Source organism: Scyliorhinus canicula, chromosome 4 (genome assembly GCF_902713615.1).
Source record: "Scyliorhinus canicula chromosome 4, sScyCan1.1, whole genome shotgun sequence".
NCBI lineage: Eukaryota > Metazoa > Chordata > Chondrichthyes > Carcharhiniformes > Scyliorhinidae > Scyliorhinus > Scyliorhinus canicula.
The window spans coordinates 3,386,124-3,456,937 of NC_052149.1; the positions used below are offsets into that span (position 1 = coordinate 3,386,124).

The 70,814-nt window shown below is 48.9% G+C and overlaps 2 protein-coding genes and 1 non-coding gene across 5 annotated transcripts; 1 reads left to right on the forward strand and 2 right to left on the reverse strand.

Annotated features, from left to right (window-relative positions):
* Positions 1–2,767: 2,767 nt before the first annotated feature.
* On the reverse strand, positions 2,768–36,023 carry cryz (crystallin, zeta (quinone reductase)). Of its 3 annotated transcripts, XM_038793597.1 has the most exons (10): positions 35,958–35,975; positions 31,757–31,824; positions 30,423–30,548; positions 26,731–26,883; positions 22,470–22,633; positions 19,914–19,965; positions 18,257–18,406; positions 12,599–12,700; positions 9,188–9,283; positions 2,768–3,317 (listed from the first exon to the last, which is right to left on the reverse strand). In XM_038793597.1, exons 2-10 carry the CDS (start codon positions 31,766–31,768, stop codon positions 3,156–3,158), a joined length of 1,017 nt encoding a protein of 338 aa, XP_038649525.1. In that variant the 5' UTR covers positions 31,769–31,824; positions 35,958–35,975; the 3' UTR covers positions 2,768–3,155. The 3 variants fall into 3 exon arrangements, with proteins under 3 accessions (XP_038649525.1, XP_038649526.1, XP_038649524.1); XM_038793598.1 differs by lacking the exon at positions 31,757–31,824 and having other exon boundaries at positions 35,958–36,023; XM_038793596.1 differs by lacking the exon at positions 35,958–35,975 and having other exon boundaries at positions 31,757–32,180.
* trnag-gcc lies at positions 16,577–16,647 on the reverse strand. Its single transcript has one exon. It is a non-coding gene; the product is annotated as a tRNA-Gly (tRNA).
* Positions 36,024–36,323: 300 nt separating the features above from the next.
* Positions 36,324–60,018, forward strand: tyw3 (tRNA-yW synthesizing protein 3 homolog (S. cerevisiae)). The gene is made up of 6 exons (XM_038793599.1): positions 36,324–36,555; positions 40,423–40,503; positions 45,955–46,053; positions 46,825–46,896; positions 53,986–54,119; positions 59,149–60,018. The coding sequence occupies exons 1-6, from the start codon at positions 36,391–36,393 to the stop codon at positions 59,342–59,344; spliced, it is 747 nt and encodes a 248-aa protein (XP_038649527.1). The 5' UTR covers positions 36,324–36,390; the 3' UTR covers positions 59,345–60,018.
* Positions 60,019–70,814: the final 10,796 nt, after the last annotated feature.

Here is a 70,814-nt window from a genome sequence, read left to right on the forward strand (position 1 = left end):
GCGATATTCCAGCGCCAGTTCGTCAGAATGTCCAATTCACCCCACAAGCATGGCCTTCAGGACTCGTGGGAGGAAATGGGAGCACCCGGAGGAAACACACGCAGACACGGGGAGAACGTGCAGACTCCGCTCAGTGACCCAAGCCGGGAATCGAATCTGGGACCCTGGTGCTGTGAAGCAACTGTGCTAACCACTGTGCTATCGTGCCGCCCGACAAGAGCAGGTGAGAGGATCGGTATTCTGAGGCAAATAACCCACCTCCCGACCATCCCGACACCGATAAGGTACAAGTCAGGAGTATGATGGAATACTTCCCACTTGCCTGGATCAGTGAAGCTCCAACAACACTCAAGCTCAACACCATCCAGGACAAAGCAGCCCCATCCACAAACCTCAACATGCAATGCCTCCCTGCATCAACAATGCAGTGAAAATGTTCCCTTTACAAGATGCACTGCAGAAACTCACCAAGGCTTCTTTGACAGCACCTTCCAAACTCAACCTCTACCGCCCAGGACAAAGGCAGCAGATCCATGGGAAAACCACCACCTGTAAGTTCCCCTCCAAACCACACATCACCCTGACTTGGAACTACACTACTGTTCCTTCACTGTTGCTGGATCTGGGAACTCCCTCCCTAACAGCACTGTGGGTGTACCTATAGCAACAGTTCAGGAAGGCAGCTCGCCATCACCTTTTCAAGGGCATTAGAGCTGGACACATCTCATGAAAGAATTTTTAAAACTTCCTTACTCTAGACTGGCCCTCCCACAATGATGCAATAACCCAAATTAAACTATTTCCCACAGACTGGCTTAATGACCTCTGCACACTAGATTAAGGTCCTTTTATATTCCCATCCAATTCCTCTCTTAGCTTCGTTCTGTTGGCTTTCAAATGGCCCTTTTTATGTGTCTATCTTTTGTGTGTTCACTTGTCTTTCTCCATTCTGTCTCTCTCCCCCTCCCTACCTAGTCCTGTATCTGTCTCTCTCTCTTTGCCTGTTTTTATGTCTCTCAATGTCTGTCTCTCTTTCTCCCTCGCTCCACGTGTATGTTTCTGCAGTCCATCCACCTGCTTCTCAATGTGAGTGTGTGAACTGTTAGTTTGTGAAGAGGGATTAACCCGACAGACCAGTCGCATGAGGGTTTCTGCGAGACATTTCACTTTTCTGACGAGAATGGATCCAGCTATATGTTTCCGCCATCTTCCTTCTTCAATTGATTGTTCAGGGTCGTGGTTCCATGCTCCTCATCAAACTCCCACACAGTAAACCCAGCGGATTCTTCTATTGATTTACACTGTTACGCAGTAGCAATCAAGAAATTGAGAATCATTCACAAAGAGCCTTTCCGTGTTTGCAAATAAGGTGAGTTGCATAAAAAACCCGATTTTATTTCAATGTCCATTGACTGTGCCATGATTACCAGTGTGTGAACTGGCCAGGACTAGATTCCCCAGAGAGAGGAGCAGGGGACCGGGAACTTAGGTGTGGAGGATAAATAAAGCAGTGAGTGCAATGATGTGAGAGATCTCAACAGAGAAAAGGTGGAGCTGAGCACCGAACACTAATTCCTCGCTTAATGCTGATTTGGTCAATAGTTTAATTACAAAATTGCTGACGCAAGGGAACGTCTATCCTTTTAATTCTCACTGTAATGTTATTTTCCAATGGGTCACACAAACTACGTAGAGGTGTGTGTGTACACACTGCACAGTTGTGTCACATCACAGTATCCCCAGCATTTCAGTATGAGTCTCACTACACCACTTTGATGTTTAAAGTGTGCAATCGATAAACTTTTATCATAAATTAGTGCTTCAATCACTTGTAAACACGAGTCAAGAATGCCCAATAGCTGTTGGGAATTAGTCTGGTAGTTTTGATGCTGGAGAACGAGCAGTCCTGAAGTGAATCGGGCGATCAATGCTGACATTCAGCACCACACGTTTACCGGCAGAAGGAAAAAAACTGTCCACCAGTTTTTTAAGGTTGTTGATGATCCTGCCCCGTCTTCCAGTAACTTCACCATTTGTCCCTCTGCCCGACCCCCAACTCCACAAACAAGCTTCACAACCATCGCTGGTGAGTTAATATTTATTTTATATTTAGAAATTCATTTATGTGAAACGTTATTTCATTTAGGATTGAACTGCAATGTTTCAAGCTACATTCTTTACCTGGTGAGAAAATGTCCAGAAGAATCTAACTCCAATTTACAAATTAATTCTCAAGGAAAAATCTGATTTGTTTAAAGACCCACTTTGCAAGATGGTGTCATGAAACTGTGCTTTCTGTTCACCGGCTGAAAATCTGAATTGAATATTTTAGACACTGAGATGATAATCCTGTGCTGGATTTTTAATAGAGTGATCCAATTAGCCCCATTCCTCCAATAAAGGCACAATACTACGGATGGTGGTTTTAAATATGGGAGCGGAGAACGTTTGTAGCAGTCTCCAATCTGCAATCAGAAGCCACAGCAATTTCCATTTTGTTTCCTGAATATTCGTCACAATGTCATTTAAACACACAAGACTGACACACAGCAGGGGTAGACAAGGGGGGGGGGGGGGTGCGATGGTTAGCACTGTTGCTTCACAGTGCCAGGGTCCCAGGTTCAATTCCCGGCTTGGGTCACTGTCTGTGCTTAGTCTGCATGTTCTCCCAGTGTCTGCGTGGGTTTCCTCCGGGTGCTCCGGTTTCCTCCCACAGTCCAAAGATGTGCGGGTTGGGTGGATTGACCATGATAAACTTCCCCGTAGTGTCCAAAGGTTAGATGGGGTGCTGGGTTATGGTGGAGGTATGGGTTTAGGTAGGGTGCTCGTTCCAAGGGCCGGTGCAGACTCGATGGGCCAAATGGCCTTCTTCTGCACTGTAAATTCTATGGTTAATTGTGTCCTACCCTATGATGGTCAGAGCAATAAAGCTCAAATTAATCAATATTGTTCCTTCTTGAGCCTGAATTAAGTGCAAATCAGGGTACAATAATGTTATGTGACAGGGGACTTGGAGGCTTCAAACACAACTCACTCCCCCAGCCACATCCCCCCCCCCAAAACACCCAGCCCAGAGCTCTGAAATTATGAAAGATTTCTCCAGGAGTGGCCTGAAGCTTACTGGGCAGTGATGTTCTTCCCGTAAGGCAAACAGGTCATATTAGAAGTATCATTTTGCCCAATGCTCCAGACCCCTTAATGATATCCTCGTGAGCCTGGGCCACCTTCTCCAGTGGGTATTCTGGCCCCACCACAGGCTTCAGCCAACCCACTTCCATTCCTGTAAGGAGCGCAGCAACTGACTCCAGCCGATCCTCCTGCAGAAAACAGAAAGACTTGAAAAATTCATCATTTGTCCATCGGGAAAGCATTTTGGGACATTCTGAGGTGGTTAAGTGCCAGGTATAAATGCAGCAGTAACTTGCATTTATTAAGTGCCTTTAACACAGTAAAACATCCCAAGTCACTTCATAACAGCAATTATAAAACAAAGGTTTGACAATGAGTCACAAGAAAGAAACTGGGGCAGGCGACCAAAGCACTTTAGAGCCAATGGAGTATTTTTGAGGAGTCATCACAACTATAATGAAAATGAAATGAAAATCGCTTATTGTCACGAGTAGGCCTCAATGAAGTTACTGTGAAAAGCCCCTAGTCGCCACATTCCACCGCCTGTTCGGGGAGGCTGGTACGGGAATGGAACCGTGCTGCTGGCCTGCTTGGACTGCTTTAAAAGCCAGCGATTTAGCCCAGTGTGCTAAACCAGCCCCTAATAACAGCATCTTCCAATTAAAATAGCCTGGTTTCTAACTGAGGGAAGCTCCCAAATTGCACATCCTCCATTTTCACTTTATCATGTTTACGATGTATGCTCAGTCTTTGGAAAAGATCGTCCTCCCCCCTCCTGGACCCTCGCTACTTCCACATGCCCCTTGGAGAAGGAAATAAGTAGTGAGTAAAGAGGGGACGTATGCTGGAGGGTTGGGGGTGTGCACCAGGGTTGGGAGAGGGGGGGTTGGGAGGGGGGTGAGCAGGGGGTTGGGGGAGGGGGGTGAGCAGGGGTTGGGGGGGGTGAGAAGGGGTGTTGGGAGGGGGTGAGCAGGGGGTTGGGGGGGGTGAGCAGGGGTGTTGGGAGGGGGTGAGCAGGGGGTTGGGGGGGGGGTGAGCAGGGGGTTGGGAGGGGGTGCCCAGGGGGGTTGGGAGGGGGGTGACCAGGGCGGTGCGGAGGGGTGTTGGGAGGGGGTGACCAGGGGGGTTGGGAGAGGGGTGGCCAGGGGTATTTGGGAGAGGGGTTGGGAGGGGGGTGACCAGGGCGGTTGGGAGGGGGGGGGGGGTGAGCAAGGGGGTTTGGGAGGGGGGTTGGGAGGGAGTGAGCAGGGGGTTGGGTGGGGGGTGGGGCAGGGGGGTTGGGTGGGGAGTGGGCAGGGGGGTTGGGAGGGGGGTGAGCAGGGGGGCTGGGAGAGGCGGGTGACCAGATGGGTTGGGAGGGGCAGGGGGTTGGGAGGGGGGGTGAGCAGGGGGGATGGGGGGGGTGGGGAGGGGGGTGTGCAGGGGGGGGTTGGGAGGGGGTTGTGCAGGGGGGTTGGGGAGGGGGGGTGCAGGGGGGTTGGGGGGTGAGCAGGGGGTTTGGGGGGGGTGAGCAGGGGGTTTGGGAGGGGGGTGAGCAGGGGGGTTGGGAGGGGGTGAGCAGGGGGGGTTGGGAGGGGGGTGAGCGGGGGGTTGGGAGGGGGGTGAGCAGGGGGTTTGGGAGGGGGGGGGTGAGCAGGGGGGTTTGGGAGGGGGGTGAGAAGGGGGGTTGGAGGGGGGTTGAGCAGGGGGGTTGGGAGGGGGTGAGCAGGGGGTTGGGAGGAGGGTTTGGGAGGGGGGGGTGAGCGAGGGGCTGGGAGGGGGGGTGATCGAGGGGCTGGGAGGGGGGCTGGGAAGGGGGGTGAGCAGGGGTGTTGGGAGGGGGGGTGAGAAGGGTGGATGGGAGGGGGGTGAGCAGGGGGTTGGGAGGGGGCGTGAGCAGGGGGTGGGAGGGGGGTTGGGAGGGGGGGTTGGGAGGGGGGTGAGCAGGGGGTTGGGGGAGGGGGGTGAGCAGGGGGTTGGGGGGGGGTGAGAAGGGGTGTTGGGAGGGGTGTGAGCAGGGGGTTGGGGGGGGTGAGCAGGGGTGTTGGGAGGGGGTGAGCAGGGGGTTGGGGGGGGGGGTGAGCAGGGGGGTTGGGAGGGGGTGACCAGGGCGGTTCGGAGGGGTGTTGGGAGGGGGGTGACCAGGGGGGTTGGGAGAGGGGTGGCCAGGGATATTTGGGAGAGGGGTTGGGAGGGGGGTGACCAGGGCGGTTGGGAGGGGGGGGGGGTGAGCAAGGGGGTTTGGGAGGGGGGTTGGGAGGGAGTGAGCAGGGGGTTGGGTGGGGGGTGGGCAGGGGGGGTTGGGTGGGGAGTGGGCAGGGGGGTTGGGAGGGGGGTGAGCAGGGGGGCTGGGAGAGGCGGTGACCAGATGGGTTGGGAGGGGCAGGGGGTTGGGAGGGGGGGTGAGCAGGGGGGATGGGGGGGGTGGGGGGGGGGGTGTGCAGGGGGGGGTTGGGAGGGGGTTGTGCAGGGGGGTTGGGGAGGGGGGGTGCAGGGGGGTTGGGGGGTGAGCAGGGGGTTTGGGGGGGGGTGAGCAGGGGGTTTGGGAGGGGGGTGAGCAGGGGGGTTGGGAGGGGGTGAGCAGGGGGGGTTGGGAGGGGGGTGAGCGGGGGGTTGGGAGGGGGGTGAGCAGGGGGTTTGGGCGGGGGGGGGTGAGCAGGGGGGTTTGGGAGGGGGGTGAGCAGGGGGGTTGGGAGGGGGGTTGAGCAGGGGGGTGGGAGGGGGTGAGCAGGGGGTTGGGAGGAGGGTTTGGGAGGGGGGGGTGGGCGAGGGGCTGGGAGGGGGGGTGATCGAGGGGCTGGGAGGGGGGCTGGGAAGGGGGGTGAGCAGGGGTGTTGGGAGGGGGGGTGAGAAGGGTGGATGGGAGGGGGGTGAGCAGGGGGTTGGGAGGGGGGTGAGCAGGGGGGTGGGAGGGGGGTTGGGAGGGGGGGTTGGGAGGGGGGTGAGCAGGGGGGTTGGGAGGGGGGTGAGCAGGGGGGTTGGGAGGGGGGTGAGCAGGGGGGTTGGGAGGGGGGTGAGCAGGGGGGTTGGGAGGGGGGTGAGCAGGGGGTTGGGAGGGGGGGTGAGCAGGGTGGGGTTGGGAGGGGGTGAGCAGGGGGGTTGGGAGGAGGGTGAGCAGGGGGGCGTTGGGAGGGAGGTGAGCGGGGGGGCGTTGGGAGGGGGGTGAGCAGGGGGGCGTTGGGAGGGGGGTGAGCAGGGGGGTTGGGAGGAGGGTGAGCAGGGGGGGTTGGGAGGGGGTGAGCAGGGGGGTGGGAGGGGGGTGAGCAGGGGGGGTTGGGAGGGGGTGAGCGGGGGGGTTGGGAGGGGGGGTTGGGAGGGGGGGTGAGCAGGGGGGTTGGGAGAGGGGTGAGCAGGGGGGTTGGGTGGGGGGTGAGCGGGGGGGGGTTGGGAGGGGGGTGAGCAGGGGGGTTGGGAGGGGGGTGAGCAGGGGGGTGGGGAGGGGGGTGAGTGGGGGTTTGGGAGGGGGGTGAGCGGGGGGGTTGGGAGGGGGGTGAGCAGGGGGGTTGGGAGGGGTGTGAGCAGGGGGGTTGGGAGGGGGGTGAGCAGGGGGGTGGGAGGGGGGTGAGCAGGGGGTTTGGGAGGTGGGTGAGCAGGGGGGTTGGGAGGGGGGTGAGCAGGGGGGTTGGGAGGGGGGGTGAGCAGGGGGGTTGGGAGGGGGGTGAGCAGGGGGGTTGGGAGGGGGGTGAGCAGGAGGGTTGGGAGGTGGGTGAGCGGGGGGGATGGGAGGGGGGTGAGCAGGGGGGTTGGGAGGTGGGTGAGCGGGGGGGATGGGAGGGGAGGTGAGCAGGGGGGTTGGGAGGGGGGTTTGGGAGGGGGGTTGGGAGGGGGGTTGGGAGGGGGGTGAGCAGGGGGGTTGGGAGGGGGGTGAGCAGGGGGGTTGGGAGGGGGGTGATCAGGGGGGTTGGGAGGGGGGTGAGCAGGGGGTTGGGAGGGGGTTGAGCAGAGGGGTTGGGAGGGGGGTGAGCGGGGGGGGTTGGAGGTGGGTGAGCGGGGGGTTTGGGAGGTGGGTGAGCGGGGGGGGTTGGGAGGGGGTTTTGAACGGAGGGGTTGGGAGGTGGGTGAGCGGGGGTGTTTGGGAGGTGGGTGAGCGGAGGGGTTTGGGAGGTGGGTGAGCGGGGGGGGGTGGGAGGGGGGGTGAGCGGGGGGGGTTGGGAGGGGGGGTGAGCGGGGGGGGTTGGGAGGGGGGGTGAGCGGGGGTTGGGAGGGGGTGAGCGGGGGGTTTGAGAGGGGGGTGAGCGGGGGGGTTGGGAGGGGGGGTGAGCGGGGGTTGGGAGGGGGGTGAGCGGGGGTTTTGGGAGGTGGGTGAGCGGGGGTTTGGGAGGTGGGTGAGCAGGAGGGTTGGGGTGAGGGTGAGCGGGGGGGGGTGGGAGGGGGGTGAGCGGGGGGGTTTGGGAGGGAGGTGAGCAGGGGGGTTGGGAGGGGGGTGAGCAGGGGGGTTGGGAGGGGGGTGAGCAGGGGGTTTGGGAGGAGGGTGAGCGGGGGGTTTGGGAGGAGGGTGAGCGGGGGGTTGGGAGGGGGGTGAGCGGGGGGTTGGGAGGGGGGGTGAGCAGGGGGGTTTGGGAGGGGGGTGAGCGGGGGTTTGGGAGGGGGGTGAGCGGGGGGTTTGGGAGGTGGGTGAGCAGGAGGGTTGGGGTGAGGGTGAGCGGGGGGGGGTTGGGAGGGGGGTGAGCAGGGGGTTTGGGAGGAGGGTGAGCGGGGGGGATGGGAGGAGGGTGAGCAGGGGGGATTGGGAGGGAGGGTGAGCGGGGGGGGGTGGGAGGGGGTGAGCAGGAGGGTTAGTGAATACAAAGCAGCAAGTTGCAGATATTAAGATGCCCAGTTAGGGTTAAGGGAACAATAGATTTTGAATGTAAACATTAAAAATTGGGAATATAAATTATCCGTTTCACACGTTTTCTTTTGGGAAACTGACTTTTGATTGACACATTGAACATATCGGGAGGGCCGAATGTGGGATAGTTGGATAGAAAATGCAGCAGCAGTTTGGGCACAGAAAGCTCCCACAAATAGCAACGTGATGATGAGCAGACAATGGGCGCAATTCTCCGCTCTCCACGCCGGGTGAGAGAATCGCGGGAGGGCCGGGCGCTTCATTTCACGCTCCCCTGGCGCCCCCCGCGATTCTCCCACCCCTCGCTCAGAAGAATCGGCGCTTGCTGTTTTTCACGGCGACCGGCGAATCTCCGACCCGGATGGGCCGAATGACCTGCCGTCCGCGACCGGTTCACAACGGCGCCAACCACACCTCGTCGCTGCCATCGTGAACATGGGCGCAAAAGGCCCGTTTGAAGCTTGTGGGGGGCGGAGAGGGGAGTGAGCACCATGGCCGTGCTCGGGAGTGGACTGGCCCACGATCGGTGGCCACTGATCATCGGGCCGGCGTCTCAAAGTGACGCACTCTTTCCCCTCCGCCGCCCCGCAAGATCAAGCCGCCACGTCTTGCGGGGCAGCAGAGGGGAAGACGGGCTCCGCACATGCGCGGGATTGAGCCGACCAACTTGCGCACACGTGGCTGACGTCACATAGGCGCCGCCGTCAAGGCCCGGTGGCCGAGAATAACGGAGCGCCGCTCCTAGCCCCCCGGGTGGGGGTGAATAAGGTGAGAGGAGCGGCCTCCGAGGCTGCAGTGAAACTCGGCCGAGTTCACGACGGCCTTACCGATTTTTCCCGGGAGCGGAGAATTCCGCCCAATGGTTTTTGATGCAATCGGAGGGAATAATATTGGCGCAGACACAACTTCTGTTCTACCAAATAGTGCTTATGATCTTTTACTGCCGCCTGAGAGAGCAGATGGGACATTGTCCAACAGTGCAGCATTCCTTCAGTGCTACAGCGGAAATGTGGGGTACCCGCTTGCACCCCCTTCTCCATTGGGTCCGATGTCCCGGACATTGAAAGTGATTGGCCTAATATTCTTCTGGTAAATCCTTTCCGCTGTTTAGATGAAGGTGCAAACTGTTTATTTAACACCGCATTGAAAACAATGCAGAGAGTAACGAGGTACAGGGCAATATGAGTCCATGCAGCAACTCTACCCTTTGACCCCCTAAAGCAAGTATTTGAAATGTGCTGCTCTTACCTTAGTTGCAGTTTGCAATCCAACCCCAATGATGCTGGATTCCTTCACCATGGTATCCCTGGGATTTATCTCAACTGAACCTCTGCAACCCACAATCTGCAGAATAGAAGCAGTTCCAACTGTAGCATCAATCACACGTCATAATAACAACTGTAACAACAACAGAAGGTGCTGGGAAATGCAACAGATCTGCCAGCATCTGTGGAGGCCAATATGATTCCTCTTCGCAAGACTCTTTGGTCGAAAAAACAGAAAGGTGCAGATTTTCTTAAACAGTGAGGGGTTGGGAAGTTGAGGACCTGGATGTCCTTGTTTGTGAGTGACTGAAGCATGCAGGTGCAGCGAGCGATTAGGATGGCTAATGGTATTTGAGTGCAGGAGTAGAGACCTTGCTGCAATTGTTTACACCTCACCTGGAGTATTGTGTACAGCTTTGGACTCCTCATTGAAGGACAGTGCAATGGACGTTCACCATCCCTGGGTGGCGGGATTGTCGTATAAGGAGAAATTGGGGAGACTGGGAAAGTTCTCTCGTGTTTTACAAAGATACATATAGATACATAGAAGATAGGAGCAGGAGGCGGCCTTTTGGCCCTTCAAGCCTGCTTCAGCATTCATCATGATCATGGCTAATAGCCTAATCCTGCTTTCTCCCCATAGCCTTTGATCCCATTCTCCTCAAGTGCTATATCCCGCCGCCTCTTGAATATTTTCAAAGTTTTAGCATCAACTACTTCCTGTGGTAATGAATTCCACAGGCTTACCTGGGTGAAGAAGTATCTCCTTATCTCTGTCTGGGCAGCACGGTAGCATTGTGGATAGCACATCGCTTAACAGCTCCAGGGTCCCAGGTTCGATTCCGGCCTAGATCACTGTCTGTGCGGAGTCCGCACATCCTCCCCGTGTCTGCGTGGGTTTCCTCCGGGTGCTCCGGTTTCCTCCCACAGTCCAAAGATGTGCAGGTTAGGTGGATTGGCCATGATAAATTGCCCTTAGTGTCCAAAATTGCCCTTAGTGTTGGGTGGGGTTACTGGGTTATGGGGATAGGGTGGAGGTGTTAACCTTGGGTAGGGTGCTCTTTCCAGGTGCTGGTGCAGACTCGATGGGCCGAATGGCCTCCTTCTGCACTGTAAATTCTATGAAATGGTTTACCCTGAATCCTCAGACTGTGACCCCTGGTTCTGGACACACCCATCATTGGTAACATCTTCCCTGCATCTACCCTGTTTAGTCCTGTTAGAATTTTATAAGTCTCTATGAGATCCCCTCTCATTCTTCTGAACTCCAGCGAGAACAATCCCAACCTGGTCAATCTCGCCTCATTTGACAGTCCCTCCATCCCTGGAATCAGTCTGGTAAACCTTTGCTGCACTCCCTCGAGAGCAAGAACAGCCTTCCTCAGAGAAGGAGACCAACACTGCACACAATATTTCAGGTGTGGCCTCACCAAGGCCCTGTACAATTGCAGCAACACATCCCTGCTTCTATACTCGAAACCTCTCGCAATGAAGGCCAACATACCATTAGCCTTCTTTACCGCCTGCTGCACCTGCATGCTTACCTTCAGCGACTGGTGCACAAGGACACTCAGGTCCCGCTGCACACTCCCCTCTCACAACCATTCAGGTAGTAATCTGCCTTCCTGTTTTTGCTTCCAAAGTGAATAACCTCACACTTATCCAAATTATACTGCATCTGCCATTGATTTGCCCACTCGCCCAACCTGTCCAGATCATGCTGTAGGATCCCTGCATCCTCGTCACAATTCACCCTCCCACCTAATTTGGTATCATCTGCAAATGAGATGTTACATTTTGTTCCCTTATCCAAATCATTAATATATATTGTGAATAGCTGGGGTCCCAGCACCGATCCCTGTGGTACCCCACTAGTTACTGCCTGCCAATTTGAAAAGGACCGATTAATCCCGACTCTTTGTTTCCTCTCTGCCAACCAGTTTTCTATCACCTCAATACATTTCCCCAATCCCATACTTTTTAATTTGGCACAATAATCTCTTATGCGGGACTTTGTCCAACACCTTCTGAAAGTCCAAATATACCACATCGACTGGCTCCCCCTTGTCAACCGACTGGAAGGGAACATTCCTGGCGATTGTCGCGCAATGTCCGTTCACCCGTTGTCGTTGTCGATTCATGATTCGAAGCTAGTGATTCGAAACAAACCTGTTGGACTTTAACCTGGTGCTGTAAGACTTCTTACTGTACTTTAGGAAGGATGTGAAGGTTTTAAAGAGAGTCCAGAAGAAATTTTTAAGAATGGTTCCAGGGATGAGGACTTCATTTATATAGATAGATTGGAGAGGTTGTTATCCAGAGAGAAGGTTGAGAGAGAGCGACTGTTACCACTGGCAGAGGGATTGTGAACTAAATAGTATAATAATAATCTTTATTATTGTCAGAAGTAGGTTTACATTAACACTACAATGAAGTTATTGTGAAAATCCCCTAATCGCCACACTGTTGGGTACACAGAGGGAGAATTCAGAATGTCCAATTCACCTAACAGCACGTCTTTCGGGACTTGTGGGAGGAAACCGGAGCACCCGGAGAAAACCCACGCAGACACGGGGAGAACGTGCAGACTCCGCACAGACAGTGACCCCAGCCGGGAATCAAACCTGGGACCCTGGAGCTGTGAAGCAACAATGCTAACCATGGTACTACTGTGCTGCTCATCGCTGTTCACCACTTCTCTCTGTTCCCTGTCACTCACCAGCTTTATATCTACACTACTACTGTGCCGTTTATTCCACAAGCTTAAAGTCTTCAATGGGCCCATTTTTCAAATGCCTTTTTGAAATCCATACACACTACATTACTCTCATCAAGTAAATTAAGAATTTTTCCCTTCGCTTTCTTTTCCACTGTACTTGTTTTCTTAACTTTTCCTGGTTTCCAGAACCTGAAACATGAACAGTGTTTCTCGCTCCACAGATACTGCCAGATCTGTGGAGTGTTTCCAGCATATTCTGGGAAGAACTATTTCCTTTGGCCAAGGGAGTCTAGAACAAGGGGGCATAATCCCAAAATTAGACCCAGGTGGTTGAGGGGTGATGTCAGGAAGTATTACGTACACAAACGGTTAGCGGAAATCTGGAACTCACGCCCACATAAAGCTACCAAGACTGAGCCTCAAATGGAGCTATTAAAACTGACGTCAGACGCTTTTTGTCAGGTGATGATATTCAGGGTTACGGAACCACGGCGCGTTGAGATTAGCTACGACCTAATTGAGTGGCAGATTGGATAAAATGAGTTGGGTACATGTAGCAGGAATGAGGGGCTGAATGACCCACTCCTGTTCCAATATTCAGCAAAATGGACCAATATTCTATTACAGAACCAGTATAACCACCCACCGTGCATTGTTCAGTGACCTAGTACTTACAATCACTCGACCACCATTTGAAAGTAGTTGCAGATCATTGCTCAGATTCACATTCGACAACATTTCTATGATCACATTTACTCCTTGACCACCTGCATAATCCTTTGCAGAAAAAGAATTAGATACACATAAATGATCTTCTCAATCAAGATGCAATAAACTAACAAACTGAATTAGAGCACTGTGTTGGTTTATATTTGCCGCAACACTCTCCATTCTCACTCACAACTGAATTGCTTCGATAAACTATTTGGTCAACTTAGCAGAACCAAAGTTGTATTTATAAAGTCCAACGATATCAAGAAAGAACAAGTGCCTTTCATAACTTCAGAAAGCCTGAAAGCACTTCACAGCCCAACATGGTATTTGTGAAGTGTAGGCTCTGTTGTAATGCAGGAAATCCGAGTCTTTTTTTGCACAGCAAGATCCCACAATCGGAATTAGTTGGTTGCAGGATAAATATCCACCAGGAAACTAGGGATAACTTCCCTACTCTTCTTCAAAATAGTGCCACGAGCTCTTTAACATGTCACTCAGGGAGCAGACAGATGTATTCCGGCTGAAAGACAGCACATTTGTCAGTGAATCACTCCCTCAATACCCCACTGGAATGTCAACCTAGATTCTGTGCTCATGTCTGTGAACCGATGAAACATTATGACCCAAATTAATAATCAACTTAATGGATTCACAGCAGTAACAAAAGGTAAACAAAGCAATACAGAAGTTCAGACTGTTTGACCCAAGCTGTGAATAGAAGATCGTTGACTGTGGAGGTTTTTATGGGCACAGTCCATCTTTTCAGTTATTGCACAAAAACAATCCGCCCACTTTGTTGATTGGCTGACCCAAGTGCATTGCTCGGGAGGCTAGGAATTATCCAAAAGAGACAGCAGAGGAAAAGGGTGTTTGAGCCCAACAGGTAGCTGGAGAGAGGATGGAGTCTGTTCTTTGAGCAGACCTGATTGTGACAGTATTGAAGAGCACAGGAGACGGAACGTGATGAGGGAAAGACAGTGACAATGTCAGCAAGCATTCGAAAGTCAACAGCACGAATCATAGAATTGTTATACCGCAGAAGCCATTCAGCCCATCTTGTGTGTGCTGGCCAAAGAGAGAAAAATAAACTAACCGCTCATTTTAATCCCACTTTCCAGCACCTCTTCCGTAGCCCAGGCTACAGCACTCTAGATTCAGATCCAGGTACCCTTTAAAGGAATTGAGTGTTTCAGCTTCAACCACCAACTTAGGGCAGCATTCCAGACGCCCACCACCTTCTGGGTGAAAACGATTTTCCTCAAGGCTCCTCTAATCCTTCTACCAATCACCTTCAATTTATGCTCCCCTGATAACTGACCCCTCAGCTAGGGGAAACAAATATTTCTTGTTTACTCTATCTAGGCCCCTCAATTTTGTACACTTCAATTAGCTTTAGTTTGAATAAAGATTTAAGAATTGGATAAAATAAAAATTAAAGAAGCTTGGATGAAACTAAATTTCATGAAAAGGAATTGATAAGAGTGCAGATGTCAGGAGGGGTTGTGATTTGTGAATTAGCTTAGAAGCAGGGAAAACAGATATTTACTTCAGTGAAGTGGGGAACAAAAGAGCATAGGATTTTAGGTGTTTAAACTGCAGAAGAGATGAGTTTAAGTGGAGACATAAGCATACAGTTCACACTTACAGGATATAACGCTGGCTTCTAAGGTGAGTCGTTTAGATAGAAGGAGCTCAAAAGGGATGATGCAATTTAGTGATCCCATTGCACCAAACGCGGATCCGGCAGCAACAGGTGAATCACGCGCAAACCCCAAATTGTGCTTCGCACTGGGCGCACAACCCTACGCGAGTAACCTGACTCTCTCTGCCCAACATGATCAGGATCTTGCCCTCATTGGGCGAGATCCAGATCTGAATATTTAAATTAGCCTAATGGCATGGGAGACCACGCCAGGTCGGCGTTTAGTATTGGTATGGACCAAGCGGAGCGGCAGCTCAGGGCAGAGTGGCACCCTGGCACTCCCCTGACACCATGACACTGCCAGCCTGGCACTGCCAGGGTGTCCAGATTGGCACTTCCAAGGAACCGGGAAGGAGAGGGGATGCCTTGCCAGGTTATGGGGGGTGTTCCCAGGGACTTCCCAATGTGGGGGAGGGGAATAATGGTAGGGCCAGAAAGGGGTGGAGGGGGAGAGAGATGTTCGGGGCAGCCTTCCAAAATGGCGCTCCGATTGCAAGGAGCCTGCTCGCTCCATTCAACGGACTTTAACTTGAGTCCGTTGAATCACGCCTGAAGTCTGGTATATCAGCATTTAAGTAGCTCTGTACTTACAGGAGAGGAGAGGAGAAAGGGAAACCAGCTGATAAGCAGTTAGAACCATAGCCACACCCAGCAGGAAAGAAAATCTTTCCCAAAAAAACAGAATTCTATCCTAGATACGGCCACTCGAAAACCTCGGAGAAAAGCTATGCTGAACCTAAGAAAGGCTTAAAGATAACATGTGGGTGGTAACTATTTGCTGGGTTTAGCTCTGAGAGTTACACTTTATGGTATGATAATTTGGGACAAGGACATTTCTCAGAGTTCACATCTGTGGAAAAGGGGTTACTGTCAGAATAGTGTGTGTGTGTACAGCCATTATTACAGTGAGTGTACCTTTGTTTTATAGTGTGGCCTTTCTAGGAGTGCGTCTTTACATGTTAATAAACATTCTTTTATTTGAATAAATACAAGAAGATTGGTTTTGCATATCTTTCCTCGCATTATACCAAATTTTTAAAAATGCGCACTTACGAATTGCGTTCCAAGTTACCCTTTTGGGTTTTGGAATACCCTCGTGTCTAACATCAGCGGGGTCCTTAACACTCCTCTGTTCTAAAAAAACTAACCCTCATCTATCCGATCACTCCACATAGCTCCACACTCCAAGCCCTGGCAACATTCTTGTAAATGATTACTGTGGGAGGGATGGGGTCCTGCGAGATGTTGTTGAGTGGGTAGGTGCTGGGTGTCGTGTGGTCAGGGGGGAGAGGGTTCCATGCGGGCCTCAGGGTTGTTGACGGAGTGTGGGGGGGGGGGGGGGGGGGAGATTGTTGTTGGGGATATGTTGTGGGGTCAGTTCCGGGGTGGGTGGGGAAAGATAGTTGGGGAGGCTGTTCGGTTGGGGATGGGCGGTTTCTATTTTTAATTTCCTGTATCAAAGCCCTCCTTGCCAACGTGATGTCATGGGACCTGCCCCTTCAATTTCTTTAGCCAAATGTCGAACAATATGGTGGGGACAGCTGCCTTTCCGGATAGCGGCTTCCTTGCTGCTCTTACCACTCGCTGTGCCAATCTGCCTATTTTTGAGAAGATTCTGCTGAGTGCCATTCTCCTGTTTTTTCCTCATGCTCCTGCACATTAACCTTCCCTACAACACGCTGGGCTAGTGCGCGGTCAATTCCAGTCCCACAGGCCCCGGAGTCACAACTCAAGTGAATTACCCAATAATTCTGATAAAAATACCCAAATGCTTTGGCCCTTGACTATCTGACAATTTAAATCATCAGGTTTATCGGTTGAAACACATTACTGTTTCTTTATAACTGGAATAAAGATGAAATATGCTGTGAATACAGTTGGTTAAATGTCCTTTAACAACTGACCTGCCCCAGCCTCTAACCACACACATAAAACAGACAAACACAGAGGAGAAGGAGAAGGGTGAGAAATAATAAGGATTAAGGACAAACGATAAGTGTCCTTGCTTCAGATGATGAGTTCTTCAGTGCACTCTCCTCACAGTTATGAGTGAAAATGAAAATCGCTTATTGTCACGAGTAGGCTTCAAATGAAGTTACTGTGAAAAGCCCCTAGTCGCCACATTCCGGCGCCTGTTCGGGGAGGCTGTTACGGGAATCGAACCGTGCTGCTGGCCTGCTTGGTCTGCTTTCAAAGCCAGCGATTTAGCCCTCTGCTAAACAGCCCCTAAAAATCATTGCATCGGCCGGGAATCGAACCCGGGCCTCCCGCGTGGCAGGCGAGAATTCTACCACTGAACCACCGATGCCGATACCGATTTAAAGTCTCTGGCCTACAGCCCATGATGATCCTCCTTGGAGTTAGCAACATTTTACTCCTAGCTTTTCGCAGAGAGCTTCAGACCAGCCTGTTCTGGAGAGATAGTTATCAGATTCTGGATTCTGCTCGCGTAGCCATTTCTACAGAGAGAGGGTTATTAGATTCTCACAGTGGCCTTTTGGTGAGATTTAACTGGACATTGCTGGAGTAAGTTGATTAGATTCCTCCATCCAGCCTACAGAATCAAAAGTGAAACGAGAAAACCACACTTGTGACTCTGAGAAACATGTTGGTGGGACCAGAACCAATCATCACTGGCCAAGGGCCGGGCACAGCCATTTTAGGCTGCTCTTTCAAGGGCCGGTGTAGACTCGGTGGGCCGAATGGCCTCCTTCTGTACTGTACATTCTATGATTTGAGCCAACTCATTGGCCACCAGTCAAGTCCATCAAAGCGAGTCATCACTGATGTCAGTCTAAAACAGCACTGCCTCTGGAATCCGCGTACAGGGTGCTTCTTTGCCTTAAAGATACAGGCTGCATTAAAGTCACAGGTCCCTGACTCATCCATGGATCAAAATGATAATAGCAAAACAAAAGAAAGGGAATGAAACAGAAAACAAACAGGAGGAAGCCTTACACCATCTAATGCTCTCTGGAATGACTCTATGGAACCTACCTCCCAGGCAATGCACTCCAGACCCAAACAACTTGATACATGAAAGAAAGGTCTTGGCATTCCAACTGGAACAGCTTGTCCTGCCACGGTTTCTAACCCCTGCCAAACATCCCGACTTTAAGTTCCTTCCTACCTTATCTGAAGAAAATTCAAACAGATTGAGCTATTAATATCTCTGTAAACCTCAATGCCCCTTAACAGCTGCCCATCCAAATCATTCTTTAAGGTACCCATTGACCCAGAGTTAAACATCTATCAGCTGTGGCCCAGGGGCTAACACTCTTGCTTCCGAGTCAGGATACAAGTCCCAGTTCGGGAAATGAAATGCTGATACTCCAGGTGCAGTCCTGAGGGAGTGCTGCTGTGTCAGAGATGTTGCATTTTGGATGACAGATTAAACCAAAGCCACATTTTCCCTCTTAAGTGGATGTATAAGATTCCACGGTATTATTTCCAAGAATAGCAGAGGAGCTCTACCCGTTGTCCTGGGGCCAATATTTATCCCAGAGCCAGCATCGTTGAAACAGATTACCTACTCATTTATCAGATTGTTGCTTCTGGAAACTAGTTGTGCATAAATTGACTGCAGCGTTTTTCTTTTACAACAGTGACTTCACTGACTAGCAAGCGTTTTCAGATGTCTTGACATCATGAAATGGAGTATATAAATGCAAGTTCTTGATTCTTGCATAGTTGTTGATTACTCTCAAATCTTTGGCCAAGATCAGAGATGTGAACAACACCATCCCTTCTAATCTGGAGTGCCAGGAGACAGAAACAAGGCTGACAGGACAGCTAGCAACACTCAAGTCTTTATTCACTCTTGCTAACTCTTCGTGCTTTGAAACCGCAAAGCCTTAGGAAATGTAAATATAACTCAATGCATGACCAATGGTGATTTTGAAGTGCTGGATCTGTACCTTGATCTTATCAATGTAGCCAGTCTCCCTGTGGTTGAAAGTCTTGTGAGCTCCATTCTTTTGAACCAGACTGAGTCCTTCCTGAGTCCCGGCTGTACCCAGCACCTTCAGGCCGTAGGCCCTGGCAATCTGACAGGCTGCCATCCCAACCTGAAAGTCAGCGGAATAATTATGCACTACCTTTCATGGAGGCAGCTTCTCAATTTCATGAGCGGGCCCACTCCAGCCAAACACAATACCTCTGCTCTCCAGTTGCTGCCAGCGAACAAGCTCAGAAATCCAATTGCAATTACTATTTCCCTCCACACTGCACTTCTGATTTCAAAATGATTTCTTTTTTCCGTATACAGATTGGAGACAGGAAAAGCAGCGCCAAGATCGTGCTGCGTACTGTTAATAATCCGAGGACATTTAACTAATAATTTAAACAAAGTAGCTCATCGCTTTCATCAGAAAAATTAAGGTAAAGAAAGTGGAACTTTGTAGAAGCAGGACACCAATACTACACAGGGTGTTTTCAAACACAAACACGTGCAATGGAATATTTTGGGACTGATTGGTAGCCCTATCAAAAGGCTAGCATGTGCAGGATGGGATGAATGGCCTCCTCTTGCACTGGATGATTCTAACATTTATTTTGGGGAGGGATTCTCCGGCTGCGTCCGCCCGGCGACCGGAGAATCTTGCCCGAGGTCCACTGTGCACGGCTCGCCCATGGTGCTCTGGCAGTGTGCAGGGTGGGACAATCCAGCCCATAATACCAGGGATGGGAAACTAGAATTTCAACAAGATACAGGAGACAGCAGAAATAACACTTTCCTAAAACGTCATGCATGTGTTGTGGGCATCACTAGCAAATCCGTCATTTACTTGCTGTCCTGAATTGCCCTGGAAAAGATGGCGGCAGTGTTCTTGAATATTGCAAGGGTAGTTATTTGGTACAGCTGAGTGTCTGGATCGGCCGTTTCAGAGGGCAATTAAGTTTCTTAACAATTGGGAGGTATTTGATTAGGTTGAAGAGAGAACAACTGTTTCTCCTGGTTTGGGAGTCAGAAATGAAAGGTCGACAATTGAAAATTGCAACTTAAAATTAAGGAGAGGGATCGGGAGATATTCCTTTTCCACGGAATTTGGTTCGAGCATGGGCTGCTTTACCACGACAGACACTACTGCATCTTTCAAGGGAAAAGATTTTGAGCAGAGGAAGATGGAGGGCTATGAGCGAAAAGCATTGCAGAGGGATAAACCGGGAAGAGCTAGCACAGATACAATGGGGCAAATGGCCTCCTCTGTGCAGTAATGTTCTGCGATTCTAAACTGCCTTTCACTTGAGTGAAGAAGTGTAGGGACTGGGGCATTTTGAAGTTCTCCTCTTCCAAGTGCATACATAGAGAGAATATTTGAATATAGTCCCTGAAATATAGTGGATGGAACGTTCTGTCAGGAGTACCAAAGGGATAAAGGAGCAATAGGGGGAAGGAGGAAGAAGAGATTAAGGGGATGGAGTTTGGAATTCAGGGAGTCATATAGCGGAGAATGGGATTTGGTGAGAGAATTCCAGAGAGCTGGAATTTAGTGAAGAAAAGATCATCATCTGGTAGTGATTTGTTATAAAAGTTACAGCAAAGTTCCTAGGCATTTAATCGCTGCTGCTTACCCCTCCACTTGCTCCATGAACCAGAACAGTTTCTCCGGCTTTCACATGGGCTCTGAAAGAGAAAGGTGCCTCAATGAGGGCGTGTCTGTCCATTTGGTCCACCTCCAGAACAGATGCTGCTGATTGGTCACTGATCAGATGCCAGCAATTGCACTATGTCTGCGGTGAGTTCTGTCGAAACTATGGCAATTGGGTGGCAGACCCACTGTCACCCAGCAAGTGTGGCAATTTGCAGCAATTAGGCTGATCTTCCTTGGAGTACAGAAAACGGAAGGGTGACCTAGTTGAGGTATTTCAGATAATTAAAGGATACGATAGTGTAGATAGTTTCTCTCCTTTTCCTCTGGTGGGCAAATCCAGAACAAGAGAGTAGAACTTTCCAATTAGAGCTCAGCTGTTCTGGGGTAATGTCAGGAAGCATTTCTTCACTTAAAAGCTAGTGGAAATCTGGAACTCGCCCCCAAAACATTTGAGGCTCCAGGGGGGTCAATTAAAAAATTTCAAAACTAAGCTTCATAGATTTTTTTTTTGGGGGGGGTAATGCTACTAAGGATTACGGAACCAAGGCAGATAAATGGAGACCCGCCATGGTCTAATTGAATGGCAGACAGGCTCAAGAGGCTGAATGGCCTTCTCCTCTTCTCATGTTCTGAACGCTGCAAAGGATTTCTTGCCTTGACAGGTGACTTGTCAAGTTCTTTGTTCATTTCACTTCGATGGAACACATAGCGTGCACCATCATCTCCTGGCCTGATTTCCACCACCGGAAGGAGTTGGAAAGGAATATTCTTAGGTATTTTTTCTCTTCTTGGCCCTGGGCTCTCTGACTTCTGTTACCTCGGGAGATTACATGGCTGTAAGGGGTACGAAGAGTCAAGTCATGATATTCCAGCCATACGTTGCGGACACGTTTGATGGTAGCAGTAAGTCATATGGTGCTTGTCAATTTTATATTTATAAATGTTGATTGGACGACGGTGACTGACGGTCCATCTCAAGTCAGGCTTTGTAACCTGGTAACATTCCATTTTTCTAACTTTGTTTTTGTTGAATACCAGACAAAGTAGAGGTTATTTTTTTTTCTTGTACTGCTGCAGTTCATGTTGTTTATTTGACGTAAATGAACCTGAAACCAACTGAAATAGGGGCAGCACGGTAGCATTGTGGATAGCACAATTGCTTCACAGCTCCAGGGTCCCAGGTTCGATTCCAGCTTGGGTCACTGTCTGTGCAGAGTCTGCACATCCTCCCCGTGTCTGCGTGGGTTTCCTCCGGGTGCTCCGGTTTCCTCCCACAGTCCAAAGATGTGCAGGTTAGGTGGATTGGTCATGATAAATTGCCCTTAGTGTCCAAAATTGCCCTTAGTGTTGGGTGGGGTTACTGGGTTATGGGGATAGGGATAGGGTGAAGGTGTTAACCTTGGGTAGGGTGCTCTTTCCAGGAGCCGGTGCAAACTCGATGAGCCGAATGGCCTCCTTCTGTACTGTAAATTCTATGATGATCTATGATGAACTATCGTTTGAGTGTTAATATGTACCAACAAGAAAATGCAGTGCAACTCCTGTGACATCTCTCATGTTAAAATATATTAGTTGAGAGAATTATAGGGCATTTCAAGAGCGGACCTGTGACATTATGTGAACTTAACTGTGAAGTTATGGTCTCTTTACCTAAGGAAGGACACACAAGTCCTCGGGAGAATTCAACAAAGGTTGGTTCACGAGAGTAGTTCCTGGGATAAGGGGATTGTCCTTTGAAGAGAGATTGAGTAGCTATATCCCTTTGCAATTAGAAACCAGAAGGTGATCTCATCGAAACAAATAGAGTTCTTTAGGGGCTTTTTAAAGTTTCATTCACAGAATGTAGACATTATTGGCTGGACCACTTATTGCCCATTCCTCATTGCTCTCCATTTCAGAGGGCATTTAAGAGTCAACCACATTGCTGAGGGGCCGGAGTCACATGTAGACCAGATGGGTAAGGATGGCAGAATTTCTTCTCTAAAGGACATTCGTGAATCAGATGGGGGTTATTTATTTTTTTTACAACAATCGACAATGGTTTCATGGGCATTAGATATTCAAATTCCACCATCTGCGTTGTTGGGATTAAACCCAGGTCCCCAGATCATTGATCTCAGTCTCTGGATTACTAGTTCAGTGACAAATGCCTCCCTCCAAACCTTAACCTACCCGTAACAGGGTAAATGCTGAGAAAACGTTTGCGTTGGTTGGGGAATCTTGAACCTGGGATTACCTCTCAGAATATGGGGTTGTCCACTTAGGACCAAAACGAGGAAAAATGTCAATTTACGGGGTTGTGATCTTTGGAATTTTTCAACTCTGAGCTGTGGATGTTCACTCGTTGAGTATATTCAGATCAGAGGTTGACACATTTTTAGCTACTGGGGGGAATTAAACGAGATCAGTGTTTATTTATTTGGGAAAAACTAGAAGATCAATCATAATCTTGTTGGATGACGGAATGGGCTTGAAGAGCCAAATGGCGTACTTCTTTTCCTATTCTTATGTTGTTCTAGATTCATAGTTATCTTACTTGTGCATGAGCGCTCGATACGCAGTGAAGTAAGGAATTCCAATAGCCGATCCCTCCTTGCAGCTAAGATTATCTGGCAACGGATAAACGTCATCATCTGAAGCAACTGTATACTCCGCATATCCACCAGTGATGGTTCCACAAGTAAAAACACGATCCCCTTTCTCTCTCGGAGGAAGAAGGACAGATTTATGGTCAAGAGTTTCATTTTAAATCTGTTAAAAACGGATAATGGAATATACCAAAAACATCATTCCATTTTTAAAAATGTCAAGCCTGTACATACTACCCACCAACCATTTTCCTCTATACAGTCCTCTGTTAAAATGAAAAATCCCTCTGTAAACTTGTTACACTGTAATCACACTCTCCTGCCAGTGGCGATGCTGAAATACCCTGCTTTGTGACTCCCAGTACATAGAACATACAGTGCAGAAAGAGGCCACTCGGCCCATCGAGTCTGCACCGACCCACTTAAGCCCTCTCTTCCACCCTATCCCCGTAACCCAATAACCCCTCTTAACCTTTTTGTCACTAAGGGCAATTTATCATGGCCAATCCACCTAACCTGCACGTCTTTGGACTGTGGGAGGAAACCGGAGCACCCGGAGGAAACCTACGCAGACACAGGGAGAACGTGCAGACTCCGCACAGACAGTGACCCAGAAGGAAATCAAACCTGGGATCCTGGCGCTGTGAAGCCACAGTGCTATCCACTTGTGCTACCATGCTGCGCAAAGGATCAGTATCTGACCCTTTACAGAAAACCCAATGCTCCAATCAACTCTGCTTCCTATCTTATCGCGGGTTTTGTGACATAACTCCGTTATAACTCCGACATAACTCCGGGGCCGGTTTAGCTCACTCAGCTAAATCGCTGGCTTTTAAAGCAGACCAAGCAGGCCAGCAGCACGGTTCAATTCCTGTACCGGCCTCCCCGGACAGGCGCCGGAATGTGGCGACTAGGGGCTTTTCACAGTAACTTCATTGAAGCCTACTCGTGACAATAAGCGATTTTCATTTAATTCCAATGAAAATCGTGAAAATGGCTTAATTTTGAAATTTTGCATCTTTGTTTTCAAATCATGGCTTTGTCCTCCCTATCCCTATCTCCGGTCACCCACTCCAGTCCCCTACCCCTTCAAAATCCCCATGATCCTCCAATTCTGGTCCGTTGACCATCCTAGATTTTAATTGCTCCACCACTGACAGCTGCAAAGGCCCACTCTCTAGCATTCCCTTTCCTCCTTAAAGAAAATCTACCTTTTTACATAACTTTTCATTCTGCTTGCTGTGAATTTTTATCTGATTTTGTTCCCTGTGAAGCATCTTGGAATTAATTTTAATTCTTTCATTGGAAATCACTGATAAGGTCAGCATTTGTTGGCCATTGCTAATTGCCCTTGAACTGAGTGGCTCGCTGGGCCATTTCAGAGGGCATTTAAAAATCAACCACATTGTTATAGGCCTGGAGTCACATGTCGGCCAAACTGGGTAAAGGTGACAGATTTCCTTCCTGAAGTGACATCAGTGAACCAGATGGATTTTTACAATAATCAATGATAGATTTCCCTAACCAAAGAGAAAATGCTGGAAAATCTCAGCAGGTCTGGCAGCATCTGTAGGGAGAGAAAAGAGCTCACGTTTCGAGTTCAGATGACCCTTTGTCTTACTCTCGCCCAAAGCTGTCCCTGCCCCCAGTTCCATTTCATCCTTCGCATCATTCGACGCCTTAACAAGAAACTTTTCCCGTTTCTTGCAAATGTTAAGGAACACAAGCTTCAACAACTCACCAACACCACTGCCCATCCTAGGCCCTCTACCAGACCCAATCCCTCGTACCCCATTTCTCCCAGCCCCAGCCCTTGCCCCGTGTTCACCATACCCTCCCACCTTCCCTTCTCTGAGGCTGAGTGTGCTGTTCTCAGAAAAGGACTCAGCTTTGTACCCTTACATCCCCACCTCAATGAATTCCAGACTTGACATGATGTTGAACTCTTCTTTTATTGCCTTCATCTCCGTGCCCACTTCTTTGGGCAAGAATCCTCCCCACCGTTCCACTGATCCTTGCATGTGCCTCCAACATTCTGCCTCCAAGTGGACCCCCCTCCCCCGCCGGGACAATTACCTGCCCTCGATCTTATCATTGAGAACTGTCAACGGGACACTGGCCGTCTTAATCTTTCTGCGCCCCTCACCCATTCCAACCTCTCTCCTTCTGAACTTTCTGCTCTTCACTCCGTAGAGCTTTGACAAAGACTCAATGGACTACAGATGCTGCCAGATCTGCTGAGATTTTCCAGCATTTTCTCTTTGGTTTCAGATTCCAGCATCCGCAGTAATTCGCTTTCATCATAGATTTCCCTACGTCATGTCAACAATTTCCAGCTTCCTGGCCCTAACTGCCTCCTCTTCCGCATGGGCGCCCAATCCCTCTACATCTCCATCCTCAACTAGGATGGTCTGAGGGATTTCCATTTATTTCTTCAATAAAGGTCTGAACAATCCATGTCCACTGCGTCTCTCCTCCGCCTGGCTGAACTTGCTCTCTCATTCAACAATTTCTCCTTTAACTTGTCTCACTTCCTGCAAATCATAGATTCATCGAATTTACAGTGCAGGAGGCCATTCGGCCCATCGAGTCAGCACCGGCCCTTGGAAAGAGCACCTTACTTAAGCCTACACCTCTACCTTATCCCTACTCTTTTGGAGACTAAGAGGCAATTTATCATGGCCAATCCACCTAACCTATACATCTTTGGACTGTGGGAAGAAACCGGAGCACCCGGACGAAACCCACGCAGACACGGACAGTGCAAACTCCGCACAGACAGTAACCCAAGGCCAGAATTGAACCTGGGACCCTGGAGCTCGAGGCAGCAGTGCTAACCACTATACAGCCGATGTCTGCTCTGGATACCCACATGGGCCCCAATGATGCCTATCTTTTTGGGGGTATGTGGAATATTCTTTGTTCCAGTGGTACTCAGGCCGTCTCCCACAACTCTTTTTCCATTATATCGATGACTGTATCGGTGCCACTTCATGCCCTCGTTTGGACCTGGAAACATTTAGTCAATTTTGCTTCCAATTTCCATCCCTCTCGCACCTTCACATGGTCCATCTCTGACACTTCCCTTCCTTGACCTCTCTTTCTCCATTTCTGGCCACCAATGTTCATTACAAGCCTACCAACTCCCCCAGCTACCTCACTACAGCACTGCTTCCCGTAAGGATTCAATCTCATTCTCCTAGTTTATCCGTCTCATCTGTTCCAATGAAGCTACCTTCAAAAAATGGTGCTTCTGACATGTCCTGCCTTCTTCTTGAACCGAGGACGTTCAACCATTTTGGACCCTTTTCCCACACCTCTGCCTTCACCCTTCCCCTCCCTCCGACAACCATGATAGGGCCCTGCCTGTCCTGACCTTGCAGCCCACCAGGCTCTGCCTTCAAAGGGTCATCCTCCGCCATTTCCACCAACTCCAGTATGATGCCACCATGAAACACTCATTTTCCTCACCACCAGGCCCCCCCCCCCTTCCCCTCCCCCCCGACCGTTCTACGATGAACATATTCTGTCACTATTGGTGCCCTGTTTAGTCTTTAACATATTATCGGTGCTTTCTTTAGTTTTTTTTAAATAAATGTTTCTTTATTGGGTTTTTGCTTTCTTTAGTTTTTAACAGTACCCTTAACACTCTCTCTGTCTTGTGCCCATGATACCTTTGTCAAATCTCCCCTCACTCCCACCAAACCAATCTTTTATTTCGCTCCACCCGTTCCAGTCCCAAAACTCCATTACATTTCTCCCTCTCTAAAACCCAAAGCGTTAACTCTGTTGCTCTCTCCACAGATGCTGCCAAACCTGCTGAGTTTTCCCAGCGTTTTCAGTTTTTATTTCAGATTTCCAGAATCGGCAGCATTTTGTTTTCCTATTAATACAATGAGAGATTGTCGATGAGATTAGCTTTGTATTCAGATTTTCTTTTATGATCGAAATCTAAATTCCCACCAGTTACTATGGTGGATTAGCCTGTGCCTCTGGATTATTAGTCCAGTGATGTTACCACTGTGACACTGCCTCCTATCTGTTCCAGATGCTATATAAACACAAGCTGTTGTTAATGGCGAGTTCTGAGCTTTTAAGAGAAAAACCTATTGATGTAAAACAGGCCACAAACATTATAAAGTATAACTTTGGGACAACTCTTGGGATGGAAGAACCATTTTAAGATCATGACATAATGCAACAAATTACCTTAAATTTATTGACATATTGCCCCACTTGTTCCACAATTCCTGCGACATCATTTCCAGGTGTCCAGGGCAACGATGGCTTCCGAGCATAGGATCCGGAACGCACGTAAGTTTCAACCGGATTTACACCACAAGCACGGACTCTGATTAGAACCTAAAAGGGCAAAGAGCATCCTTAGTCTTCACAAAAAAAAAGAGAAAAGTCAGAAATTCTGCTGACCACAGTCCCAGTCTGGCCATTCTGAGCCAGTCCCAACAAACAGTTGGTCCTTCAATAAACAAACAAATGAAGATCTGGACCAGGGTTCTTCAAACTTTTTTACCGGGGACCCTTTTTTACCAACCGGCCAACCATCGGGTCCCAACCCGGCCGACCTTCGCGGTCCACGCCGGCCAAACTGCGCAACCCACCATTTTCTCTGACCTTGTTTGTTGCTGACAAAAATGGAGGAAATGGTCTTGGGTCTCTTTGGCCCCAATGCCTCCCTGAACTCGGGAAAAAAAAGGCTGCGACCATATTTTAAAAACACATGCGCACTGATGATCGCCCACGCATGCGCAGTGCGGCCAAATTTCTTTAAATCTGTTCCTGGCCATTTTGAAGGCCGCTCGCAGCCGGCCTTATTAAAAGCCGGCTGCTGCGGCTATTGTGCGTGGATTTGCCCGGTTGGAAGCGCCGCGACGGACGGATCCGCGACCATCCCGACACCCACCCACGGGACACGCCCCGGAGTTTGACAATGCTTGAACTAGACGGTGGGGAACTTTATATATCTTTTTATTTTCAAGTCTACATCTAAACCCCTGTTAAAGCTCCTTTTGAATAGTTTATATTTCTTTATTCTTGAGAAAGAGAAGCAAAATACAAAGGGCACAAAGAGAGTAGGAAGTGAAGAGATTTCTTGGCCAGTTGGCCATCACAGACAGTGACCCATGCCGGAATCGAAGCTGGGACCCTGGTGCTGTGAAGCAACAGGTTCGATTTGCGGCTTGGGTCACTGTCTGTGCGGGGTCTGCACTTTCTCCCCGTGTCTGCGCGGGTTTCCTCCGGGTGCTCTGGTTTCCTCCCACAAGTTCCGAAAGACGTGCTGTTAGATGAATTGGACATTCTGAATTCTCCCTCTGTGTACCCGAACAGGCGCCGGAATGTGGCGACTAGGGGATTTTCACAGTAACTTCATTGCAGTGTTAATGTAAGCCTACTTGTGACAATAATAAAGATTATTATCAGCTGAAAATTATTAGGGCTCATGGCTTCAACTTGGTTCAAACTGTTGCCCTGCAGCTTTGGGTCAGGGATTTTGCAACCATTTGACTGCATCTTCTGCACTTCACCTTTATATGAGCGAGGACAAGAACAGAAGAAATGGGATGAGGAGTAGACCATTCAACCCCTCAACCCTGTTCCACCATTCAATACGAAGTCTTACAACACCAGGTTAAATTCCAACATGTTTATTTTAAAACTAGCTTTCGGAGCACTGCTCCTTCCTCAGGTGAATGAAGAGGTGGGTTCCAGAAACATATATATGGACAAATTCAAAGATGCCAGACAATGCTTAGAAGGTAATTAAATCTTTACAGATCCAGAGATAGGAGTAACCCCAGGTTAAAGAGGTGTGAATTGTCTCAAGCCAGGACAGTTAGTCTATATATATATATATATATATATATATTATATACATAATGTTTCTGGAACATACCTCTTCATTCACCTGAGGAAGGAGCAGTGCTCCGAAAGCTAGTGTTTGAAACAAACCTGTTGAACTTTAACCTGGTGTTGTCAGACTTCTTACTGTGCTCACCCCAGTCCAATGCCGGCATCTCCACATCATGGCCACCATTCAATAAGATCACTGCTGATTTACCTCAATTCCACTTTCCTGCCTTATCTTTAGATTTGCAGATTGAGTTAAACAGGTTCAGGTCATGACCCAATTTGGGAGTCAGTCCTGTGAATATTTTCAATTCTACACCAATTTAGATTACCCGTCTGGGACTCTCTCTCCATTATAATGGATAATCAGGCTTTCACCATAAATGGGAAAAAAATATGTAGAACAGCAATGTAAATCAGTTATTTTCCCGTGACTAATGAAAACCATAAGTTTGATGCGAAGACTAATATATTCTTGCACAGTGGCTCAAGGCCAATAGTTGAGCCTGTAACCTGGACGTTTAGTATTAAAGCGCCTCAAAATTCAACAAAAGTGATAGGGGGGGATTCTCCGAGCCCCGCGCCGGGCCAGAGAATCGCCGCAACCATGCCACAACGCCGGCGCGCGATTCTCCGAGGTGTGGAGAATCAGTGCCATTTGCGCCAGCGAGGTTGGCGTGGCGCCAGCCGCTGGAATCAGCGGGGCCGCCGATTCTCCGGCCCGGATGGGCCGAATGTATACGACAGAGTCCTGCCAGCGCCGTTCACCCCTGGTCGCTGCCGGCAGGAACTTTGCGCAAACGGTCGGGGTTGGGGGGGGGGGGGGGGGGGGGGAGCTCCGTCCCCGGGGAGGCCTCCGATGGGGTCTGGCTCGCGATCGGGGCCCACCGATCGGCGGGCTGGCAACCCCCCCGGGCCTACTTTCCTGCGCAGCCGACCCTTGAACACCGACGCCATGTTGAGTCAGGGCCGGCACGCGTAAGAAGTCCCCGGCGCATGCGCAGGCCGGCGTGGGCCAACTGCGCATGCGCGGGTTGGTGCAGCGCCCATTTGGCACCGGGAAGGGAGGCTGGAGCGGCGTGAACCGCTCCAGCGCCGAGCTGGCCCCCTGTAGGAACCAGAATAGGTCGTCCCCGTACCCATTTCGCGCCATCGTGAAACACGACAGTGACCCCTGATTCTAGACACCCGCACCTCCACCCCATCCCAAATCGGGAACATCCTGCCTGCACCTACCTTGTCTAGTCCAGTTAGCATTTTATAGGTTTTTTTGGATTCCACACTATACAGCAGTCATTTTAACATCTTTTATCCCGTTACCCAAGAGCTTTCCTCTTCTGCAGAACAAAGAGAGCCAGCCTAATCTGTCTTTGCTGATTAAAGCTTCTCAGTTCTGGTATCATCGCTGGGAAATATTTTTGTACCTTCGCCAGGGTCTCCATATCCTTCTCATTATATGGGTTCTATATTTTACAAGATGATCAGAGGATTAGATAGGGTGGACAGTGAGAGCCTTTTTCCTCGGATGGTGATGTCCAGCACGAGGGGACATAGCTTTAAATTGAGGGGAGATAGATATAGGGCAGATGTCAGAGGTAGGTTCTTTACTCAGAGAGTAGTAAGGGCGTGGAATGCCCTGCCTGAAACAGTAGTGGACTCGCCAACACTAAACACATTCAAATGGTCATTGGATAGGCATATGGATGATAAGGGAATAGTGTAGATGGGCTTTAGAGGGGTTTCACAGGTCGGCGCAACATCGAGGGCCGAAGGGCCTGTACTGCGCTGTAATGTTCTATGTTCTATACGCAGGCTGTTCTGTAATTGAAGCGTTAGGTTGACAATGGCCAAATTTCATTTGCTTAGGATCCTTTGAATTGGAATAAACTGGAGCAAGTTGTGTTCGCTACCACTTCATAAACCTAAATCTAACATCGATCAATCTAATCTGAATTTGAGTCTCAGTTCTAGGGCTGTGCTACTGTATTACTGAGTCCTCCTAACATTATGGTAATTAGTAGAAAGATGCACCTTACCTGATTTTCGCTTGGGTTAGGTACAGGAATGTCCAAATGTAACTTGAGGACTGCTGGATCCCCAAACTCAGAGACTCTCACAGCGCGCATGAGGGATGCAGCTGATCTTCCAGAGGCCATGACCATCTAAAATTACACGAGTTACTGGATTAAAACTGCTCAACCTCCTGTAACCCCCTGCAATAAGTCACTAATTAAATTGTCTACCGTGGCTTAGTGCATAGTAACCTTAGAGCTGGAAAGTCTAAACCAGGGGTTCTCAACCTTTTTTAACCCATGGACCCCTTTTCCTCTTAATTTTTTTTTGTGGACCCCCATAGCCATTCCAGAGAAAAAAAAGCTTCTTATATTTTTCACTAACAAAAAAGTAAAGGAATTGTATCAAATATTAAAGAGATAGTAAATGATTATGCTTTATTTTGAAGGAAAACTAATTTATTGCAAATAAACATATTTAACAATTAAATTCTATAGAGCATTATGTACACTAGTAAATAATTCATAATGAACCATTTTAAGATAGGCCTAAGTGAGTAATTAAGAAAAAAATGCAGATTTATTCAATGAGATCCCTGTGGTTGATGCTGCTCAGCGAGTTTTTTTATATTCGGCTCCATCGCGGTCAATGATAGTCGAAGATCACCCTTTTTCACAATGTCGAGTCTATTACGAGCTTTTGATAATAAGTGAAGAACACGACTAAATCCTGATTCAACAAGGTAAGATGATGGAAAAGCTATAACGTAGAGCTGTGCTTTGTCCCAGAGTAGTGGGTACTTTTTAGCAGTGTCATTTGTTTTCCATATATTATGCTTCCCATCTTTGAATTTTGCGTGCAATATTTCGTCACTTTGTAATTCAATGAGGGTCTCCTGTAAAGAAATGTCTACATCGGCAGCATTAACTTCAAAAGGAATTGCCACCCAAGTTGGTTTATCCATCATGAGCAGGTCACTAAACCGAGCTTGCATATTTTCATGCAAATTTTCCAAATATTCAGCATACAATGCAAGGTCATCATCGTGCAAATCGCTGCTAATCGAGGTCAAACAAGGAAACTGTTCAAATGCACGACGTCTGATATTAATTTTGTACAGCGGCATTTTTCTCAGAAAAGCAGTAATAGCACCTTTACTGGATATGAGATCAGAATGTTTTCCTTGGAGCTGTTTATTAAGTAAATTGTTTTTTTCAAATATATCAGATAAGTAAAATACATCACATTTAGCTGCAAGCAGTTGTTCTCCAAGCTGGGTGTTAGCCAGAAATAAGACAATAGAGTCCCAAAGTTCAGCAAAACGATGAAGACAATTCCCCTTTGATAACCACCTCACCTCAGTATGCATTACAAGGCGTTCAAACTCTTCTCCATTTTCTCTGCAGAATTCACGAAAGAGGCGATCTCGAAGAGAATTTGATTTAATATGGTTAACCACTTTTATCACAACACTAAGGGCATCATGCAGACGTCCGCCCAATTGCTTTGCAACTAAGTGTTGACGGTGTATCACACAGTGTATGCAAAATACTTCGGGGACAGCCTTTTTCAAGAGTGTAATAAAACCTTTGTATTTGCCAGTCATGGACTCTAAACAAAAGCACATATCCAGGCTGGCACTCCCAGTGCAGTGCAGCAGACGGATTTGCTGAACTGTCAGAGGTACAATCTTTTGAATGGGATGTTAAACTGTGGCTTTGGCCATCCGCTCAGGTAGAGAGGAAAGATCCTACTACACTATTTCAAAGAGCAGGAGGGAGGTCTTATAATAATAATCTATCTTGTCACAAGTGGGCTTACATTAACACTGCAATGAAGTTACTCTGAAAATCCCCCAGTCGCCACATTCCGGCGCCTGTTCGGGTACACAGAGGGAGAATTCAGAATGTCCAACTCACCTAACAAGCACGTCTTTCGGGACTTGTGGGAGGAAACCGGAGCACCCGGAGGAAACCCACGCAGACACGGGGAGAACGTGCAGACTCCACACAGTGACCCAAGCTGGGAATCGAATTTGGGACCCTGGCGCTGTGAAGCAATAGTGCTAACCACTGTGCTACAGTACTCTGATCAATATTCATCCTTCAAACAAACATCACTACAACAGATGATCTGACCTGACGTTTTTGGAAGCAGTACAAATTGAGTGCCCTATTTCTAAACCTACTTTACTGACTGTAAAATGCTTTGGAAGGTTCTGAGATCAGGAGGGATTCTGTCGAAGCGTTTGTCTTTTCTTCTTACAAGTGGCTGTTTCCACCATCAATTCCATATTTCCCACTTGAAAATTGATTGACTAATACAACTTTTATGCACAGCAGAAAAGAAAACTTGAAATGATCAGCAGTGGACTGTATCTTGTGAAGTGGCGATTACTCAAACTCAATCTCAGTCACTCAGTACTAGCAGTTGGAATCAAATACCCCAGGGCAAAATAAACTGTTTCCAATCACCAACAAGCAACAGTTGATGTTCTGATTTGACTTTGACTTTTAGCATGTTAATAAATGATGGGACCAATTAGCATAAAATCACAGTAAGGTTCAGAATTCTCTCTGGTTAATCAGGCATGGGCTGGAGTGAAGGCAGAAGCAGTTCATGCAGTTTGGAACACAAAGCCTGATTAATATCTATCACAGTTCAGTTGGAAGGTTAAAAGGAAACTACTGCTGAATGTACAGCTTTGGGCTGTAAAAAGGATCGCGCCACCAACAGAACTGGTTACACTATGTAATAGGATTTACATTTAGATTAATGTCCTGGAGTTTTGGGTCATTTCCCAAGGGTCCGGTCACTAAGGAATTAACAACAAACTAGCTTTGCAGGTTAGAGAGCAGTAATATCAGTTCGAGCCAAACTGTCATGTTAGCACAGGGATAAATCGATGGCTTTGAAAGCAGACCAAGGCAGACCAGCAGCATGGTTCAATTCCCGTACTAGCTTCCCCGAACATCAGCCGGAATGTGGCGACTAGGAGCTTTTCACAGTAACTTAATTTGAAGCCTACTTGTGACAATAAGCGATTTTCATTTCATGTGTTCAAATAGCAGATCCCACAATACATAATTCAGGCTGACACTCCCAGATGGAGGGCTGCACTGTCAGAGGGTCAGTACTGAGGGAGTGCCGCACTGTCAGAGGGTCAGTACTGAGGGAGCGCCGCACTGTCAGAGGGTCAATACTGAGGGAGTGCTGCACTGTCAGAGGGTCAGTACTGAGGGAGCGCCACACTGTCAGAGGGTCAGTACTGAGGGAGTGCTGCACTGTCAGAGGGTCAGTACTGAACTAGTGCTGCACTGTCAGAGGTTCAGGATTGAGGGAGTGCTGCACTGTCAGAGAGTCAATACTGAGGGAGTGCCGCACTGTCAGAGGGTCAGTACTGAGGGAGCGCTGCACTGTCAGAAGGTTAGTACTGAGGGAGTGCTGCACTGTCAGAGCGTCAGTACTGAGGGAGTGCTGCACTGTCAGAGGGTCAGTGCTGAGGGAGTGCCGCACTGTCAGAGGGTCAGTGCTGAGGGAGTGCTGCACTGTCAGAGGGTCAGTGCTGAGGGAGTGCCGCACTGTCAGAGGGTCAGTACTGAGGGAGTGCTGCACTGTCAGAAGGTCAGTACTGAGGGAGTGCTGCACTGTCAGAGGGTCAGTACTGAGGGAGTGCTGCACTGTCAGAGGGTCAGTGCTGAGGGAGTGCCGCACTGTCAGAGAGTCAGTACTGAGGGAGTGCTGCACTGTCAGAGGGTCAGTACCGAGGGAGTGCTGCACTGTCAGAAGGTAATTGGAATGAATGAAAATCGCTTATTGTCACAAGTAGGCTTCAAATTAAGTTACTGTGAAAAGCCCCTCGTCGCCACATTCCGGCGCATGTCCGGGGAGACTGGTACGGGAATTGAACCGCGCTGTTGGTCTGCCTTGGTCTGCTTTAAAAGCCAGCTATTTAGCCCTGTGTTAAACCAGCCCCAGTTCTGACTTCAGGAAGCAAAGTACTGTACACACCACGGTCTGCATCAACGGGGCCGAGGTGGAGATGGTTCGCAGTTTCAAATTTCTCGGAGTACACATCTCCAGAAATCTGTCCTGGTCCACCCACGTGGACGCTACCACCAAGAAAGCGCAACAGCGCCTATACTTCCTCAGGAAACTAAGGAAATTCGGCATGTCCACATTAACTCTTACAAAGTTTACAGATGCACCATAGAAAGCATCCTATCGGGCTGCATCACAGCCTGGTATGGCAACTTCTCGGCCCAGGACCGCAAGAAACTTCAGAGATGTGTGAACACAGCCCAGCCCATCACACAAACCTGCCTCCCATCCATTGACTCAGTCTACATCTCCTGCTACCTGGGGAAAGTGGGCAGCATAATCAAAGACCCCTCCCACACGGCTTATTCACTCTTCTAACTTCTTCCATCGGGCAGGGGGTACAGAAGTCTGAGAACACGCACGAACAGACTCAAAAACAGCTTCTTCCCTGCTGTTACCAGACTCCTAAACAACCCTCTTATGAACTGAACTGATCCCTCCACACATCTTCTCCTGTGTAGTACTACACTCCGTATGCTTCACCCGATGTATTTATGTTGTGTGTTAACTGTATGCCCGCATGGAATGATCTGTCTGGACTGTAGGCACAACAAGGGGCAGCACAGTAGCACAAGTGGATAGCACTGTGGCTTCATAGTGCCAGGGTCCCAGATTCGATTCCCCGCTGGGTCACTGTCTGTGCGGAGTTTGCACGTTCTCCCCGTGTCTGTCCGGTTTCCTCCCACAGTCCAAAGACGTGCAGGTTAGGTGGTTTGGCCATGATAAATTGCCCTTAGTGACCAAAAAAGGTTAGGAGGGGTTATAGGGTGGAAGTGAGGGCTTAAATAGGTCGGTGCAGACTCGATGGGCCGAATGGCCTCCTTCTGCACTGTATGTTCTATGTTCTAATACTTTTCACTGTATATTGGCACATAGATTCATAGAATATACAATTTGAGACCCAAGTGCAGGAGACCATTCGGCCCATCGAGTCTACACTGGCCCTTGGAAACAGCACCAAACCCAAGCCCACACCTCCACCCTACCCTCGTAACCCAGTAACCCCACCCAACACTAAGGGGCAATTTAGCATGGCCAATCCACCTAACCTGCAGATCTTTGGACTGTGGGAGGAAACCGGAGCACCCGGAGGAAACCGGAGCACCCGGAGGAAGCCCACGCAGGCATGGGGAGGACGTGCAGACACCACACAGACAGTGACCCAAGCCGGGAATCGAACCTGGGACCCTGGAGCTGTGAATCCACAGTGCTAACCACTGTGCTTGCCTGGCAATAATTCCCGATCCACCCGGGTGGGTGTGAGGGGGGGTGAATGATGCCAATGGCGGCTTTCTGACAGGAGCAGCACCGGGACCGGAGCCGCTTCACACGGGGGGGGGGGGGGGTGCAGCCAGAGCCCGGCCGGTACCCGGTAACCCCCCTCCGGCCTCACCCTCCCCTCCCCTCCCCCGCTCCGCCGGCGCCAGTATCTGAGGAAAAGTAAAACCAGCGGTTACCCCAGGTAGCGACCCCGCCGCGGCTGCTGCTGGTGTGGGGGAGGGGCTTCAGGCCCCGCCCATCCCGGCCCCGCCCATCGCTCCGCCTCCTGCCCTGGCCCCGCCCTCCAGCCCTGGCCCCGCCCTCCAGCCCTGGCCCCGCCCTCCAGCCCTGGCCCCGCCCTCCAGCCCTGGCCCCGCCCTCCAGCCCTGGCCCCGCCCTCCAGCCCTGGCCCCGCTAAGCACCGCCCACCCACTTGCTCCGCCCTTCAGCCCCGCCCACCCACTGGCCCCGCCCGCCCGCTAGCCCCGCCCATCGCTCCGCCTCCTGACCCGGTCTCGCCATCCAGCCCCGCCCATCGCCCCGCCCCTTGGTCAGGTGCCCCGCCCCCTCGTGCCGCCGCCGTTGACGGCCGGCAGCCGGTGGGCCCTCCCGCTCCCCCTCCCTCCCGGGATGGATGAGTTCGGCCGGCGGAAGGAGCAGCGGCTGCGGCCCGGCGCTGACAGGAGCCGCGCGGGCGGAGTGGACCCGGCTATCCGCGGCCTGGTGGACCGGCTGAACCGCTCAGAGCGGTACTGCAGCACCAGCTCGTGCAGCGGCCGCGCCATCCTGCTGGCGGTGAGGGGCCCGGGGGGGGGCTGGGGGAAGGTCTGCTGGGAGAGTGAATGGTGCTGAGGGAGGGGGAAGGGGGAGGATTAGGGGGGTTGGGGGGAGATTAAGGGGGGTGGGGGTATGAGGGGGGTGGGGGGAGATTAGGGGGTATGAGGGGGGTGGGGGGAGATTAGGGGGTATGAGGGGGGTGGGGGGAGATTAGGGGGTATGAGGGAGGGGGGGAGGGGGTGGGGGGGGAGATTGGGGGGTATGAGGGGGGTGGGGGGGAGATTGGGGGGTATGAGGGGGGTGGGGGGGGAGATTGGGGGGTATGAGGGGGGTGGGGGGGGAGATTGGGGGGTATGAGGGGGGTGGGGGGGGAGATTGGGGGGTATGAGGGGTGGGGGGGAGATTGGGGGGTATGAGGGGGGTGGGGGGGAGATTGGGGGGTATGAGGGGGGTGGGGGGAGATTGGGGGGTATGAGGGGGTGGGGGGAGATTGGGGGGTATGAGGGGGGTGGGGGGAGATTGGGGGGTATGAGGGGGGTGGGGGGAGATTGGGGGGTATGAGGGGGGTGGGGGGTATGAGGGGGGTGGGGGGAGATTGGAGGGTATGAGGGGGGTGGGGGGAGATTGGAGGGTATGAGGGGGGTGGGGGGAGATTGGGGGGTATGAGGGGGGTGGGGGGAGATTGGGGGGTATGAGGGGGGTGGGGGGAGATTAAGGGGTGTGAGGGAGGGGTTGGGGGTGAGGAGAAGGGAATGGGGGAGGTGCGGGGGAGATTGGGGGGTATGAGGGGGGTGGGGGGAGATTAAGGGGTATGAGGGAGGGGTTGGGGGTGAGGGGAGAAGGGAATGGGGGAGGAGGGGGGGTGGGGGGGAGATTGGGGGGTATGAGGGGGGTGGGGGGAGATTAAGGGGTATGAGGGAGGGGTTGGGGGTGAGGGGGGAAGGGAATGGGGGAGGAGGGGAGGTGGGGGGGAGATTGGGGGGTATGAGGGGGGTGGGGGGAGATTAAGGGGTATGAGGGAGGGGTTGGGGGTGAGGGGAGAAGGGAATGGGGGAGGAGGGGGGGTGGGGGGGAGATTGGGGGGTATGAGGGGGGTGGGGGGAGATTAAGGGGTATGAGGGAGGGGTTGGGGGTGAGGGGGGAAGGGAATGGGGGAGGAGGGGGGGTGGGGGGGAGATTGGGGGGTATGAGGGGGGTGGGGGGAGATTAAGGGGTATGAGGGAGGGGTTGGGGGTGAGGGGAGAAGGGAATGGGGGAGGAGGGGGGGGGGGTGGGGGGAGATTGGGGGGTATGAGGGGGGTGGGGGGAGATTAAGGGGTATGAGGGAGGGGTTGGGGGTGAGGGGGGAAGGGAATGGGGAGGAGGGGGGTATGAGGGAAGGGTTGGGGGAAGGGGATGGGGAGGATTTGGGGGGTATGAGTGGGGTGGGGGGAGATTAAGGGGTATGAGGGAGGGGTTGGGGGTGAGGGGGGAAGGGAATGGGGGAGGAGGGGGGTATGAGGGAATGGTTGGGGGTGAGGGGGGAAGGGGATGGGGAGGATTTGGGGGGATGGGGGGTATGAGGGAAGGGTTGGGGTGAGGGGGAAGGGAATGGGGGAGGAGGGGGTATGAGGGAAGGGTTGGGGGTGAGGGGGGAAGGGGATGGGGAGGATTTGGGGGGATGGGGGGTATGAGGGAAGGGTTGGGGTGAGGGGAAGGGAATGGGGGAGGAGGGGGTATGAGGGAAGGGTTGGGGGTGAGGGGGGAAGGGAATGGGGGAGGAGGGGGTATGAGGGAAGGGTTGGGGTGAGGGGGGAAGGGAATGGGGGAGGATTAGGGGGGATGGGGGTATGAGGGAAGGGTTGGGGGGAAGGGAATGGGGGAGGATTAGGGGAGATGGGGGGTATGAGGGGGGTTGGGGTGAGGGGGGAAGGGAATGGGGGAGGATTGGGGGGAAGATGGGGAGGATCAGGAGGGGGATGGGGGATGATTAGGCGAGTGGGGGGATGGGTGGGGGAGGAGGGGGATGAGTGGGGGAGGAGGGGAATGGGGAGGATGAGTGGGGGAGGAGGGGGACGAGTGGGGGAGGAGGGGGTTGGGTGGACGAGTGGGGGATGGGGGGAGGAGGGGTTGGGTGGACGAGTGGGGGATGGGGGGAGGAGGGGGTTGGGTGGGGGATGGGGGATGGGGGGAGGAGGGGGTTGGGTGGACGAGTGGGGGATGGGGGGCGAGTGGGGAGGAGGGGGTTGTGGGAAAGGGGGGATGGGGGCGAGTGGGAATGGGGGGGGTGAGTGGGAAAGGGGGGAGAAGGGGGATGGGCGAGTGGGAAAGGAGGGGGATGGTGGGAAGGGAGAGGGGGTAGGAGGGGGATGGGGGGTTGAGTGGGAAAGGGGGGATGTGGGGGGAGGGGGGGCAGGGGGATAGGGAGGAGATGGGCAGGGGGATAGGGCGGGGAGGGAGATGGGCAGGGAGGGGGAGGGAGATGGGCAGGGGGATAGGGCGGGGAGGAGATGGGGGGGCAGGGGGATAGGGAGGAGATGGGGCAGGGGGTGGGGAATAGAGGGTCGAGCAGGGAGTGAGGGTGGGGTGGGGGATTGCAGGGGGGAGGAGGATAGGGGTGGTGCGGTGGGGGGGAGGGATAGGGGGTGTTGTGTCTGCCTCTGCCTCATCTGTACGATTCAATCATATTATGCTTGCTGCTACCTAGCGGCGCCTTCCTGGTGAGGTTATTAATTCTATCGTGTTGCACATTACCGGGTCTAATATAGCTTGCTGTCTGGCTGGCTCCTGAATTTCTTATTCCAACAAACTATACCAAAAACATTATTTGAACTGCACATCTGTACACAACTCCCGCAAGTGTCGACACAATTTCTCATCTCAACCCAGGGATGCCTTTGCATCCTGGTTTCCTGAACTTGGATATCCCTCTCTAATGAGTTAATTACACCATTAATTAACAAAGACACTCATCCAACATTTCGAATTGTCGATGGTTCCTCAATATCTGAATCCCAATCTGTCTCTGTGATGGCTATCATATCATACTTATTTAGAATCATAGTATTTACAGTGCAGAAGGAGACCATTTGGCCCATCGAGCCTGCATCGGACCTTAGAAAGAGCACCCTACTTAAACCCACGCCTCCACCCAATCCCAGTAATCCACCTAACCTTTTGGACACAAAGGGACAATTCAGCAAGGCCAGTCCACCTAACCTGCAAATCTTTGGACTGTGGGAGGAAACCTGAGCACCCAGAGGAAACCCACGCACACACGGGGAGAGGGCAGCATGGTAGCATTGTGGATAGCACAATTGCTTCACAGCTCCAGAGTCCCAGGTTCGATTCCGGCTTGGGTCACTGTCTGTGCGGAGTCTGCACGTTCTCCCCATGTCTGTGTGGGTTTCCTCCGGGTGCTCCGGTTTCCTCCCACAGTCCAAAGATGTGCAGGTTAGGTAGATTGGCCATGATAAATTGCCCTTAGTGTCCAAAATTGCCCTTAGTGTTGGATGGGGTTACTGGGTTATGGGGATAGGGTAGAGGTGTTGACCTTGGGTAGGGTGCTCTTTCCAAGAGCTGGTGCAGACTCGATGGGCTGAATGGCCTCCTTCTGCATTGTAAATTCTATGATAATCTAAGTGCAAATTCCACACAGACAGTCAGCCAAGCCCAGAATTGGAGCTGTGAGGCAGCAGTGCTAAGCAATGTGCTGCCCAATTTTTATTTGCACTATCGACTCATCTGTTTTTTGAATGCTACATGTGTTTATACAGGGTGTACGATCACTTCAGGCAATTACTGTTTGACAGTGAATGGGCTGACAGGTTAGATTAATGTAGTTATTGTTTTTTGATGGCCTCCATTCTGTAAATCATAGTTGTAATGTACCTTTGACTTGTTTAGGGCTCTGATCAGACTGAAGGGCATAAACAAAACCGCTCCTGGCTATTTGTGACTCATCAGAAATGTCAGAAAGAAGATGTGGTAAGACATCAATATTCTGTTCCCCTTAACTCTAATTTATTCTTGAGGATTCTTTTCAACAGACTGTCCTTATACAGTTAATTCACCATGTATATAATTCATCATATCCTTGTGGTTCTTTTATCCAGAACAAAGCAGCTCGCTTGATTGCTCCTCCTTCCACATGCATTCAATCCCTCCACCACTGACTAACAGTGGCAGTCAACCATGTGTATCATCTACAAGATGCACTGCAGAACTCGGCGTATTTCTGGTTGGTGATCAGTGGCTAGTGTGCCTCAGGGATCAGTGTTGGGTCTGCAATTGTTTACAATTTACATAGATGATCTGGAGTTGGGGACCAAGTGTAATGTGTCAAAGTTCACAGATGACACGAAGATGAGTGGTAGAGCAAAGTTTGCAGAGGACACAGTCTGCAGATAGATATATAGTTTAAGTGAGTGGACTAGGGTCTGACAGATGGAGTACAGTGGTGTTAAATGTGAGGTCATCCATTTTAGTAGGAATAACAGCAAAATTGACTATTATTTAAGTGGTAAAAAATTGCTGTGCAGAGGGACCTGGGTGTCCTTGTGCATGAATCACAAAAAGTTGATTTGCAGGTGCAGCAAGTAATTAAGAAGGCAAATGGAATTTTGTCCTTCCTTACTAGCAGGATGGAGTTTAAAAACAGGGAGGTTATGTTGCAGCTGTATAGGGTGCTGGTGAGGCCACACCTGGAATACTGTGTACTGTTTCGGTCTCCTTACTTGTGAAAGTCTGTTTGAAAGGATGTACTGGCACTGGAGGGAGTGCAGAGGAGATTCACTAGGTTGATCCCAGAATTGAGAGGATTGGTTTATGAGGAGAGACTGAGTAGATGGGACTATACTCATTTGAATTTTGAAAAAATGAGAAGGGATCTTATAGTAGCATATCAAATTATGAAGGGAATAGATAAGATAGAAGCAGGGAGGTTGTTTCCACTGGTGGGTGAAACTACAGAAATTGGGACAAAAACTAAAATCACATGGGATTCAGGGTGGGCTGGCTAGATGGATACAGAACTGGCTTGGTTATAGAAGACAGTAACGGTGGAGGGTGTTTTTATGAATGGAGATCTGTAGCTCGTGGTGTTCCGCAGTGATCAGTGCTGGGACCTCTGTTTGTAGTATATATAAATGATCTGGATGAAAATGTGGGTGGTCTGATTAATAAGTTTGCGGATGACACGAAGATTGGCAGAGTTGCTGATAGTGCCGAGGATTGTCAGAGGATACAACAGGATATAGATAGATTGGAGACTTGGGCACAGAAATGGCAGGTGGAGTTTAATCTGGACATATGCAAGGTGATTAAATTTGGAGGATCAAATCTAGGTATGAATTATACTGTAAATGGAAAATCCCTAAGGAACATATAGAGAGATCTGGGTGTGCAGGACCACAGTTCCCTAAAAGTGGCAACACAGGCAGCCAAGATGATTAAGAAGTCATATGTCATGCTTGCCTTCATCAGCCGGGGCATTGAGTACAGGATTGGGAAATTATGTTGCAACTGCATAAAATCTTGGTTAGGCCGCACTTGGACTATTGCAGTTCAGTTCTGGTCACCACATTATCAGAAGGATGTGGAAGCTTTGGAGAGAGAATGCACAGAAGGTTCACCAGGATGTTGCCTGGTCTCGAGGGTGTTGGCTATGAGGAGAGGTTGAATAAACTAGGATTGTTTTCACTGGAAAGATAGAGGCTGAGGGGAGACCTGATAGAGGTCTACAAAATTATGAGAGGCACAGACAGGGTGGATAGTCAGAGGCTTTTTCCAAGGGTGGAAGTGTCAATTACAAGGGGGCACAGGTTCAAGGTGAGAGGGGGAAAGTTTAACGGAGATATGCGGGGTAGGTTTTTCACGCAGAGAGTGGTGAGTGCCTGGAACGCGCAGCCAGAGGATGTGGTGGAAGCCGGCACATTAGCAACATTTAAGAGGCATTTGGATGGGTACATGAATAGGGAGGAAATAGAGGGATATAGAGTGGTTAGCACTGTTGCTTCACAAAGATCAGCCATGACCTGATTGAATTGCGGAGCGGGCTCTAGGAGCCAGATGGCCTACTCCTGCTCCTAGTTCTTATGTTCTTAACTTGCCAAGGTTCCTTGGGCAGCATCTTCCAAACCCACGACCACTATCACCTGGATGGACAGAGCATCAGATATTTTTTTTCAAACATTTTTTTCCAATTAAGGGGCAATTTAGTGTGGCTGAGCCTCCTACCCTTCCCATCTTTGGGTTGTGGGGGTGAGACCCACGCATACATGGGAAGAATGCAAGCTCGACACAGTGACCCAGGGCCGGGATCGAAACCAAGTCCTTGGCGCCGTGAGACAGCAGTGCTAACCACTGCGCCACCGTGCCGCCCCTCGCAGCAAATACTTGGGAACCCCACCACCTGGAGGTTCTCCTCCAAGTTGCTCACCACCCCAACTTGGAAATATACCAGTTGTTCCTTCGCTTGGGTCAAAATCCTGGAACAGCACTGTGTGTGTACCTATACCTTAGGGACTGCAGCAGTTCAAGAAGGCTGCTCACCACCACCTTCTGAAGCACAACTATGGATGGGCAATAAATGCTGGTCTAGCCAGCGACACCCACATCCAGTAAATGATTTTTTTTTTAAATTGCCAGTAATGGAGACGGAGGTCAAGGACGGGAAATGTCAGAGGTGGACCCTGTGAAGGTGAGAGGGGTGGAAATTGGAAGCAAAATAGATACATTTTCACAGGTTCAGACGAGAACATGAAATGGCCCAATACAGTCATCGATGTAACAGGAAAATAAATTTGGGGAGCACCGAGTAGGACTGGAAGAAGGAATGCTCCACATCACCCACAAAAAGATGGGGCAGAACTGGGACCCATATGGGTGCCCGTAGCCACGCTTTATGTTAGCAGCAAGTGAGAAAAATTAATGGAGACATTATTGAATGAGAGATATTCCGATCCCAGTTAGTGAGATTGTAATATCTTAAAATGGCTTCAAACGTTTGATTTACCTCTGAAGTCTGCTTTCCCACTTTAGCTCTGTTTACTGCAGCTGTGTCTTTCACTCAGAACACTTTGTCTGCTTGTCCCTTCAATTCCCTTGAACAAGACCTTGGTATTTTTTCTCTTAGCTTCAATCTTAAGACATTCTTTATGTCCCAATTCCCTGGTTATCTGGACTGTATCTGGTTCTTTGGGGCTTCTGCCTCATTGCAGCTGCTTTGTCCTGTCCAGTCTTTTTTTTGGCAGAGCTGAGAGATGCTATCCCCTTGGGGGACCTATCTTCAACTGTAAACAAATTCAGCTAAAAACAAAAACTTAAAAGCCTTCCTACTTAAAAACGGCTTCTAGTTACTAAGTAAAGCACACATGCTTCAGCTTTTTATTTACTCTTCGGCCAAATCCCCCTCTAAGCTCAAGAGAAGCACAGTTGGAATTGAAACTAACCCCCCCCCCCCCCCCCCCCCCCCCCCCCCCCCCCAACAAACACTTGCCCAGCATGGATCTAACTACAGGTTTTACCCTTCCTTGCACAAAAACATTAAATTAAACCCACTTAAAACTATACATAATTTCTAATTTTTACCAATAGAAATTTAAATCCCTTAAAACTACCTTTGATTTCCTAACGGAGAACAAGTTCAGCTAGGCGGAGGAGACTAGTGGTGAACAGGGATTGTTTGGGCCTCTACTCAAGGAAGAGGTGGAGAGCCCTCAGACCCTCCTTTTGGGGGATGGAGGTATGGGGGATTGGATTTGGATTTGTTTATTGTCACGTGTACCGAGGTACAGTGAAAAGTATTTTTCTACGAGCAGCTCAACAGATCATTAAGTACATGGGAAGAAAAGGGAATTTAAAAAAATACATAATAGGGCAACACAAGGTATACAATGTAATTACATAAGCACCGGCATCGGGTGAAGCATACAGGGTGTAGTGTTAATGAGGTCAGTCCATTAGAGTGTCATTTGGGAGTCTGGTAACAGCAGGGAAGAAGCTGTTTTTGAGTCTGTTTGTGCGTGTTCTCAGACTTCTGTATCTCCTGCCCGATGGAAGAAGTTGGAAGAGTGAGTAAGTGGGAGGGGTCTTTGATTATGCTGCCCGCTTTCCCCAAGCAGCGGGATGTGTAGATGGAGTCAATGGATAGGAGGCAGGTTTGTGTGATGGACTGGGCTGTGTTCACGACTCTGAAGTTCCTTGCGGTTCTGGGTCGAGCAGTTGCCATACCAGGCTGTGATGCAGCCCGATAGGCTGCCTTCTATGGTGCATCTGTAAAAGTTGGTAAGGGTTAATGTGGACATGCCGAATTTCCTTAGTTTCCTGAGGAAGTACAGGTTCATAGCAAAGAGAAGACAGGGCCAAGAAACTGGAAATTGTTGATGTGAAGTAGGCCATCAGAGGAATCTCAAATGTAGGTGGGAAGGGACTGGACAAGGGGAGGGAGAATGGAGTTCTGTGGGGCAGGAACAGGCTGATACGATGGGTCTACCTGTTTGTAAATTTTGGGATGGAGGTAGAAGCAGGTTGTGCAAGATTGGGAGACTGAGGTTGGTCGCTGTGGAAGGAAGCTCTCCATAGACAATGGGGTCAGTGACAGTCCTGGAAACAATGGCTTAATATTCGATGGGATCGCAGTCCGCAGCAGGTAGGAGGAAGTGTCTGGGAGTTGGCGCTCAGCCTCTGCAAGGTAATGGTCAGTAAGCCAGACAGCGATAGCACTGCCCTTGTCGACAGGCTTGATAAAGTCAGAGTGGGACTTGAGAGAACCCAGAGTGCAACAAGTTCAGAAGGAGACCGGTTGGAGTAGGTGAGCGGAGCAGGGAAATTGAGACAGCCGAGGTCACTCTGACAGTTGTCAATGAAAAGATCAAGAGCAGGAGGCCAGAGGGAGGGATTCAGGTAGAGGGAGAAGACTTGTGGGAGGTAAAAGGATCCATTGAACAAGGGGAAGGATTCCTGCCCAAAGTGAGCATGGAGACACAGACATTTTCCTCCTACAAGTATTTATTCAATTATATTTTGGATGTTATTGAACGTGCCTCTGCCATCCTTTTGAGCAGTCCATCCCAGATCATAACTTGCTGCATAAAAATGTTTTTTCCTCATTTTGCCTCTGGTTCCTTTGCTGATCTCTTTCAATCTGTATACTTCCAGTTATTAATCCTTCCAGAATTAGAAACAGTTTTCCCTTATTTACTCTGGACATCTCTATCAATTTCCTCTTAACCTTCTCTGCTCTAAGGAGAACAATCCCAGTTTCTCTATTCACATCACTCAAATTCCTCATCCCTGGGTCCTTTGTATATCATTTCAAAGCTTGGCGACAGAGATAGAATTGTAACAATACCCAGGAGCAAGTTTAGATTTCTTGTTGGTGTGAACTAGTGTGTCATTTTTTGTTTCTCCAGCTTCTTTTTCTCCATTCCTCTGTAGCTTGCAGGACTGCAGAAAGCAGAAGATAACGCTGTATTTAAATTTGAACCATTTGTTCTCCACGTTCAGTGCAGGAGGATGGAGGACGCGCAACTCCTGGTAAGAGGCAGTCAGCCATTAACTTCAGATGTTGAGCGTTTGCCTTGGTTGCTCTCGTGAGATGTGTGCCCAAGCAGCAGGTGGAGCTAGTGTTGACACCTCCCTCCTCCCTCAGTCTGTGCTTCTACATAAAGACAATTTGGAAAGTTTAACTTTATCTGAAGGGACTGAAATATAATGGGGAGAAAGTGAAGCTTCAGTTCATGGAGCTTGGTCAGATTCCAGCTAAACACTGTATTCAGTTCTCGGTACCACACCTCAGGAAAGATGTATTGACCTTCTGAGGGGATGCAGAGCAGAGTCACCAGAATGATAGAGGCTTTAACAATAAATTAGAAGGCGGCATTGCGTAAATTTGGGTTGTATTTGCTTGTTTAGAAGATTTAGATTTATTGTCGTGTGCACTGAGGTACAGTGAAACATATTCTTCTGCGTACAGTCCAGGCAGATCGTCCATTACATGAACAAACATAGGACATAAATAAGGAAATGTTAAAATGACTTGGGAAATACACGTGTGTAAATGTGTTCGAGGAGAAACCAGAGAATACAGGAGGGAGAAAGGAAAAGATGGTCACATTGATAGTGTGGGAGAAGGCTTGTGAAGACATAAACACCAGCACTGGCCAGTTGGGCAGAATGGACTGTTCTGTACTGTTTGCATATCAAAATGTTAGAAGGAAACTTGCCTTAATCAAGTTTTATATGCAATTCCAAGATCCAGTCTGTGAAACATACACTGATTTGCTCTTCTATTGTTCTGGTTTACAGCACTCTGTCGCCATAAACTCTGGCTTCAGGAACTCTGGGATCACAGTTGGCAAGAAAGGCAAAATAATGATGGTAAAATGGTTTTACTTTATTACTTCACGAAAGATTACTTGTACATTTAATTTTATACCACGTTCTCTACAGTTGAAGACTTGCAAGTTAATCACAAGGTTGCTATTAAAATTCCATTCCGAGCGTGATCTAAACGAGTCTCCCCTTGATGGCTTCCATCTGTCAGTAATCACAGGCCGTGACCCTGTGATTCAGTGATGTATCCAGCAGCATGCTCTACACACCGTGCACCTTTCACTGCCTTCCCATTGAATTCTGAGCCACTGCAGCTCCCTTCCTTGGGCCAAGCTTGCCCTGGTTGGGGGGTCTCAGTAATTATCCCGTCTCGCTGTAACAAATCCTGAAAACTCTCTTGCGTTGAGTTGTTCCACAAAATGATGCTGCAGCTAAAGAGGCTATTTTGCTTTTGCCTTTCTTCAAGAACTGTACAGTTAGTCCCGCTCCCCAGCTGTTTCCCGATAGCCATGTAAATGATTCTCTTTTTAAAAAAAGTATATATCCAATCCCCTTTTGAGTTATTAAATTGACTTCTCTTTCCCTTTCAGACACCACATTCCAAATTATAATTTGCTGCATGTTTTTTAAAAATTCAGCCCGTCACCCCAGTTCCTTTTGCAAATCACCTTAAATCTGTGTCCTCTGGTTGTCACCCACCTACCATTGGAAATCGTTTCTCCCCTATTCACTCATCATTTTAAACCTCTCTAAAGAGAGCTTTTCCAAATTTTCTACTCTCCAATCTTCATTCCTATTAAAATCACTGTTAATCTTAATTTGCCTTTACTGTCGCTGCAAACACCTCTAGCAGTTACTGTTTTTCAAAATTCTGGAATCTAAAGTAACCGTTGGAACTAAATTTCCTGAGAATTTTATTGAGCTGTCGAGCTCTCTTTCCACTGTGTTGCTTCATGATGCAATGTACCGTTCTGCTCTTTGTAATACATTATTGTATTTATATTGTGCATTAATTATCTTCACGTACCCCAAATCTAATTAATTACTTTGAAGTTTCCGACTGTTGTAGGAAAGTATAGATAACTGCATATTATTACAGAGTAACTCCCAATATTGCAGTGTACCCTGTGCTATTATGAGTTGTGACACTAGACTACCTCATTCTCCACCATGACATTACAGGCAGGAGTTTCTACGCTTATCTTTGATGCTAATTCTTACCACACCCTAATGAGATTTGACTTCCGAAACTCGGCAGGAATCCGGCCACCATTGAAGCTTCCAAGCTGATCATCATCACTAGTTGCACGGTACAGAGTGAGTGTTCACTTCTTGACTGTGCCACTAGATGGCAGGATGGTCAACAAATTCTGTAAGCTCGCCTTCTGTCTGTGCACTTGTTAGTCTTTGATTGAGAAACTGCCCGCAGAGTGCACAGCCTGGGCTGTTTCCTTGTTTCTGCCTGAAAATGGAACAATTAGAGAGAGGGAAATACAGGAGGGGTGGAGGAAGTAATGCTAAAAGTAGCTTTACTGCTTTGCAGTATATTAATGTACAATTTTTAAAAATTCATCCTGCGGTTTTGGACAACTGAGTGTCTTAGGTTATTTCAGAGGGCAGTTATCAATAAAGTGATGAAAGTGCTATCGAGCATCACTACTGCTCACGGTCACACGGTTTGTGTTCTGCCAGGGTCGCTCAGCTCCCAACCTCATTACAGCTGCACTCCAGAGGAGAGAGTGACTGCCTTTGACATCAAGGCAGCATGTGACCGAGTTTGGTATCAAGGATCCCCAGCTAAACTGAAGTCAGTGGGAATCAAGGAAACCTCTCCACTGGCTGGAGTCATACCCGGCACAAAGGAAGATGGCTGTGGCTGTTGGAAGATCAGTCATCTCAGCTCCAGGACATCACTGCAGGAGTTCCTCAGGGTAGTGTCCTCAGCCCAACCATCTTCAGCTGCTTCATCAATGACCATCCTTCCATCATAAGGTCAGAAAGTGGGGATGTTTGCAGATGACTGCACAATGTTCAGCACCATTTACAACTCCTCAGATAATGAAGCAGTCGTTTCCAAATGCAGCATGACCTGGACAATATCCAGACTTGGGCTGACACACAAGTGGCAAGTTACATTCATGCCACACGAGTGTCAGGCAATGGCATCTCCAAGAAAGGATCTAACCATCGCCCCTTGACACTCAATGGCATTACCATCGCTAAATCCCCCACAATCAAAATTTGGGTGTAACCATTGACCAGAAACTGAACTGGACTAGCCATATAAATATTGTGGCTACAAGAGCCGGTCAGAGGCTAGGAATCCTGCGGCACCACCTGACTCCCCAAAGCCTGTCCACCATCTACAAAGTACAAGGCAGGATGAATATCTCCACTTGCCTGAAAGAGTGCATCTCCAACAACATTGGATTGACACCCCATGGTCAAACATTCATTCCCACCACCACCAACACACAGTGGCAGCCGTGTTTACCATCTACAAGATGCACTGCAGGAACTCACCAAAGCTCCTTCACACCTTCCAAACTTACAACCATACATGGGACCATACAGCCAATGCGTGGGAACATCGCACCTTGGTTCCCTTCTGAGCCACTCACCATCCTGACTTTGAAATATATCGGCCGTTCCTTCATTGTCGCTGTGTCAAAATCCTGGAACTCTCTCCCTAACAGCACAGTGGGTGCACCTACATCACATGGACTGCAACGGTTCAAGAAGGCAACTCACCACCACCTTCTGAAGGGAAATCGGGGGGTGGGCAATAAATGTTGGCCTGGCCAGTGACTCTCGCATCCCTTGAATGAGTTTTTTTTTAAAGGAGTCCAGCACATTGCTATAGGTTTGGAATCACATATGTAAAGTGGGCAGCACGGTAGCATGGTGGTTAGCATAAATGCTTCACAGCTCCAGGGTCCCAGGTTCGATTCCCGGCTGGGTCACTGTCTGTGCGGAGTCTGCACGTCCTCCCCGTGTGTGCGTGGGTTTCCTCCGGGTGCTCCGGTTTCCTCCCACAGTCCAAAAGATGTGCGGGTTAGGTGGATTGGCCATGCTAAATTGCCCGTAGTGTCCCAAAAAGAGTAAGGTTGGGGGGGGGGGGGGGGGGGTTGTTAGGTTACGGGTATAGGGTGGATACGTGGGTTTGAGTAGGGTGATCATTGCTCGGCACAACATCGAGGGCCGAAGGGCCTGTTCTGTGCTGTACTGTTCTATGTTCTATGTAAAGACATTCAGACTTCCTCCTTTTATCGAACATTAGGAGCTAGATGGGTTTAAAACCGAGAAGAAACCAACGCCAATAATAGGACCATACTTGCAAAATTCCTGTCTCATCCTCCCTCAGGTGATCAAAACCGGTACAAGTTCTTGCAGTGGGATCTATGCAGGCTGATCCAGATCCCGCTATACGGCGATGCAGAGTCAGCAGCCACCACACCAGCCAGAAACACACATCAGAAGCTTCTTTTCTCTCTAGAAAATTAAGATCCACCCAACATGTAGTCTGTTCCCACTCCTCCTCCATCAATTTTAACTGGAATCATTTCCCAATAGGTCAATCTGTAAAAGACAAATCTGCAAAAGGCAAGAAGGTAAATGGAATGTTAGCATTTATTGCAAAAGGACTGGAGTATAAAAGTAGAGCAGTGCTGTTGCAATTGTACAGGATGTTGTTGAGACCACATCTGGAGGATTGTGTACAGTTTTGGTCTCCTTATTTGAGGAAGGATGTGGTGGCATTGGAGACAGTTCAGAGGAGGCACATTAGATTGATTCCAGGGATGAAAGGGTTGATGGATGAGGAGAGATTAAACAGTTTGGGCTTATACTCGCTGGAGTTTAGAAGGATGAGGGGGATCTGATCGAGGTATATAAGATACTAAATAGGATTTATAAAGGTAAGGTAGACCAAATGTTCCCTCTTGTGGGACAATCTAGAACGAGAGGTCAGAGATAATGGTCTATAATGGTTTATAGACACTCTCCGGTGTATACACTGCTCTAGAGTAAATAGATTGAAGTTGTTGAGGCTCCGTAATTAGAGTCCTTTATGCCAAGAAGTGTTCTTTTAGCTCTTATCTGGGCCTTTTCCATAGCCACTATAACACCAAACATGGCCAGATTATTCCTGGTGTGGTCTGACCAACCTGTACAGTGGCAGAATGGTGTCCTTTGATTTATAGTAAATAGTTTTTTTCATGCAACCCAATACTTCACTTTAACTACATTATCTCCATCTATGCTTCATAACATTTTTTCTCTCTTCCTCTCAGCATTGTTGCTGTGAATGATATGTATTCTATTGACCCTATCAATATGCATAGTGCTTCATTTATCTAAATGCTGACGATAAATAAAGATGAAGGAAACTAAGGAAGCGTAGACCACCCTAAAATATTTATTGAAATGTCTCTTGAATGAGACTGGCTAGCACCAGGAAGGTGCAAGGTGGATCGAAAGGCTGATCATGTCCCATTAGTTTCTCTGTGGTGAGATGCAAATCAATGTGTACCAAACTGAAGCTTGATGTTATCTTTGAAGAGAAGGCGTTGGAGACATGGGCATTCTTGACTGCTAGGAAGTGCCTGCTATTATATTAATGAGTTTTGAACTTGTTCCAAAAGCCATTCCGAAACAGTCCGGTGTTTATATGTTTCCCTGGTGCTCAGCCGAAGATGTGATTCATAAATCCATTGTCAATGGGCAGGATTTCTCTCGAGGATTTCTAATTTTGAAACTAGTTTTGCTCTCCCTCCCACTATTCCCCAGGTCACTTTAAGTGGATTCTATCAATGCCTTTTTGAAAGTAGGAAGCATAATCTGGAATTGAAAAGTTGGTGCCAGTAAAAAGTGACCATGAAGCAGTTGGAAGGTGTAAAAGCCCAACTGAAGCACTGTGGTCCCCTGCTCTGGGTCTACTTCGGACTCCATCCAAACAGACACATTCACCATTCCTCAGGAGCTTTGACGATTCGGTGAAAACGATTTGGTGAAACATGACAAACTTGCAATTGTGGGTAGAACGGTAGCAGTGGGTAGCACTGTAGCATAGTGGTAGCACTATGGCTTCACAGCGCCAGAGTCCCAGGTTTGATTCCCGGCATGGGTCACTGTGCGTATTCTGCACGTTCTCCCCGTGTCTCCGTGGGTTTCCTCTGGGTGCTCCGGTTTCCTCCCACAAGTCCCAAAAAGACGTGCTATTAGGTAATTTGTACATTCTGAATTCTCCCTCTCTGTACCCGAACAGGCGCCAGAATGTAGCGACTAGGGGCTTTTCACAGTAACGTCATTGCAGTGTTAATGTATGTCTACTTGTGACAATAAAGATAATTAAAAAAGGTTAGAACATAGAACATCACAGCACAGTACAGGCCCTTCGGCCCTCGATGTTGCGCCGACCTGTGAAACCCTTCTAAAGCCCATCTATACTATTCCCTTATCGTCAATATGCCTATCCAATGACCATTTGAATGCGTTTAGTGTTGGCGAGTCCACTACTGTTGTAGGCAGGGCATTCCACGCCCTTACTACTCTCTGAGTAAAGAACCTACCTCTGACATCTGTCCTATATCTATCTCCCTTCAATTTAAAGCTATGTCCCCTCGTGCTGGACTTCACCATCCGAGGAAAAAGGCTCTCACTGTCCACCCTATCTAACCCTCTGATCATCTTGTATGCCTCAATTAAGTCACCTCTTAACCTTTTTCTCTCTAACGAAAACAGCCTCAAGTCCCTCAGCCTTTCCTCATAAGATCTTCCCTCCATACCAGGCAACATCCTGGTAAATCACCTCTGCACCCTTTCCAATGTTAGCATCCACTCAGCTCATTGAGTCTACTCTACCATTCAATAAGATTGTGGCTGATCTCATTTTAACCCCAACTTCACATTTCTGCCTTTCCCATGACAACCTTTCACCACCTTGTTTATCAAGAATCTATCTAGCTATGCCTTAACAGTATTCAAAGACTCTGCCTCAACCACCTTTTAAGAAAGGGAGTTCCAAATCAGTGGGAAAAAATCCTCATCCGTTTTAAACAATGACCTCAAGTTCTAGATTCTCCCACAAGAGGAAACATTCTCTCCGCATCGACCCTGTCAATACCCTTCTGGATCTCCAAGTCACCTCTTACTCTTCTGAACTCCAGCAGATACAAGCCCAACCTGTCCAACCTTTCCCTTGAAGGCAACCCACCTATTAGTCGAGTAAACCTTCTCAACTGGTTCCAACATATTTGCCTCTTTCCTTAAATAAGAATATCATTTTTGTGCACAATACTCCAGATATAGTCTCACCAATGCCCTGTACAATTGGAAACATAAACTCCCTACTTTTGTATGAACATTCTATTAGCTTTCCTAATTACTTGCTGCACCTGTATATTAACCTTTTATGATTCATACACTAGGGCACCCAGATCCTTCTGCGCCTCATCCAGTCTTGCACCAACATGGTAAATGTTTAACCTTTCTCTTAAAAAATGTGCTCACAAGTGTCCCCATTATATCAAAAATTGCTTGCAGTGGTTCAAAAAGAAGCCCCACCTTGGGAATGGGCAACAAATGTGAAGCTCATATCCCCAGAATGGATGACATTAAAAGCTACACATGATATCTCAAATATAAACTCACTAGTTCCATATGAAAAACTAGAAATTCTTGTTTTGATTTTAGAATCCAGTGTCACTCAGATGCCTCCAGTAGTTTGATACAGATTTCTATCCAATGGAAAGAGATCCTGGGCTTTCTCTGTCACTTTAGCATTATATACAATTTACAAAAACGGGCAATTCTGCCAAACTGCTCTACAGTGGGCTTTAAGTGGTGGTGATAAATGGTGGAATGCTTCACTATCGCTTTTACAATTGCATGTTCGTTATTTTTCACCGGATTGTCAAAACTCCTGAGGTATGGTGAAGGACAGGGAATAGGAGAGATCTGTGTAAGAAGGTAGAATGTGAACAGTTTTGTGTACCTGTATTTTCTATCCCAGGGAAACATCGTTGTGTGTCCAGATTCAGACAAGGACCCTCCCTTGACAGAGATTTGCTGCATTTACACCCCTCCCATTGACATTAAGAAAATGCTTTAACATTTGTTTCTTCTGGTCACCAGGCTGTTCGCAGTACCCATTGTCTGGAGGTTCCTTTATGTCATCAAGGGAGAGTATTGGTGAGTGACGAGTACATCGATTACCTTGTGCAAGTGGCAAATCAGAAAATGGAAGAAAATCAAAAGAGGATTGAAAGGTACAACCCACAGTTCCAGGGCAGTGAAATCTCTGAGCAATATGAGAGACATTGAGGATGGGTTTTACTTGTGCCAGCCCTGGCTGTATAGGGAGCGTTCTCACCTTGGAGTCAAAAGGTCATAGGTTGAAGTCACATTCGCACTGTTTGGGGGGGGGGGTGGAGGCACCGTGCTGTCGGGGTGGGGGAGCTGTACCGCACTGTGGGGGGGATAGAGGGCTGGGGTGGCCTGTCTCTAAATTTATTACAATGGGAGTGGAATATAATCTTTATTGGTGTCACAAGTAGGCTGGCATTAACACTGCTATGAAGTTACTGTGAAAATCCCCTAGTCACCACATTCCGGCACCTGTTCGGGTACACGGAGGGAGAATTCAGAATGTCCTAACAAGCACGTATTTCAGGACTTGGGAGAAAAACAGAGCACCCGGAGGAAACCTGTGCAGACTCCGCACAGACAGTGACTCAAGCCGGGAATCAAACCCAGGTCCCTGGCACTGTGGAGCAACAGTGCTAACCATTGTGCTACCGTGACACCCTATAAAAATACAGATGTGTTGCTACTGTTGTACAGGGCATTGGTGAGACCACATCTAGAATACCGAGTACAGTTTTGGGCTACTTATTTAAGAAAGAATATAAATGTGTTAAATTACTTTAGAGAAGGTTCAGTCAACTGATACCTGGCATGGGGGTGTAATCTAGAGGAACAGGCCCGTATCCAGTGGAATTTAGCACAATGAGAGGTGATGGATGGATGCTGAGGATATCTCCCCTTGTGGGAGAGACTAGAACCGGGGGACAATTTTAAAATAATAAATTTCATTTAAAATGGAGACCAGAAATATTTTCTGTTGAGAGTCACGTGTTTTTGGAACTCGCTCACCCGGAGAGCTGAGGAGGCAGGGTCATTTAATATTTTTAAGGCCAAGGTAGATTGATTGACTAAAATCAAAGGTTATTGGGGTTGAGGGGAATGTGGAGTTCAGACCACAGTCAGATCAGCCAGGATTTTATTGAATGGCAGCAAAGGTTCGAGGATTCAATTGGCCGATCCCTGCCCATAATTCCCATGTTCATGTGACTTAGGATGGACGGTAAATGATATCCTGACACTGTATGAAAGAAGATCTTTTCACAGTGTTGTGCACAATATTTATCCTGCAATCAAGGTTATCAAAACATGGATTATCTGCTCCCTATCACGTTATTGTTTGTGGGCACTTTTCTTTGCGCAAATGATCTGCTAATTAGTTAGTGATTTACACGCCAAACACTCTTTGTATGTAAAGCACTTTGCAGTTTGAAAAGGTGCGATCCAGATCTGAGATTTCAACCACCCAGAGGACAAGAGCAGCAGATAGCTGGGAACACCAGCACCTACAGGTTCCCCTCAAGACACTCACCATCCTGACTTGGAAATATATTGCTGCCGTTCCTTCACTGTCGCTGGGTCAAAATCCTGGAACTCTCTCCTGAACAGCACTGTGGGTGTGCCCACACCTCTGGGACTGCAGCGGCTCAAGAAGACCACCTTCTCTACCTTTCCAACAAAGCTCACAACCCACAATAGAATTTAAAAATGCAAGTGTCTCATTCCACGGTGCACCACTTTTTTTTAAGCTTGGACCCTTATTTCAACATGTCCCCTTGGAGTCAGCTAGATAACGTATCTTAATGCTTGAGAGAATGTGGTGGAACAGCAGGGCTCCGATTGAGATAAAGTGTAGCACCATTTAAACAGAAAACATCTGTAGCACTGCAGGCTTTTCTTAAACCTGCCCCAGCTCTCATTATTTGGGGAAAATTTAAATGATTGAATAGGAGTATTTCTGATTGGTTTCCAAAGCCGCTTTCACCATGACAATTGACTGCGAAATGTAGATGTTATTGCCATTGGCATTTTGTTTTACAATGTTTGCCCATCTTGGAGCTGGGGAAGTTTCAGGACAGAGGAATGGAAGAAGCTTATGATTGAGGAGCAGCTGCCTGGTTTTATCCTCCTGCCAGACACCACTCACCCAGATAGAGCAAAACCACAGATCACCAATCATCTGATTGACTGGCAAAACAGGCTCCTTTGAGAAGGTGGGGCTGATTTGCCTCCTCCTATTCATCTAACCAGCATTTAAGTATTATGAAAATCTTGTGATTATAGTTTACAAGAAAGAGCTGCATTTATATAGGTCCTTTGAAGTGTTTTTGAAATGTAGTCACTCTTGTAGGGAATGTGGCCGGCAATTTACGCAGTGCAAGAAACATTTCTGTTTTATTTCAGATTTCCTGTAGCCACAGTATTGGCTTTTATTTGAGACTAATATAGAACATTAGTGAGACTACATCTGGAGTATTGTGTACAGTATTGGTCTCCTTATTTAGGGAAAGATGTAAATGTGTTAGCAGAAGTTCACTAATAGCTGGAATGGGTGGGTTGTTCAATGAGGAAATGTTGAACAGGTTCAGCTTGTATCCGTTGGAGTTGCGAACAGTAAGAGACAACTTGATTGAAACATATAAGATCCTGATGGGTATTGACAGGGTGGATGTGGAGAGGATGTTTCCTCTTGTGGAAGAATATAGAGCAAGGGGGTTACTATTTAAAAACAGTAAGAAGTCTTACAACACCAGGTTAAAGTCCAACAGGTTTGATTCAAACACGAGCTTTTGGAGCGCGGCTCCTTCCTCAGGCTCCACATCATGACTATTTAAAAAGATTAAGACAGATTTTAGACATTTGAGACCGGGGTGAGAAATGAGGCTCGTGTCTCTGGAACTCTCTTCCTCAAAAGGCAGTTAAGCAGAATCTTCAATATCTTTAAGGCAGAACTAGAGAGCTAGACAGATTCATGGGGGCAGATGTAGGTCAGTGGGCTGGACAGCTAGTTCTTGATGCAGAGCGAGGCTGGAGTGGGATCTGAACATACAACATGGTGGGAGTGCTACCCCCGAGCTACAACTGGCGCACCGAGTTTTTATTAACTTTAGTTTAAAAGCACTATAGATTGTGGTTTGTGATATAAGGTTCCCCACGGTAGGCTATTGCAGAAAATAAGGAAGTATGGAATTGAAGGTGATTTAGCGGTTTGGATCAGTAATTGGCTAGCTGAAAGAAGACAGAGGGTGGTGGTTGATGGCAAATGTTCATCCTGGAGTTCAGTTACTAGTGGTGTACCGCAAGGATCTGTTTTGGGGCCACTGCTGTTTGTAATTTTTATAAATGACCTGGAAGAGGGTGTAGAAGGATGGGTTAGTAAATTTGCAGATGACACGAAGGTCGGTGGAGTTGTGGATAGTGCTGAAGGATGTTATAGGATACAGAGGGACATAGATAAGCTGCAGAGCTGGGCTGAGAGGTGGCAGATGGAGTTTAATGCAGAAAAGTGTGAGGTGGTTCACTTTGGAAGGAGTAACAGGAATGCAGAGTACTGGGCTAATGGCAAGATTCTTGGTAGTGTAGATGAACAGAGAGATCTCGGCATCCAGGTACATAAATCCCTGAAAGTTGCCACCCAGGTTAATAGGGCTGTTAAGAAGGCATATGGTGTGCTAGCCTTTATCAGCAGGGAGATTGAGTTTCGGAGCCACGAGGTCATGCTGCAGCTGTACAAAACTCTGGTGCGGCCGCACCTGGAGTACTGCGTGCAGTTCTGGTCACCACATTATAGGAAGGATGTGGAAGCTTTGGAAAGGGTTCAGAGGAGATTTACTAGGATGTTGCCTGGTATGGAGGGACGGTCTTACGAGGAAAGGCTCAGGGAATTTAGGTTGTTTTCGTTAGAGAGGAGAAGGCTGAGAGGTGACTTAATAGAGACATACAAGATAGTCAGAGGGTTAGATGGGGTGGACAGTGAGAGTCTTTTTCCTCGGATGGTGATGACCAACACGAGGGGACATAGCTTTAAATTGAGGGGTGATAGATATAGGAGAGATATCAGAGGCAGTTTCTTTACTCAGAGAGTAGTAGGGGTGTGGAACGCCCTGCCTGCAACAGTAGTAGACTCGCCAACTTTAAGGGCATTTAAGTGGTCACTGGATAGACGTATGGATGAAAATGGAATAGTGTAGGTCAGATAGGCTTCAGATGGTTTCACAGGTCGGCGCAACATCGAGGGCCGAAGGGCCCGTACTGCGCTGTAGTGTTCTATGTTCTATGTTCTAATCAAACTGAGAGGGGATTTTGTTTAATGACTGGTAGATGGCCTGTCCCTAGCGACGGTCACACTGCTTCTCCAGAAATTCACTAAGAGCATCCTGGAATCGCAGAATCTTACAGCACAGGAGGCTAGTCCGTCTGTTCTGCTCATGCCAGCTCTTTGAGCTATCCAATTAGTTCCATCCCCAGGTCTTCCTCCATAGCCCTGTAATATTTTCCTCCTCCACGTATTTATCCATTCCCTTTGTTGGTTATTACTGAATCTGCTTCCACCGCCCTTTGGGCAGCACACCCACTGCTTTTAAAAAATACCCCATCTCTCCTCTTATGACTGTCTTATAAAGAGAGATTGAGCCGGAGTTTGGAAGGATGAGAGGAGAGCTAATTGAGGAATATAAGATGCTAAAGAGGATTGACAGGGTAGATGTCGAGCAGATGTTTCCCCTTGTTGGACATTCTAGAACAAGAGGCCATGGCTTTAGGCGAAGAGGTATCCGATTGAAAACAGAAATGATGAGTAATTACTTCACTCAAAGTGTGGTGAATCTGAGGAATTCTCTAACCCAGAGTGCAGTGTGCGGCAGGACACTAAACACATTTAAGGAGGAGGTAGATCAGTTTTTAGCAGGATGAAGGGTTATGGGAAGTGAGCAGGAAAGTGGAGATGAGATGGGCCATGATCATGTTGAATGGCGGAGCGAGCCCGTGGGGCTGAATTGCCGACTCCTCCTTGTTCTTATTCTCTTGACAATTCACAGAAGAATTTAAATCTGGGTCCTCTGGCTACCCCTCCCCCTTGCCACTGAAAACAGTTTATCTTTCATTTAGTCTCACAAAACCTGTTACTGACCATTTTAATTTTTGTGTGGTTTTTAGGTTTTACACTGGCCTTCAATCTGCCCTAACTACCCCTGTGCCCCCTGAACAACTTGATGAAAACGTGAGCACAGCTGCCTCTGGTTACACTCGCCGAAGAAGACAAAGAGCTGCGAAGAAGGAACGGGGAAACGGCGAGCTGGCAGCCCATAGCGATGGCGAGAGTGACCTCTCCTTTCTGATGGGCACCACGTGACCACAACTTTCTAATCCCCAGAATGAATGTAAAGAAATCCTTGCTCGCACGGTTGGAGGGCCTGGAGGGGCTCAACCAATAGTTCCAAAAATAATCTTTCCATCAGCAATTGGAATAATTTAATCAGCGGTCCAATGCTTCCAGTTCTGTGCGTCTATTGGACTATTTTTATGAAGTAAATTTTATCCCTGCTCATTTTTTAAAAAAGTGAACAGAACCTTTAAATGACATGAGCTGGGTGAGACACTGACTCTTCAGCTAACATTGGATGAAAATTTCTCAAAATCTTCAATGTAAGAAGACTGGGTTGAAAAGTAATCAAACAAGTCCAAGCCCAGCAATGGGTGATGAAAATTGATAAGAGTAAGCAATATATATATATATATATATATATATATATAGTCCTCAAAAAGGCAAAAGAGTGAGGTACATCAAAATAAATGTTATTCCACGGACAAAGATCGTATTTGTACAGTGCCCTTCATCACGGACATCCCAAAATGCTTCATCGCCGATTAAATCGAGTCAGTCCGAAATTTATCTTCATTTTGTTGGACAGGCAGGTGTGGCTTCGCTTGCCTGCTACAGTGCAAGAGTGGAGCTAAGGCCCAGAGGATTGTAAAACCCATGCCTCTGGTTTGAATTATAAAGCACATGTTTGTTTACAACACTAATGCCGTTTTTGTGAGTTTCTCCTTTGTGAAGCTTTGTGAGATTTGATGGTTCACTAAGACCCAATAAGACAGACGACGTCTTCCTATTCCAATTATGGGGATAATTGGGCATTTAGTGTCGGAAATAGCAATCCACGGATACAGATCTGCTCCATAATTCCAAAAATAAATGCTAAGGATACTGTTTGTATATTGCACGTGGTGATTTAGCTCTGTCGTGATCCATAAACTTAATGTTGGCTTCTGTAACAGTCACACTGCACACTCGTACTCCATACTGGCACAGTACTGGACGAGCAGCCACCAGTTACATATTGGAAAGACTGAAGCCATTGTTTTCAGCTCCTGCTCCTAGTTCCCGAGCCACCGACCACATTTCTCTCTCTAACAAGTTTCTGGCAACATCACTAAGACCACCTACTTCTGTGACATGGACCTTGTTTCAGTTAATCTGCTACAGAGACCCTGATTATTGGCTTTGTTACTTTTTTATTAGTTTCAACACACTACTGCCTGGTCTGTGACATTCCACCCTGAGTAAACCTGAAGTCTTTTAAAACTCTGTTGCCCATTCCAGGTTGCAGCACTCCCTCAGTACTGACCCTCTGACAGTGCGGCACTCCCACAGTACTGACCCTCTGACAGTGCAGCACTCCCTCAGTACTGACCCTCTGACAGTGCAGCACTCCCTCAGTACTGACCCTCTGACAGTGCGACACTCCCTCAGTACTGACCCTCTGACAGTGCAGCCCTCCCTCAGTACTGACCCACCGACAGTACAGCACTCCCTCAGTACTGACCCACCGACAGTGCAGCTCTCCCTCAGTACTGACCCTCTGACAGTGCAGCACTCCCTCAGTACTGACCCTCTGACAGTGCGACACTCCCTCAGTACTGACCCTCTGACAGTGCAGCCCTCCCGCAGTACTGACCCACCGACAGTACAGCACTCCCTCAGTACTGACCCTCTGACAGTGCAGCCCTCCCTCAGTACTGACCCACCGACAGTACAGCACTCCCTCAGTACTGACCCTCTGACAGTGCAGCACTCCCTCAGTACTGACCCTCTGACAGTGCGGCGCTCCCTCAGTACTGACCCTCTGACAGTGCGGCACTCCCTCAGTACTGACCCTCTGACAGTGCGACACTCCCTCAGTACTGACCCTCTGACAGTGCGGCACTCCCTCAGTACTGACCCTCTGACAGTGCAGCACTCCCTCAGTACTGACCCTCTGACAGTGCAGCACTCCCTCAGTACTGACCCTCTGACAGTGCAGCCCTCCCTCAGTACTGACCCACCGACAGTACAGCACTCCCTCAGTACTGACCCTCTGACAGTGCAGCACTCCCTCAGTACTGACCCTCTGACAGTGCAGCACTCCCTCAGTACTGACCCACCGACAGTACAGCACTCCCTCAGTACTGACCCTCTGACAGTGCAGCACTCCCTCAATACTGACCCTCTGACGGTGCAGCACTCCCTCAGTACTGACCCTCTGACAGTGCAGCACTCCCTCAGTACTGACCCTCTGACAGTGCGGCACTCCCTCAGTACTGACCCTCTGACAGTGCGGCGCTCCCTCAGTACTGACCCTCTGACAGTGTGGCACTCCCTCAGTACTGACCCTCTGACAGTGCGACACTCCCTCAGTACTGACCCTCTGACAGTGCGGCACTCCCACAATACTGACCGCCCCACCCCTGATCATGCTGAAAACTGCATTTCATGTAAAATAATTTTTTAATTTGGTAGTGCTGGTGATATAATTGTTCATGTTTGGGCTGAACATGATCTCTGTCCCCCCTCTTCCCACCCTTTATTTTTTTGTGGTACTGTGGATTAGGGATTTCAGTGATATTTGGACTGGAGAAGATGGGGTTGTTCTTCGATCAGGGAAGATTTAGGTGTTCCGGAATGCGTTTGATGGAGTAAATCAGGAGAAAGTGTTTCCAGTGACAGGAGGGAGGGTAACCAGAGGGACACAATGAAGAGAATGGGTAAAAGAAGCAGAGGGGAAGATGAGAATTTTTACGCCAAGTTGTTGTGATATGGAATCTGCTTCCTCAAAGTGAAGAGGGAGCAGATTGATTAATAACTGCAAAGGAAATCGGATAAATACTGGAAGAGGGAAAGTTTCCAGGGATGGAGCCGGGGAGTGGGTCTAGTTGAATTGCTCTTTCAAAATTGCCACAACCCTTCGAATGGTCTCCTTTGTTGAGCTTGCCGTGTGAGTTGGGAATTTGCAGTCTTCCCCGTTCAGCCAGTAGATGGTGTTCTGTAACAGTCCGGCTGCTCGCTGGTACTCTACTGCTCCAGTACTGAAGGAGCAGAGCGTCAGCCAATATTGGGAAAACTGAAGCAGTTGTTTTCAGTTCCTGCTCCTAGCTAGATTCCGATCCTCCAACTCCTCTCCCTGGCAACAGTTTCTCTTCGTAACCGTGCTGTCAATTTTAACCTTGAGGTGACCTTCTGAGTTCAAACTTCGCCATTGCGAAGACCATCTATTTCATAACAAAGAAATAGGAACAGGAGGAGGCCATTTGGCCCTTTGATCATGCTCCACCATTATGATCATTGCTGATCATCCGAGTCTAACCCTTCCCGCCTTTCCCTTAGATCCCTTTAGCCCCAAGTTCTATCTCAAACGTCTTGAAAACATGCAGTGTTTTGGCCTCAACTACTTCCTGCGGTAGCAAATTCCCCAGACTCATCACACTCTTGGTGAAGAAATCTCTCCTCATCTCAGTGCAAATGATCTACCCCGTATCCTCACACTGTGACCCCTGGTTCTGGACACCTCCACCATCGGGAACATACTTTCTGCACCTACCCTGTCCAGTCCTGTTACAATTTTATACAATTCTATGAGACCCCCCTCTCTCCACCTCCACACACCCCCCCCCCCCCTCCCACCGACCGCACTCATTTTACTGAACTCCAAGTAATACCGACCAACTCAGTCTCCTTGTATGCCACTCCCACCTTCACAGGAATCGGTCTTTCATGATTTGGCCCATATTTCAGCTCGTCTGCTGCGGAGACCCTGTGTTATCGCTATGCAACCTCTGGATTAGTCACAACACCTTTCTGGCTGGTCTCCCACATGCAGCCCTATATACATGAAGTCATTTAAAACTCTGCTGCCCCTTCAACAGTGCCGCAATCCCTCAGCACTGACCCTCTGACAGTGCAGCACTCCCTCAGTACTGACCCTCTGACAGTGCAGCACTCCCTCAGTACTGACCCTCTGACAGTGCAGCACTCCCTCAGTACTGATCCCCTGACAGTGTGGCACTCCCTCAGCACTGACCCTCTGACAGTGTGGCACTCCCTCAGTACTGACCCTCTGACAGTGCAGCACTCCCTCAGTACTGACCCTCTGACAGTGCGGCCCTCCCTCAGTACTGACCCTCTGACAGTGCGGCACTCCCTCAGTACTGACCCTCTGACAGTGCGGCACTCCCTCAGTACTGACCCTCTGACAGTGCGGCACTCCCTCAGTACTGACCCTCTGACAGTGCGGCACTCCCTCAGTGCTGACCCTCTGACAGTGCGGCACTCCCTCAGTGCTGACCCTCTGACAGTGCAGCACTCCCTTAGTACTGACCCTCTGACAGTGCAGCACTCCCTCAGTACTGACCCTCTGATAGTGCGGCACTCCCTCAGTACTGACCCTCTGACAGTGCTGCACTCCCCCGGAACTATAGCAGGGCATGAATGCTCTGCCGAACCTTCTTGCCCTTTTTCCTCTAATGTTCCAAATATCCTTCAGAATTTCCCTCCTTTCTCCATGTTTATCAGTAATTATTTTGATGTTGAAATTGTGTAAAGGTGCTTCCTGTTTATTCCCTTATGTCCCCTTTTATTATTTTGCCATTACATGTTTGATCCATTGATGATTAATGCCCATGTGTCTTTAAGGCATGCAACCTGTACCTGTGAGCAGAAGAAAGCAGTGGTCTGCTGGTTTAAACTGGAGACTGACCGGCGTCAGTGACAGATGGACTGGGACTCCGTTTGATTGAATTGGCTGGTGGCCAATGAATTGGCCCCAAAAGGCTGTTCTCTATCCGGTGATGGGTGGTGATAGTCATACAGCACAGAAAAGGCTCTTCGTCCCATCACATCTGTGCCGGTCAAAAACAACCACCTCACCATTCTATCCCATTTCCCAGCTCTTGGCCAATAGCCCTGTCTGCCCTGGGATCGCAAGCGCACATCTAAATACATCTTGTTATGAGGGTCTCTGCCTCCACCATCCTTTCGGGCAGCGAGTTCCAAACTCCCAACACCGCCTTTTTCTGATATCCCCTCTAACCCTCCGCCCCTCACCTTCAATCTATGGCCCCCGATGATTGACCCCTCCACCAAGGGGAAAAGTTTCTTCCTGTCCATGCTATGCCCCTCATGATTTTATACCTCTCAATCATGTCCCCCCTCAGTCTCCTCTGCTCCAAGGAAAACAATTCCAGTCTATCCAATCTCTCTTCATAACTAACACTCTCCAGCCCAGGCAACATCCTGGTAAACCTACTCTGCACCCTTTCCAGTGGCTATCACATCCCTCCTATAATGTGGATTCCAGAACTGCCCACAATACTCTAGCTGTGGCCTAACCAACGTTTTATACCGTTCCAGCATTCCCCCCTGCCCCCACTCTTCAACTCGATAACCTCGGCTAATAAAAGTAAATATACTGTATGCCTTCTTATCCTTAAGGATAAACGGGCATGGGAGAGGTCCGAAAGGAATATTTCTCATCAGTATTTACTGTTGAGAAAGGCAGGAATGTTAGGGAAATTGGGGGAATAAAAAGTGATGTCTTGAGGAGTGTACATATTACAGAGAAGGAGCTGCTGGAGGTATTAAAGCGCATCAAGATAGATAAATCCCCTGGACATGATGAAATGTCTCCCAGGATGTAGTGGGAGGCTAGGGAGGAAATTGTCGGCCCCCAAGCTGAAACATTTGAATCGCCGACAGTCACAGGAGAGGTGCCTGAAGATTGGAGGGTAGCAAATGTTGTGCCCTTGTTTAAGAAGGGCTGTAGGGATAATCCTGCGAACTACAGACCGGTTAGCCTTACTTCTGTAGTGGGTAAGTTGTTAGAAGGTATTCTGAGGGACAGGATCTACAGACATCTAGACAGGCAAGGGCTAATTAGGGAAAGCCAGTATAGCTTTGTAAGGGGAAAGTCATGGGCGAGATTCTCCGCAAATGCAGAGAATCGTAAAGGCTGCCGTGGGACAGGCCGTGACCCACGGCATCCTTCACGGCCACTTCCGGGGCCGATTCTCTCCCCCCCCCCCCCCCCCCCCCCCCCCCCCCCCGGGCGGGGCTAGGAGCGCGGTCACGGCGGCGCAGCCTTGACGACGGTCGTCAAGGCCGCACGTCAAGCGTCACGGCGGCTGACGCGGCCGATGTCGTCAGCCGCACATGCGCAGTTGCCGTCTTTCTCCTCAGCCGCCAGGCAAGACGTGGCGGCTTGATCTTGCCGGGCGGCGGAGGGGAAAGAGTGCGTCTGTTTTGGACGCTGGCCCGACGATCGGTGGGCACCGATCACGGGCCTGTCCCCTCCTGAGCACAGTCGTGGTGCTCCCATGCCAATCGGGCCTCTAGATGCCCCAAACGGGCATCTGCCGCCCGTTTCACGACGGCAGCGAGCAGGTGTGTTTGCTGCCGTGGTGAAACAGGAGTGAAGGCCCAGCCGCTCGGCCCATCGGCCTCGGAGAATCGTCGCTCGCCGTAAAAAACGTGCCATGTCTCTCAAATTTGATTACGTTTTTTGAACGGGTAGATTGCATGGCATTGTTTTGAAGAGGAACAGGGAAGTTCTTCCTGGTACCCGGGACAATATTTATCTCTTGTCCGACATTGTTAAAACGGGTTACCTCATTGTTATCACTGTCATTGGTGGGAGTGCATGTGCAAACATTGTCTGCTGGGTTTCCTCCATTGCAACAGTGATGACTTTTATTGGCCACTTTGATTGACTGGGACACCCTGTGATTGTGAACGGTACGATGTAAATGCAAGACTTTATTTCAAAGAGCGATGGGGGAAAAATTAGATTGCAAAATTCAGCTGCGGATCAGAGTGTTAATTTGCAACAAAAGTCATGAAGGGGGTAAACTGGCAACACGTCATTTAGTGATTGGTGCAGAGAGAGGTAGGAGGTCAATGGTGGCGTGGAGGAGGGTTGGAAATTGACGTCCCAAATCCATTTCAGATGCAGTTGTGATTTCAGTCATGGTTAAACTAACATTTAAGCCATGGGAGTGTGGTTAATAATGCGGATTTCTTTAACAAGACCAGAGAGGTAATTTAACACTAATAAATTATTCTCTTTCCACATCAATGTCTGATACTTCATAAAAAACACATGTCAGCCAAGTTATCCCTTCAAGCAAGATGGTGAAATATGTCACCCCGAGCAAATTATGTAAAATAATATACAATATATATTAATATTGGGGGTGGGGGAGAGAAAATAATGGTTTTACGTGTAACAGAATCTTCACTGGGTGGTGAAAGTGCTCGCTGCTTGACCTGAAATGCAGACTGACATTAAATGGCCAGAGGACAAATGCAAGAAATGAAAATTCAAACCATTTAACCATTAAAAAAAAATCAAAAGCCCATTGCCCAATTTGCATTGGACATGGTAGAAACTCACAAACTTTTCTTTTTAATCATTCATGGGATGTGAGTGTCACCAACCAGGCTGACATTTATTGTCCATCCCTAATTTCCCGTCAGAAGGTGGTGATGAGCTGCCTTCTTAAACCGACTCGGTCCATGTGGTGCAGGTACACCTACAGTGCTGTTAGGGAGGGATTTTGACCCAGCGACAGTGAAGGAATGCCACCATGCTGCCCCAAAGTAGGCTGACATTAACACTGCAATGAAGTTACTGTGAAAAGCCCCTAGTCGCCACATTCCGGCGCCTGTTCGGGTCACAGAGGGAGAATTCAGAATGTCCAATTCACCTAACAAGCACGTCACACTCGCGGTGTCCAATGATCTCACACTCTGGGTGTCCAATCACCTCACTCTCAGGGTGTCCAATCACCTCACTCTCAGGGTGTCCAATCACCTCACTCTCAGGGTGTCCAATCACCTCAGGGTGTCCAATCACCTCACACTCTGGGTGTCCAATCACCTCACTCTCAGGGTGTCCAATCACCTCACTCTCAGGGTGTCCAATCACCTCACTCTCAGGGTGTCCAATCACCTCAGGGTGTCCAATCACCTCACACTCTGGGTGTCCAATCACCTCACACTCGGGGTGTCCAATCAGCTCAGGGTGTCCAATCACCTCAGGGTGTCCAATCACCTCACTCTCAGGGTGTCCAATCACCTCAGGGTGTCCAATCACCTCACTCTCGGGGTGTCCAATCACTTCACCCCCTTGGCCTCCAACATCACTTTAGGATTTTATTTTGCTATTCACTTCCAATTTTGAAAGAGCATTTTCTTTAACTCATTTTAATCTTTCAACAGTTAAAGATATGAAATGGCCTGTTATTTTGAAACCTATATAATTCTTTTGTTTAGATTATTCGGAATTAAATACATCACGTTATGGTCCAGATGTGCGTCCTGCCCCAACCAGGGTTTTGCATTAAACTAGATAATCATTCTAATTACTCAACACACAGCTGGAAGCCATTATAAAGAGAGCTGGAAATGGGATCATTCCAAACTCAATCTCAATAAGGAAGAGAAATGATTTAATCAGTTACACCCCAATTCCTCTCTGCAATTTGTTTTCATGAAGTTCCTGCAAAGTGGCACAGTCTGACGACAGGTTAGAAGTTCCTGCAAAGTGGCACAGTCTGACGACAGGTTAGAAGTTCCTGCAAAGTGGCACAGTCTGATGACAGGTTAGCCTCTCTGTAGCGGCTACCTTGAGCTGGACTCAGCGTATGACCAAGTGAGTGAGGTCAGGACACTTTAGCTGCACCATCAGTCTGTGCAGTGAGTCTCTCTGAAAGGTGGTCCTAGCCATAGCAGCGCTTCTTAAGAAGAGAGGAAATGCCTTCCAAAAGCTCAAGACATCTCAAAACGTTTTACAGCCAATGGGGTACAATTCATAACATGTTGGTCAGCGTTGGAAATACAACAGGTAGCTTCACAGCAAGCTCCCCCAAACAGCAATAGGATAGTCACCAGATAATCCTCAGCATTGATGTTGGAGGATTAATGTTGACCAGAACACCAGGCTGGATTTACAAGAACACAACAGGATGCCCATTGAGGTGTCTCCACCGGCTGAACTGGGTCTCCATCTCCGTTCTCCCGCAGCTCTCCCCATATCCCTTAATTCCCGAGAGACCACAAATTTGACTGTCTCAACCTTGAATATATTCAACGACAGAGCGTCCGCAACCCGCTGGGGTGGGGAATTCCAAAGATTCACGAGCCTGAGAGCGGAGTCATTTCTCCTCACCTCAGTCCTAAATGTTTGGCTGCTAATCCTGAGACTGTGCCCCCTGCCTGTTGGACTCCTTAAGCACCAGAAACAACATCCTGGTCCCAGCCTATCAGTCAGAACTTTGTAGGTCGCCTCTCATTTTTCGGAACTCCAGAGAATATTGACCCAAATTACTCAGCCTCAGAATCACAGGACAACTGTGATTGCCAACTGCCCAGGAACCAATCGAATGAGCCTTTGCTGGACTGTCTCCAACGCAAGTAAATCCTCTCTTAAATGTGGAGCCCAAAACTGAAGACAGTCTTCCACATCTGGGCTGGATTCTCCGTCGGAGGGATCCTCCGTTTTGCCGACAGGTAACTCACGCCCGCCCATTTCTCGATGGCGTGGCGGCTGCCTGCAATGGGAAACTCCATTGGCTGGCAGCTGGGACAGAGACACCCGGTGCCAGCGGGGGGTTGCCACAACGGAAAATGGCCCTGCAGGGACGGGGAATCCTGCCCATGGCCTTACCAAAACTCAATGCAGCTGGAAAAAGGCTTCTTTATTGCTCTGTTCCAATCCTCTTGCAATCAAGGCCAATGTGTCATTTGCCTTACTAATTGCTTGCTGCACCTGCATCTTAATCTGCTGCATTCCTTCCATCAGCACCCTGGTTCTGACAGCACCCTGGTTCTGACAGCACCCTGGTTCTATCAGCACCCTGGTTCTATCAGCACCCTGGTTCTATCAGCACCCTGGTTCTGTCAGCACCCTAGTTCTGTCAGCACCCTGGTTCTATCAGCACCCTGGTTCAGTGAAGAGTGCAGGAGAGCGTGCCAGAAGCAACATCAGGTAGACCGAAAAATGAGGTGTCAACCTGCTGAAGTTACAACACAGGCCTGTGAGCCAAACAGCAGAAGCAGCAAGTAATAGACAGAGCTCAGCGATTCCACATTGAATGCATCAGATCTAAGCTCTGCAGTCCTGCCACATCCAGCCGTGAATGGTGGTGGACAATTAAACAACTCACTGGAGGAGGAGGCTCCACAAATATCCCCATTCTCAATGACGGAGGAGCCCAGTGTAACTGTGCAAAAGACACGGCTGAGGAATTCGCAACAATCTTCAGCCAGAAGTGCCGAGTGGATGATCCATCTCGGTCTCCTCCGGAGGTCCCCAGCATCACAGATGTCAGTCTTCAGCCAATACAATTCACTCCACGTGATGTCAAGAAACAGCTGAAGTCACTGGGTACTGCACTGGCTATGGGCCCTGACAATATCCCAGCAGTAGTACTGAAGATTTGTGCTCCAGAACTTGCCGCACCCCTAGCCAAGCTGTTCCAGTACAGCTACAACACTGGCATCTACCCGGCAATGTGGGAAATTGCCCAGGTGTGTCCTGTACACAAGAAACAGGACAAATCCAACCCAGCCAATTACCGCCCTATCAGTCTACTCTCCATCATCAGCAAAGTGATGAAGGAGTCATCAACACTGTTATCAAACAGCACTTACTCAGCAATAACCTACTCACGGACACTCAGTTTGGGCCAGGGTCGTTCAGCTCCTTGGTTCAAACATGGACAAAAGAGCTGAATGCCAGAGGTGAGGTGAGAGTGACTGCCTTTGGCATCAAGGAGCCCGAGCTAAACTGGAATCAGTGGGAATCGGGGGAAAACTCCGCTGGTTGGAAGATGGTTATTGTTACCATTGACCAGACACTGAACTGGACTGGCCACATTAATACTGTGGCTACAAGAGCAGGTCAGAGGCTGGGAATGTTGCTCTGAGTAACTCACCTCCTGACTCCTCAAAGCCTGTCCACCATTGACAATACATATTTCAGGAGTGTGGTGAAAGACTCCCATAGAATCCCTACACTGCAGAAGGAGGACATTCGACCCATCGAGCCTGCACTAGCCCTCTGAAAGAGCACCCTACCTCGGCCCTTTTCCCCGCCCTATCCCCATAACGCAACCTAACTTGCATATCTTTGGACACTAAAGGGCAATTTTAGCATCTTTGTACTGCGGGAGGAAGTCGGAGCACCCGGAGGAACCCCATGCAGACATGGGGAGAAAGTGCAAACTCCACAAAGACAGTGACTTGAAGCCAGAATTGAACCCCGGTCCCTGGTGCTGTGAGGCAGCAGTGCTAACCACTGTTCCACTGTGCCGTCTTCCCCACTTGCCTGGCTGAGTGCAGCTCCAACAACATTAAAGAAGCTTGACACCATCCAGGACAAAGCAGCCCCGCTTGATTGGCACCCCCTTCCACAAACATTCAAACCCTCCACCACCGACACACAGTGGCAGCCGTGTGTACCATCTACAAAATGCAGGAACTCACCAAGGTTCCTTAGACAGCTCCTTCC

What these genes read in the sequence shown, in the direction of transcription:
- cryz (XM_038793596.1), bottom strand. Translation starts at nt 32,026, where the DNA reads ATGTGCTTTTGTTTAGAGTCCATGACTGGCAAATACAAAGGTTTTATT. An exon ending in TATCGAGCGCTCATGCACAA is followed by an intron (nt 19,966 to 22,469) that starts GTAAGATAACTA and finishes TTTCTCTTTCAG; the next exon opens with AGCCCATGTGAAAGCCGGAG. An exon ending in CAAATGGTGGTCGAGTGATT is followed by an intron (nt 9,284 to 12,598) that starts GTAAGTACTAGG and finishes TCTATTCTGCAG; the next exon opens with ATTGTGGGTTGCAGAGGTTC.
- tyw3 (XM_038793599.1), top strand. Translation starts at nt 36,391, where the DNA reads ATGGATGAGTTCGGCCGGCGGAAGGAGCAGCGGCTGCGGCCCGGCGCT. An exon ending in AGAAAGGCAAAATAATGATG is followed by an intron (nt 46,897 to 53,985) that starts GTAAAATGGTTT and finishes TCTGGTCACCAG; the next exon opens with GCTGTTCGCAGTACCCATTG. An exon ending in AATCAAAAGAGGATTGAAAG is followed by an intron (nt 54,120 to 59,148) that starts GTACAACCCACA and finishes TGTGGTTTTTAG; the next exon opens with GTTTTACACTGGCCTTCAAT.